Source organism: Aythya fuligula, chromosome 3 (genome assembly GCF_009819795.1).
Source record: "Aythya fuligula isolate bAytFul2 chromosome 3, bAytFul2.pri, whole genome shotgun sequence".
Lineage (NCBI taxonomy): Eukaryota > Metazoa > Chordata > Aves > Anseriformes > Anatidae > Aythya > Aythya fuligula.
Window position 1 is genome coordinate 83722752 of NC_045561.1, and position 72089 is coordinate 83794840.

General features: G+C 42.8%; 2 protein-coding genes across 2 annotated transcripts; both read right to left on the reverse strand.

Annotated features, from left to right (window-relative positions):
- Nucleotides 1-6245: 6245 nt before the first annotated feature.
- Nucleotides 6246-19405, reverse strand: IL22RA2 (interleukin 22 receptor subunit alpha 2). The gene is given in 9 exon segments (XM_032184485.1): nt 6246-6307; nt 6310-6382; nt 6384-6407; nt 6915-7073; nt 7075-7085; nt 8110-8288; nt 8978-9128; nt 11785-11803; nt 19322-19405. Coding segments are annotated over 9 exon segments (762 nt in total).
- IFNGR1 (interferon gamma receptor 1) lies at nt 17851-38991 on the reverse strand. Its single transcript, XM_032184041.1, has 7 exons — nt 38962-38991; nt 30996-31110; nt 30415-30587; nt 29229-29383; nt 28307-28490; nt 27117-27232; nt 17851-22103 (listed from the first exon to the last, which is right to left on the reverse strand). The coding sequence occupies exons 2-7, from the start codon at nt 31037-31039 to the stop codon at nt 21609-21611; spliced, it is 1167 nt and encodes a 388-aa protein (XP_032039932.1). The 5' UTR covers nt 31040-31110; nt 38962-38991; the 3' UTR covers nt 17851-21608.
- Nucleotides 38992-72089: the final 33098 nt, after the last annotated feature.

Sequence of the window (72089 nt, forward strand, 5' to 3'; positions counted from 1 at the left end):
CTGGCCAAATCACTTTGCTTGTATTTTGTAACCTTGTTGAAATACACATTTCTGCTCTGATGCTGCAGGCTCTTTGCTCCACAGCTACTCTGTGCATGCTTAACCCGTAGTAGTCACTCTGCTGCTCTCCAGAACATTTCTAGTTCTTCATAGCTTAAATCAACATTTTTCCATCTGTTTTCTTTCCCAGGTTTCTCTCTCTGATTCTCATTGCATTTGAGGGCACAATTAGTGGTTTCACAGACCTTCTGAAAGTGTAAGTTTGAGTCAACTCTGTTGTTTTTTCCTCTTGGTGATGTACATGTATTTTAGGACCTTTATTTTTTCTGATATAAAAATTGAGAACAAGAATTTAGCCCAGAAATAAGAGTTCAACCCAGTCCTATGACAATCATGTACTTGTCACTTGCCAGTTTTTAAACAATCATGGTGTCCCATAATAAACAATGCTAAAAATACTTGCTCATCTGTTACAAAATGAAAAACAACTGCTTATGACTGCTTCTTGGAACCAGTATGATTTGTATGATTTCTTATAAAGAAGAAGAAAAAAAAAGCAAATAAACAAAAAATCCCTGTGTCACAATGACATTGCCTGAAAGACAGTAATGTAATGACAATTTTCCATATTTTCCAGTTGCTCCTCTTGTAGGTATAACAATTAAAATCAGTGCTGCTCATTATGAGCCTGTTCCTGTGTTTAAAATAAGGACATCTCTGAGGTCCCTACAGTGTGATACTATTAGGTTGCACTCTGTTACTACTGAGGGTATTTATGCAAATCAATGTCAGGTCCCACTGCTTTAAAAAGGAGCAAAATAATTAAAAATAAATAAATAAATAAAAAAGTAAAAGTTGCTAGTGGTTCTTTGGTATTCTCCTCGGGTGATAGAGCCATTTCAAGAATTCCTTTTTTGTACTTTCCTTGTAAGCATCTGGGCTCAATCTTCCCATTTTTTTACCCATCTTAAGACAAGGACAGTTTGACCTGGGCCTTCAGCAAAAACAACAGGTAAGACTTGCAAGTGATTTCGTCATTTAGAGAATTAACTTTTCAAGCTTTTTTGTTTTTCTGCTCAGAAACACTTTATAAAAGATTCTGAAAACAAGTGCAAAGGATACTGTACATTTCCTGATGGTGAACACCAGTGCCATTTATTTCCCTCTGTTTCTCTGTAGTACTCTGGTTTTGTGTCCTGTATCTTATGTGGCAAACCAACCCTCAGAACTCGGGGCTTTGATTTTTTCTTACTTTTTTATTTTTTATTGGAGGACAGATTTTACAGATTAATACCTCTGATCATTGTAGCAAACATCAAAATCCATAGGAAATCCACCGAAAAGCACCTAGTTATGAATAATTCACTGTGGTTGAAATACTTGATAAAATCTGATAGATCTGATGCAAAAGCCAACGTCGTTTCACAAATGTACCCCACCATAAGAACTGTGCTTACCTGACATCAAGTCATGCAAATAAATAACCCCCAAGTCCACATCTGATTAGAGCAGATATATTGGAGGTATGATCAGGGCTGGCCCAGTGCTAGGCCGTATCATAAACACTGAGGATCATGGCATCACATAAAACTGGGCATTTATATGGTACAGCTGGCTATGCATAATATTCTCCTAATTTATAAGATTGGAGCATCTGCTCCATTGCTGTTGCTCCATCAGCTTTTCCCGAGAACTGTTCTTGAATTTCTGGTCATCGAATACTGCAGCTGTGTGTGCTGGTGTAACGGGAAGTTGAAACCAGATACAGCAGGAGATAAGCTGTTACTCCGTCCTGCAGATAAGATAATATTCAGTGTGGTCAGGAAAGAAGTGGTAGACCTTGTGGGACGGGCTCCACATCACACAAAGATCAATAATGGCCAACTATAAAAGACATAATACTTATTTCTCATTGGCAGGATCCCCAGCTGTGGCACAAGGACTTGGCCATTGTGACAGACCGTGACTATGACTGTGGACATCCCCAGTGACGCAGCAGGCAGGAGCTTAGAGAAGAGGTTGCACAAGTCCTGACATTTTTTCTTCTGCTTAGTCTTTCTGACACTACGTCATGGCCTTAGCAGTATTTGTTTCTGTTTCTTGAACCAGAAGCTGGGGTTAGGCACTCTGCTAGAAAGTGTGTGCTCTGCAAGTGGCACTAAACTAAGAGAAGGGTGCTTTTTGGCTGGGCCCTGAAAACTACTTGCCAGAAGTACAAGCTAGCTGTAATCTCATGAGCCTTTGACATGGCCTATATTAGAAGATCGATCTTGCCGGGTGCCCTCTACAAGCAAAGCCTCCAAAGGGTTGGCTGGTGAACCTGATTCTCTCTCTCCAGAAAGAGAGTGGCCTATAGAGGAACAACCTGGGCATTAGTCCCTGTCCCCTCAAGCCCATTCAGGTTTCACTGCAGAAGGCTGGTAACACTCCAGAATATGCACTGCTTGGACAGCTCAGTTCTTGGGATCGAGTCGACGATGTGAAGGCATCCTGCTCAGATGTGCTTACCACCATGGACCCACGTGCCAGCCCAGGACAGCTCTGGAGAGGTGAACCCACAGTAGACAACCTCCTTGTGCCCATGAGGAGGAAGGGGAGGAAGGCCAGGGCTCACTTTTCCAAGTGTTTCGAAACTGCCTCACATGCAGAAAAAGCCTGTTGTAGTTCAGAGTCTGGGAGAGAGCTCTTCTTCCTTTCCATCCACACAGAGACATTAACAGCAGTGTGCCACAGGGACTAAGGCACCAAATAAGTTGTTTTTAAACTCTACAACATTACCAGCACTATCTAGGTGTTATGGATTCAGATCTCCCAGCTGGTACCTGCTACACAAAAGTACCTCTCTCTGAATAAGCCCCCTGTCTGGCAAACCCAATGGAGCAAGTTGTAGGAACATGGCGCTATTGCTGTTTGTGGAGGAAAATATGGCAATGACCATTTTACTAAGCCCTTCCCCAGTAAAACTACATGGTTGAGCAGAGTTGAAAGGATATTTGCAATCCAAACAGAAAGTGAAAACTGGCTTTTGCAGAACATCATGAGGTTGGTAATAGTAAGTCACAGCGCTGTCGGAATGGAGGTGGTTCCTGAAACTCATGTGCTGCTTTCTGTAAGCCTGCGTTGTTGCTAAGGAAGTGAAGTTTGGTTAGCAAACATGATAGCACAAGGCTGCTTCAGACCTTTTATTCTTTTTCCCAGTGTAAGTGCTGCACATTTCATGTAATTTTATCAAATTGAAGAACTTTCAGATTTACAGCTTCTCTGGGTCCATAGCATGGCACCTGCTATATTTCTAGCTGGGTCTGAATGCTTCAGGCATCCCTATGGCTCTTCTTCTTTTTTAAATACATATATATTTAAAGATTTTAAAACCCTAAACAGTCTCATGCTCTGCATCTGCCAAAGGTACAGAATCCAGCATTGCCATAGTCTGTTCTCTGACCAGGGTAGGTAGATGTTACCATAATAAAACTTTATCTTTGTTTAACAAGGGAAACATGAGCTGCCCTAAGGAAAGAAATGCATTTGAGAAAGAACTTGAGTTACTACAGATACTGTCTTCAGGATGTGATAACCCACAAGAGGATGAAGTCGTCCCTGCTGCAGTGCATGGCAGGCTATTTCTTAACACTTTTTCTAATCTGTTTTATTGAGGTTCTGCAAGGGGGGCAGCAGGGCAGCACTGGTTGCACGCTGCATGCAGTTCTTGCAGTTTATCACCATCTGCTGGGATGTGAGACTTGTCATGTCGCTATGTACTGTACAGAGGATCGATAAGTCTCATTTCCCATAGAAACTTACGTAGATTAAGAAACGGTGTGATACTGGCAGGGTAAAACAACTGGAAGAATTGGGAGAGGAGGAAATAGGGAAGTGTGGAGAAGGAAATTTGTTTTTGTGGACCAGGTATGCGGACACAGATAGAGCACCAAGACATCCACCCCGCAAACAAATGCTTTGTCACTTTGTTTGCCTGCAAAAGTGGTCATTCATATATATTACGTGTTAGAGGGTGGGAATATTTCATACATAATGCCCTTTTCCAATGTCTGGTAAAGGCACGAGTGACCAGCATTCACTTGCTTAAGCACAGCCTCTCCCAGACGCCTGCTGCCAGCATCCTGGCGCTGCTTTCAGCGATGTTGCCTGTAGGTGAGGTGATAGGGATGGAAAATGAACAGTAATTTGGATGAGATGTAAGTGAACTCACAGTCTGTCATTTAGACTGAACTGATCCACCTTTGTGTGTATGTGAGTTAAGGAAGAATGGAGAGCAATTATGTAGCAGGGAGCTCTGTTTTCTCTAGCGCTTTCTTTGCCCTCTTGTGCTTGGCCCACACTCATTGCCTCTCATCTAATTCACAACAGCAGAGTGTGGTTAAATGTTAAGATTATCCTTAATTACAGACCTTGCAGAACTGGCAAAAGCCATGTCACCTCTCCATCAGTTGTGGCTCACCTTACCCAGCAAATTTTTTCCCTTGTGTGATAAAGGCTAGGAGGAGTCAAATCATTAGAAATCACAGATGATGGTCAGCATTCATTCATCATTTACTGGTTAAAATAGAGGTCTCTTCCCTTTAACTGTCTGTCATTGACTGCAAGGATATCTATTTATTTATTTATTTATTTATTTATTTATTTATTTATTCTTTCCCATTTAAATGAGCACCTGCCTAATCACATACAGGTTCCAGTATCAGAAATACTATGTTGAGGACACTGTGAAGACATTGTGAGCACAGGCCCTGCATATTGTAAAGGAAGGACATTTTTAAATCTTCTGCTGCAATCTTTATTATAGAAGAAATAAAGTATTTGGAACTTCTGTTTTATAAATCATATTTTAACTCCAAGGCCTAAAATAGAAAACCATAGAAACAATCTTAACGATACTTTCACAAGTACTTTTTGCATTTTTTTATTACAATACAAGGCTATTTGTTTTGTAAGTACAAATAAGTACTATCTTAAATTGTGCTATAAGATATACAAAGAATCCTTGGACTTTGTGTAACATAAACTGATTGTGGTGAATTGGATAATTTAATGCAGCAAGGGTTAATTTAAAAAGCATCCACAAACGTAGTCCTGCTGTATTCTAGGCCACAGATGTCAATTTACAGCTGGATCTATAACGGGAGGCATCTTCCACCTTTATCCCTGTAACTGAGAAGAGAAAGAGAATTGCTGCTGCAGTGTGCATTTGAGCTGCATGGTATTGAATTCAACCAAAAATTCAATGTGTGACCTTTGCTGCATCCCTCCTGTACCTCTGCAGGTCGCTCTGCTCTTACCTGAGCTTTCAGCCTTGTACAGTACTGGAAAAGCTTTACAACAGTGTGGGGAAATCACCTAGAAACAAGCTCCCTCCTTAGCCTAAACCCAATGACCAAGTCTCAAGAAAGACCAACATTATGCATCACATTATGAAGCAGAAGACAGAAAATCTCTTATAGTTAGGGCACTAAGCTCCAACCAGAAGCACAGGTTCAAACCAATGCTTTCTTGTTTTTCCTCTGTTACCTCAAGAAAGGACATAAACCTAAGCTTGCTGCGGTCAATGCCACTGATACCAGCTTTGGCTTAGGTCCTTTTAGGTTCTGTGCCTTGGCACTTGCAAGGCAGGATTAATAATAAATCTCTCTGCTGGGCATATGATACACGAAAATACTGTAGTAATCAAGGTAAGTAAACAAACACGTTTCAGACAAGCTAATGGAAATAACTCTTGCATTCCTGCCCATGAAAACTCATGAAATATGATAAACGGTTTATTTATAAACATTTTATACCCAAAGAATGGCCATAAAGAGTGGATGAGCACATTTGGATTAAACACGTCAGATAAATCCCTGACCAGAATTGCAGAGGTTGCAGCAGAATTGCATGTTAACAAAGTTGGAGGTCACTCATTTCCTGGTTAATTATTACTTGACAGCAATAAAAACTGACAAAAACTATATTATGTATAAATGCTTGAAGAAAGGGAAGACTTTCTGAGCGCTGTGCCAGCTTGAAAATAATTAGCCACACCATCCTCATAATCTTCTTGGCTGTATCAATGGATATGAAACTCGCTGAGATGATGCAAGAGCCCTGGTTAATTCTGTCCCGGTCTCATATGGGAACGGCAGTTTTCCTGTCACATGGTCATTGTCCTCCTTTTGGAAAGCATCTACCTCAGATGAGGGAGTGGCCCCCACCTTCCAGCACCCCCTCCACCTCCATCTCCAGCTGGCAACCTACCTCACAGCAGGCATGGTGCACTGCCTGCTGCTGTAGGCGCTGCTGCGGTCCAGTGTCGCACATACGTTTTAGCCACGACGCAGTAGCTGACTCCACGCCTCAAATCTTCTATTTTAACCACTTTGTCTTTTCCCTTCATACACCAAGACTCTGTGTTGCTTCAGATGGAGGGGAAGGGGAAGAAAAAAATAGCTGGTCATGCGCATTGTCCTAGTGAGCATGTCTATGAATAAGGTTGGGAAGGTCAGAGCACACAGAGCAGCACGTGGACTTGCATGAAGTCAACAGCACTCGTTATTTATTTATTTATTTATGTATTCATTTATTTATTTTTTTTCTCTGTTTATTTATTTATTTCTCTATCTATTCATTTATTTATTTTAAGAAACTCACTCCCCAAAACAGCCCTCATTTCCCTCCATTTCAACAAGACCTTACAGTGTGAAAATACTAAGGGATAGGAAAGAAGAAAAAGGAGAAGAATTAAAACTCAATTCCAACAAATTCAATTCATGAAAAAAATGCCCACTTTGTTTTCAGATACTTACACGGTTATTTATGCCCTTGCAATTACAGAAGACTGTTCTGGCTGTAAATGAGCATGATGTGCCCATGCTTTCCTGGCTTTTAAATGGTAAAGGTTTTGTGTTTGAACATGCACTTACCTCATCTAGCAAGTTGTTAATTATGAAGACTTGGTACAGCAGATCATAATAATTTGTCATTGGTATTGTGCTGCCTCTTTTTCTTCTATAAGGAGAACGTGGAGCCTGGAGCTTTACTATGATGGATTTGTTGCTCTGAACCACATTTACTGTTGGAGGGTCCTATCATAGCTAAGGGAGTAAACAAACAATGAGCATGATTATGGATTACTAATAACATTTCACAGAACAGAATGCTTTGGATTCCTTGCCATGATTTTTTTTTTTCTTTCTTTGCATTTTTCTGTTATCTTGGACTGCATAAAACAGATACTTGAACCATTTCAGATATGTCAAGGATGCAGTTTCAATCCTTCCCTTCAGAATTTTTGCAGTCTGCTTGGTCAGACGTGGCTAGGGTTTCAAATCATGTCTGCATGCTTCTGCATGCAGCCCCCGAGGTGTGGGGAAGCAGTGGCTGCCCCACGTGTCTCTGCAGGAGGATGTGGCGCAGGGCAAGACAAGCTGCTGCTGCTGCAAGGTACTGCTTTAGGTCAAAGTGGTTTTGTCTGTACAGGATGCTCAGGTTAGTTTGCTCATCAGGGGTGTGGAGCTACTTGTATTGATGTCTACGGTTCAATTCTGCAGTGAGAAGTGGGCTAAGACTGGTTAATTCACAGGGACATTAATGGTAGACTGCTCAGACCTCCAGTTTCACCACACACATTACAATGACTACTAGCTAAAAGCTTTGTACATGTCCTTTCTAAGTATACTGCAGTCAGAAAGACACATACATATGAGAAAGCTGTTGGCTATGCAGCTGCTGTCTCTCTTCTCCCTTTTCCCCTCGAGCAGAGAATGTTTCCTTCTTTTCCACACTCTGCACAATCCTTCCAGCAGCTCCCCAAACCGCGGAGAATATTTTGTGGAGCTCCATGCCCTGGGGAAGAGGTTGAGTTAAAGAGCCAGGCATTTCAGGTCCCCTAATCATAGATGAGGAGCTGCTTGTCTGGAATTGGTTGGCATTAAGTGTGGGCAAAATTACATTATCGCAACACTTCACCTGAGAGCCATGGAGTCACAACTTCTTTCGGAGCAGTTTTGTAGCTAGAGGAGGATGACTTGCGATTGCAAATTGCGAGCACAAATGCAGCACCCCATGCCATGGAGAAGCCAGCCCCTTTCTCCGAGAGCCCCACGTGTTTGTACTTACTTTCTCGCCAGGGTGTGAATCTGCAGCTGAGGCTCCAGTCGGAGTAGACACCGCCTGAAGCAGCTCGCACCCTGCCATAGTAAGGCTCCTGGACGTCAGCAGTCTCGTCCGTTAGGTCGCAGAAATGGTCCTGAACCCCCCAACACTCTTCTTTGTTTTGCCATGTGCTCTGCCCATACCTGTGGGGACAGGAGGGGGCATGATGTGGACTCTGCTTTTGCTGACCAGATCTGTACAGATTTTTAGGAGACCATTTTAGCTTGGCTGTGCTGACCCTGAGTTCTGCTCTGGAAACGGACTCTTCTGCAATGTGGTGCCGGGGAAGATGGATTTCATGGGTGTTTGGGAACTGCAGGTTTCTGTCTCTTCAGAAAGAAACCTAAAGCGGAGACTTGGGTCGCCCACCCCATAGGAAGCCACACTTGCAGGTGAGCTTTTGCTTTGCAGGCATGTTCAATGATGCATGGAGAGCTGGTTCCCACCAGCCCATTTCCCCAAAGTAGGCACTGTTTCAGGTGCTCAGGGTCTGAGGAGCTGGACCCGGCATGCCAGGAAGGATGTCCTGAGGAGCAGCCCTCAGGGCCAGCGTGCCCTCAAGGTCCTCCCGCAGAGGTCCCTGAGCTGCTTGGAGCAGAGCTGCAGTGCTGCGGGGCCATGAGGGCGCACAGCACATCACTGGAGGTGCTTGTGCTCTGCCTGCCTCGGGCTGCTCAGCTGCACTTTATGGACTATTGATAAGTGCAAAAACAACCGGGAGCTGGCAGCAGGGCAGGACGTGAAGAATATCCCTCAACACCTGGGAAATGCCTCTAACTTGCCAAGCAGGGATGGGCTGTGGGAGGCTGGAGTTCCCCTGGCACGCACTTACACTTTATACTGCACAAAGTAGACTGCGGCTTTTGCCTCTCTGGCCCTTCCAGGCTGCCAGTGCAAGGTGTTGTTGAAGTTCAGTGAATGAAATTCTACCTTCTGCGGCTTAATGGAGTTTTGCAGTTCTTCACTTTCCAGGACTAAAATTGCTGCAAATAACAAGGAATGGTGACACAGAGCATTTGTCACAGACGTGCTGCTCCACATTCGAGCACATGTGGCTCGTGTGGTTTCAGACTAGCAGATGGCAGGGAAATTAAATCTCCTGGGTCTCGTGTTCAAAACTTTCCACATCACAGTGACCAGATCAAGCAGTTACAGACCACATCCAGTATTGTGAAACAATTTATGTAGGTATTTTCATTTTGGTTTTCTCATTGAGTTTACTGCTGTGGAAATGCCCAGCACACAAACCCTATGGATCAGTTCACAAAGCCTGCACTAAGCAGCCCCATCAGTAGTTAAAGTTGGGTGCTCTTTTCTTCACATAACCTGCAGGGATTATAGCTGGTTTAATAGTTACCACAGCTGCATTGGTTCCTGCCTAATAAAAAATACAACATTCACTGCTTTTCCCATCTGAGGTACTGGAAAAAGCTGCCTGACAATTTTCAAGATAATCTGTTCCCAAACTGAGACCGATGCAGGTGACAGAATCAGTTAACACCCTCTCTGAAGCACCCCAATCCTAACAGTTTTCTGGATTTTGTGACCCAGGTAACTTATATTTCTGCAGATCTACCCCTGGTGTATCACAGAGCCAGAGAAGACTTGTACTAGTTGAACTGAAGCTGGTAAAACATGCTATAAATACATGCAATAGGCATCATGTTGTTTTCAGCTGCACTTTGTAAGGCAAAATCATACTGATCTGAAAATGACAGGACTTTTGACACCAACCAACATATCCAGAGACTTTGTGATTCCTCCAGCTTCGCTCACAGACCCAGCACCCCCCTCCCCATGTAGGAAGAGAAATTGAAAGCCTTTACTTACAGCTTATCTCATCCTGAAGCAGGTGTATCAGTAAGCAGAGGGAGGAAAGCGTGATCCCCCTCATGCTTAGGAGAGCAGCTCCATGACTGAAGAGCATCTCCCTTCCTCTTGGGCATGTCTTATGAGGAAGTAATTATTAAACTTGCCAGACAAAACTTCCCCTGCGTTTGAAAGTTTCAAAAAATCCCTCGTTTGGCTTTTATTTAATCTGAGTGAAAAACATATGAGCTGTTCTAAATTAAACATAAGCAATTGCTCTTACTTGGCTGCTGTGATGACTCTGAAATTTGGAACTAATTATGAAGCAAACCAACATGAATAACATCCTTTTTTTTTTTTCTTTTTTCTTTTTTATTTTTTCTTTTTTCTTTCTTTCTTTTTTTTTTTTTTTTTTCAAGCATTAATTCCCAAATGTCTGGCACTATTATTTTATCCCATAAATTTGTCACACAAGCTTGCTTCTTTGCTATGCCTTTTTTTTTTTTTTTTTTTCAGCTTGCTAGTCACTCAGAGATGGAGAACACAAGAAATCTTGCTGCAATGACATAAAACACCTACCGATGGGAAGTCAGCTGTCCGGGTGGCCTGCCTTGGGGGTCAGACGTAAGAGAGCAGTTTGTAGGAGGGTTCATGGCAGGACAGCATCTAGGGATGTGCCATCAGAGGGACGAGGGGACATGAAATGGTTGCATGCTGAAGCACACGGGCTGCCGGAGAGATGCTGAGAGGCTGGAGAGGCGAGCCCAGCCTGCCGGGCCAAAGTGCCACTCCACGTTGGACTTTCAGACCACAGCAGTCACACGCGGGTGTGCCGCATGCTCCAGCACCTGTTTGCTGCTACTACTGGCCTCCAAGTTTCATGCTCCCAGCACAGTCATCCCCGTGGCCGTGACCGCGGGAATGCCGGGGCTTGCCGAAGAAAGCGATGTCACCCTGTGTTTGCCATCGCTTTATTGCCACACATTGCAGCCTAGAGGGAGCCTGATGTCGCCTGTTGGGCGGGAGGGAGAGCGTGGCCAAGGCGGGTGCTGGTGCTCGCACACCAGTGATATCCCAGCACACTTGCCTCAGTTTCTGTGTATTCATCTCAATGAGCAAGAAGGGATGACCTAAACTGGCACCATGCAGAGCAGCATGATGCAGGGGTGCCCTCCGACAACATAATTCATGTGGAAATGAGCTGCTTGCAGAAACAAGCACCTGTCTGCAGAAAAAAAACTTTGCCTAGCTGTCACCTTCACTTGGGGAAAAGGCAGAAGAAAAACACCTGCCAAGTTGAAAAAAAAAAAAAGTACGAGTTCTGGTTCAAATTAAAGTGCTTTTTGATCAAAAGGCATTCAGTTACAGTACTCAAGCAAGCCAAAACCTAATCAAGAAGCTGGCTTCGGTCAGATCCGTGGGCACTGGCTCTCAGTTCAGCTCAGCACTTATACATCATCATGTGAGCACTGAATCTGCAGCAGGCACCTTAGAACTGCAGACATATAGCTGAATAATTAGCTAGTTAGCCCAATATATGGTGAGCTGAAGGGGAATACAGAAAAAGACCAAACAAAAATCCAAAAAGCAAGGTAGAAGGTGGAAAGGCAACCCTGCCATCACAATCTGGAAATTTTTTATCTATCCATTTCCCAAACACATTTTCAAAATTTGATGACCTTTAAGAAGTTCCCCACACCAAATGCAATTAGTATTTCATCATGTTATATGAGCTCAAGTGCGGGAATAGGGAACTTTTATAAACCAATCACCGGACTGAAATACCATCAAAGTTTAGTCATTCTTGTCACAGGTTGTGTATTTGCTCACTTGAATTGTGCCAACACACCTTACCGTATGCCGCACAACAGCAAATTGCCAGGATCCCAGCGGTGGAACTGTGCCAAAGCTGCTGCCGAGGGCAGCTCCTCCCGTGAACACACAACCTCCTGAAAGCCGGGCTTGGAAGCGTGGCTGGCCACATCCCTGAGGGTCAGGCTGCCCGCTGCCACCAGGATCTCTGCCACAATCACAGAAAAGGCTGCCGTGTGCTATGGTGAAACGGGGAAAGAAATGCCAGGGCCATGGAAAAGGTCAGGGTTTCCCATGAGCTGCACTCTGATAGCACTTTATCTGTAATTGCAGTCTAAAATAATCTCTAACTCTTCACATAATTTTGTACTTATTGAAACATCTGCTGATAATCCCCACGTTGTCAGCATCTATAGCTTTTTCCTACCCATGAACTTCAATCACGTTGCTTCAGTGCCCTGTGTGGTAAAAGCACCTGTATTCAAGCAAGTGGTAGCTGCACACCTTTATATAGGCATATGTAAACATACATGTCTTAAGCTGAGTACAGTACATCTATAGCAAATTAAAAAAAAGGAAAAAAAAAATAGAGGAACATTACAGGTTGTACGCTTCAACACGGTATATTTAAAATAAATGAGAACTTCTAAGAAACAGTGTTGTTTAAGAATACTCCGGATGGTACCCATAAAGAGATGGAAAATGAAAACCTTTTGCTTTCCCCACCAGCATCCACATTCGTTCCACCATTAGCTCCTGATTATTTATGCTGGCACTTTTCTGGGATCCCAATCTTTCTGAAACAGCAGTCCTGATGTTTCTGTGAACAGAGACAGAGCCGCAGGCATGAGGATTTTTTTCCATTCCTGAAATAAAAACCTATCTGGACACTGGGTAAAAAGACTTCTCTCAGAGATTGACTATTGCCACACAAAGGTAAAAGTCAAGTGCGTTCTTGCTGGAAGCTGTCTGACTCATCCAATTTGATAGCACCACCTAGTCATATATATTTTTTTTTCCCCTGGAGCAAATTGTTTCCCATCCATAAGAGGAGAAAATTTAACCCCAGCAGGGCTCCCGGGGCACCACCTCTGGCTGTTCAAAGCATGGCTCTCAGCTGTCTGGAGTGGGTGTGTGGGTGGTTTTCACTTGTCTGCCTGGGCCAGGGTTGGGAAAGATGAAGAAAGGAAGAAACTCTGTAAGCCCTGCTCTACAGGGAGTGCCTCTAGTAAATGGCAGAGGCCAGGTGAATCTGTCTTATGCGAGGCATTTGGCACCAGAACAAATGGACAACAAAAAATGAGCAGCTCAGGTTAGCCTGGACCCAAGGGATATTCTCATTTTTTATTTATTTATTTATTTATTTTTTGCTGTAGGTTTCAGTCTTTAACCCATCTAAGGAACCAGCTCAACACCATGGAAAAACCTGTCTTGGAAGGGGGCTCTGAGGTCAGTTAGTCCAGCCTGCTGCTCCCAAGCAGGGCTGATGGTGGTGTCACCTTGGCTTAACCACCTCCAGCGTGGGAAGAGAGGAGAGGCGAGGAGAGACAAGGAGGGGAGAGGAAAACCCCCACAGTCGAGCAGTAGGGACTTTTTCTCAGCCATTCAGGGAAGAGGCATTGCATCACAAGAGTTATTACAGAAAATTCTCTAAGGAAGTGAGATTGACTTTCACTGCATGCTGCGGGCATTCATTGCTTCCTTCCCGCAGGTACGAATGGCATGAACTGTTCAACTCCTGCTGTCAGAGGGCTTGGGTCAACATTTGGAAGATTATGGTGAGAAATTCCCAGTGCCATATCTGCATCTTGATAGTGAGAAACGTGAATGCATTGAAGATGAAGATCTGGTGACAGCTCACTCTGTAGCAAGTCCTTATCTGCACTTAAAATATTTAGTTAACAATGTGTGAGACGCTGAATTGTGCCAGAACATTAGTAACCAACGGTGGATTTCATTAGGATCTGTAGGAAATACAAAAAATGTCTCAGAGGCTGTTATTTTAATGACAGGTTTCTTTAGCTGACTGTTTTTTCTTATTTGCAAAGCCTCACATTTATTTATTTTTTCCTACTGCTAGAGTGCTACAGCTAGTTGAAGCACACTGACAAAAGACTTGTTCTCCTTTAGCTTGTGGGTCCCTCACCAAATCAGCCATGGGCTAAAGCCCACCTGTTTAGGAGATAATATTCTGTAGGGTGTTTTTTTTTTTTTTTTTTTTTTTTTTTTTTTTTTTCTCTTTGTTTGCTTTGGTTGAAGTAATGTTAGCAGTATAGGAAAGATGCCAGGTGATCACTTGTCCAGCCGAAACCGCAGATAAGCTGGAGAAGTGCAACACAAACATTGCTCATGCTTCCTTGGCCCGCCTGCTAAGGCAAAGAAAGGCAGGCTCCAAGCCGGGCAGCGCCGACCGCAGCCTGTTCCTTCTCTCCTTTGGCCTGCCACCAGCAGCAGCCTGGGCAGCGCCTGAAACATCAGCAGTGCAGACAGCACATGACCCACAGGCTCGTTTTTTTGTAAGCTAGCTTTAGAAGCCCCCATCACAGATCCCCTGGCCCTGTCCTGACCACAGAGGTTGGGGGGTTGGCAGACACCTGCTGTGGGAAGAGGCTGACGGCAATGGGATGTCTGCCTCCGCAGCTGTGCTTGGGGCTTGGGCTGCAGGAGGAGCAGCTGCTTCTCAGCGAAGCTGGGAGAGTTGTGAGCTCCAGGGACTCCCCTGGCCATGCCAGCTGCAGATGACACAGCAGTGATGTGGCATCTAGTGGCAGGGGATGGGGCTTTGTGCTGGACAAGCAGCACAAAGCTGCCCAAGTGCCTGGTGTGCCCCGGGAGCACCTTCACACTGCTCTCCTCACTGCCAGGGGAAAACCCATCCTCTAGAAAGTAACTGCACTAAGTGATTTCCAGGCCATGCCTTCCTCCATACACTGCTCTAGTAACTGCTCATAATCACAAGGAGTATTAATGCTGAAGTTCAGGTGTGCTTAACTTTCTGAAGCCAGGAAGGAAGCTAGGCCATGGTACGTCTTTGCAGAAAGCCTTCTCCCCTCCTCCTGCCCTGCTTTCCTTCACCATGTGCACATACCTACAAAAAATAGATAAAATAAATAATAATAATAAAAAAAAATCAAACCACCTTTCACTCATCTCTTCTGCCAGCTGAGGTTTGTAAGCGTCTCACCGTGCAGCCCGCAGCTCAGTTCTGTGCTTGTCCTGCGGCTTCTTACTAGAGGCTCCCTACTGCCTGGGGAGTACAAACTAGAACTGAACTGTATTCTAATAACTAACTTCAACACCCCCAAAGCATTACTGAAATTTTTAAGAAAACTCTAGTTTCACAAGCATTATTCTTCTTTCCTTCTTTCCTTCTTTCTTTCCTTCGTCTTTCTTTCTTTCTTTCATCCTTCCTTCCTCCCCTTCCTTATTTTATTTTATTTTATTTTATTTTATTAACAATACCTGGTGTGCATACAAGCCTGCTAGCAGACAGGAATCAGTGTGATGAGCTCTGGGGACAGAATCTCTCATGCTCAGCAGAACTGGTTTTCACACTTCTCAGGGGTGTTAGTTTCGAGCTTACTGAGCTGTGACCATTTAACCAGAAAACAAAGCATCACACGGTTACCTATTTGACAAAAGAATCTTTGTTCCCTATTCTTTTTCTTACAGAAAATTAAACGTGGCGCATCTCAAATAAAATTGCTAGTTTTGCTGCACAAGTTGGGAGCAGCTGATAAAGTCATTCTCAGTAATGGATCACACAAATCCCTTGTGTTTTCCAATTGTAGTCAAATGGGCTTTTAGGAAGGGGAGAAAAAAACTAGCTATTACCCTAGGGCCTGATACAAGGCCAGGTTTCCTCCAGCCATTCTGAGACAGTGACTGACTCCTGGGATGAGACCAGGCAGAAGGGCCCCTGCTGCACCTGTTGGTCGCTCTCATACACCCATGGGAGGAATGGCAAAGGTGCTCCCTGCCTCTTTGCCTGTCTCTACCCAGCCACCAGCACCACCCAGCCACTCAGCTTTTGCAGCCCTTCCTTACCTGTGGAATCGCTGCGCATTTGTCCCCACCCCCCAACACATAAACAACAACAAAAATAAATATTAAAAAAAAAAACAAAAACAAAAACAACAGCAACCCAAAACATGGCACAGAACAGTCAAAAAGAATCACACCCAGGGAGATGATACAGTGTATTACATTTTTATTCTTTTTGCCCAGTTTTAAATCTAAAAGGACGATCTACACTTTTTGTAGAAGGTTATTTTTGAAGGGGCATAACCTTTCCGAGTCTGTGCTGCTCAAGAGATGTCGGCACAGGAAAAAGCTATGTCAGATGATGTTGCTGCTTGCTGCTCAGCTGCATAGATCTGATTTGACAACTGCAGGATTCATTTTGCACAACATATCAAGCTGGCTAGTGGAACTGTCTGGCTTGTGTGTTCTGTTTGCAGTATAATTTCTCCTTTAAGATATGCCTGAACACTTGAAAATAAATTTTCTTTGCTTCAAAACAGATGAAAAATTAGTTTTCAGCCTGATCATTTACCCTATCAGTTCATCTTCCAGTTACACAAATGGGAAAGTTAGAAAGCATCTAGGTGAAAGCTGTGTTCAAAGATTAAGAGATTAATAACAAAACAAAACAAGAGCCTCAGGAGGAAAAACTATTCTAAGTAATTCCTATGGGGTTAGTCAGAAAAATATATATAATCATTAATAAAACTCGCTCACAGAACGTGCTATGAATTTAATTGCAGTAATTAATTTGTTCATTTTATAAGTTCAGGTTTCTCCATTAGTTCTGCCTCTGCAATCTGCACAGCCATTTCCTGGAGAATCTGAATTCCTAAGGTGTGACCGTTCTTACTGGAACCAGTCCAAAGACAGCACTGCTCCTACTTGTCAGAAATTACTTGAAACGAAGAATTTGGACTAAATGTGTTCATGAGGAGTAGAACATACCTTTAAATGGGACATTCCAGATTGGACAAAGGAAATCAGCATTTTCTGACACTAGTTTAAATCCTGTTGGGTAAACTGACAAACAGTTGATTTCCAAGATACATATTAGATTCTAAGATACATATTAGAATGCACTTGCTCATAATTAAGAAGTAAGAAACACGTTAAGACCTTTCTGATTATTTAAAGTTGTCATGGCTTTGGCTGAGATGATTTTCTTCAGAAGCTCACACAATGCTGTGGTTTGGATTTGTGATGAAAATAGCAGAGATACCAGAGGGATGTTCAGTTGCTGCAGAGCAGCGCTCGCACAGAGCTGAGACTTCTCCTGCTCCTGGTGCTACCCAGCCAGGGAAGGGGCTGGGGGTGCCCAGGAGCTGGTGGGGACATGGCCAGGACAGCTGGCCCAGGCTGCCCAAAGGGATGTCCCACACCGTGTGGTGCCATGCTCAGCGATAGCAGCTGGGGGAAAGGAGGAGCAAGGGGGGTGTTGGGGTGATGGTGTTTGTCCTCCCAAGAAGCTATTACGTGTGACAAGTGCCTGCTGATGGGAAGTAGCAAGGGGATTCCTTGGTTTGCTGTGCTTGCACACCCAGCTTTTGCTTACCTGGTGAACTGCCCTCACCTCATCCCACGAGTTTTCGCAGTGTTACCTTTCCGATTCTCTCTCCCATCCCACCTGGGGACAGCAAGGGAGCGGCTGGGTGGTGCTGAGCTGCCTGACGGGGCTAAACCACAACAAAGTGATCGGAAAGAGGCAGGGAAGCCCAGCTCTCCCTTCTCTATAGCTGCCAACCCACTTGAATGGCGTGACCATTTCACGTAATTCTTACAGAGAACATAATGACAGTCCCCAGGCTCAAGCATCAAACTGGACTGAAGTTACTGTCTGCTGCGTCAGGAGCATGAACACAATTGTTGGATGACAACAACTGCCTACCCACCATCACACACACGTGCTATGTGCACACACATCCCACCGTTTTCTATTCATTTTCAGTAATGCTCAGGCATACACCACATACATGGCACTAGGAATTAATTCAGCGAGGTTTCAAAAGCAGGAGTGTATTCAGCTCAAAAGCTGACGGAAGGAAAAAGAGCACATGCGCATTTGCCTTTTGAGATTATTTTTTTTTTTTAATTTCACATAAACAAAATTTCAATTTACAGTATTTACAAGTATTTTAGTTATAAATTTGAAAAGAGGACTAAAGCATGGTAAACGGGCCAACAGTGGATAATGAATTTTCTGGAGACAGGAAGACTTGAGTTAGACATTAGAAAATACTTCCTAAGAGTGATGAGCTGCTATAGTAGATCACTGAATCGGCTCGTGGAGTCTTTAGGCAAACGTGGAAGAGGAATGATACTGACCTGAGGAGAAGAATGAACTGTGGACCTCTGCGGGTCCCACCTCACCCAGTGGTTGCATCCATTTAGAAGACATGGAAAGCGTATGAGTAAACATGGACTTCATATCTAAAGGACAACTCTTAAAAATCACGCTAAAGAAACCTACGCAGGTCATGATAGGAAATCTGTGTTTTGGCTTCAGTAACTTGGAAGATCAAAGGTGCATTTTTTTTTTTTTTTAAAGACATGCTAAAACTATTAAGATGAATTAAGTGCAATAGTTCTATTTACTAATACTAAACTGTTTACATGGCACCATTTCAGAGCAATCACTTATTTCTAGTCTTAGTTGAGAAAAACAGCCTTTTGCATGCAACCTTCATTTCCTGGAATCTTCACTAGTGAAGGACTGACTACACACAAACTTGCATGTCTGTTCTGAGCAAATGCAACGCTAACATACCTTCTTTTCACAGATGCCAGCAGATTTAAAAAGAGCGATTATTTCTGTTTAAAACTACATTAGTTATTTACATGGAGAAAAAAAAAAAAAAAGAGCATCTGATGCCTTCATGTCAGCACAGAGCATTAGCACAGTACTTCATTGTTAATAGTAGGGCTAACAACAAGAACTTACAATACCAGTGCAAAAGGGACAGCCAAAGAAGTTCTTAGAAATGCTGGGCCAAGGGTTTGTGATGCAGGTTGTTTTACAAAGGATATAATGTTTTGATGTCTCATATTCCATAACCTCCCAAATCACCTTTAGGAGAAAGGATGAGAAGAGCGCTGAGCAGCCATGACAAGAGTAAAAAATCACCTGAAGCAGCTTGAACTGATGCAACCTTCTACACGTGTCATACTGAATAGCTGGTATTTTATGTCAGTAAAAGGCATGAACGTTAAGCAATTTTGAACCTGCAAGCCTTAGGCTTTTTGACACCCAGTGCCAAGGTGCTATTCCCAAATGCTTGGGAGCTTAAGCAAACTATTATTCCATCAGAAGAATATGAGCTTATTAATTTAAACACACTTAAGTGAAAATGCATAGGTAAATACTACCCAACAGCTTCAAAAAGACATGGCTCAATTACTCGGTACTACAGAACTGGGAAAGCAGTGCTGTAGCCAGTGAGGCATTTCTGTGTTCCCTGTTCCAAAAAGCCACCACACTGCAGCTTGCTGGTATCTAGATTGTCTCCTACTAGAAATATTGTCACGCACTTACCCTGTTCTTAGGCTCTCTCTTATTACTACTGCCACCCGCAACAGCTGGAGGCAAGACTCGGAGCTTACTGACCCATGAACACATTCTTGTCTCACTGTGGCCTTACATTTTCAGTCACAGAGAGTAAATAAACAAATCTGGTGCTCTGTGCACCCTGTATTTCATAATTATAAAACCTGCCAGGTGTCCCCAAAAAAATAAAACATTGACTCTGCTTCCACTCCTTTCAGCGTTATACACACAGCACATAGAAGGGAGGTGGTCCAGGGAGGGTGATAATTCAGTGGCTTTTGTAACTATAGTTCCAAAATCTTCTCAAAAATAATAAAAAAATAATAAAGAACTTCATGATAGTAACAGTAACAGGCCAGTTGTGTACATATGTATGTTGTGTAGCACAAAATACCCGTACTCCTGTGCTTGATTTTCAGGTTAGAAAATAACAGTGCTTTTCCATTACACATGCCAATGTGTAATGGGAATGTCTAACCACCATGCCAATTTTTTCCCACATGCACATGATAAATCTGCATTGTTTCTGACCTTAACCTCCCTATCCCTTCACTACACCCTAGCACCCTATGCAGCTCCTATTTATCAACAACCTAAAAATCTGAAAGAAATGGCACCATTTTCAAGCTCTGCACAGGACACAGCTGCTCATCTCCTTGGTGAAACAGACTGCAAAATGCACATTTCAGTGGTGAACCATACTATTAACTGAAAAGTCAGTTTTGTTGAAGATTTGACTGCAAGTTAATTCTGATTTTCAAAGCCTTCCTGTAGTACTACAGTAGTTGTACTACTTGTATAGTAGTTGCTGTATAAACTTTATCTTAAGAATAATCATGCCACTGAGAAATTTCAGGATAAAGGCACAACACTGGTTTCCCTTTAAAATCACTTGCTGTAACAAGCAAACATTTCTGATATGCATATAAAAATCATCTTTTAGAACAAAGACAATTTTGTACTCACTAACTATCTTGTGTCTGTAAAAATATCCCTTTTTCCTGAATTAAGCACTATCATAAACATTTCTTACAAGCAGAAAAAAACACCACCAAATCTGGACTAAAGACAAAGTACCTGGATTGAAGGCATTTGACTTGCAAAGCTTTTAAATATAAAATTCTCATCCTTTGTTTTTCAAAACTATAATCTTACATGACAATATCCAGAGCCCTTTCAGATGACAGTGTTTTAGGAACTTCGAATTATCACATTACTTTTCTGTTGCCTCCCTCAAAAATACATCTGAAGACAATTTGGTACAGTTTCCGAGCTAGGTCATGACAATGAAAAATGGCAGTCATTTCCAACCATCTAGAAATTGTGACTGATTGGTAGAAGTCCTGTTGGTTTCTATGAGAAAACATTACATTGTTCTAAGAATTACAACAGAAATACTCTGAAGGAAAGCAGGCCGATTAATTTTGAATAACACTTCCTGAAGGGTCTGTGTAACTACTGCCGGTCACACACACCTTCCCCCTGCACCTCCGGAGGATCAGCCAGCACACTCATACAGGTGTTATCCAAAATGTGACAAGATTACACAGTGTACCTAGACAATCCATCAGGATGCAGCCATACAGAAGTAACAGTGTTTTAAAGAACAGCTATATACATCACAGGACTTCTGCTTTGAAGTTTGTTTGTTTGTTTGTTTGTTTTTAAAAAAAGTTTAACATGTACTCACTGAAATACGCGAAGTAACAACCCTGGAAACACAGACCTCTAGTTGCAGAAAAGAACATAAATAGCTGGTTCTTGATGATGGAATCAAATTTCTAAGTGACATAGGAAAAAGTTACAAGTATATTCTTACTTAAAGAGTAGGATTTCTTTGAATACATAGACATTCTTCAAAAATTTTCAGAGAAAACAATGACAAGGATAAAAATACTACCAATACCTCTCGTAAGTGATCCAGCAGCTGTTTTACACTCCTTCATAACATCTCTGCTCTTCACAGAGTACTGTTCCAATAACAGGGAACTATCTTGTTCAAACAGGAAATAGTAAGTTATGCCCTATACACAGGTATTTCTGAAAGTGAGAGGTTATTATGAAATTTCCTCCCCCCACCACCCGTTTTCATATTGTTCTTAGGTGCTATGCTCAGTCCCATTTCGGGACCCACTGTACTAAGCTGTACACTTGTCATTCTGTTTCCATCAGTGTACGTGCAACCTCTAGATATTCATGATACAAGCCTGGCTCTCCATAATCTTCAGTAATGCTGTTCTTCATGAGCTTTGATTAAACATTTCATCTATCCTGGTTAGTCAGTAGACCTGTAAGCAATCACAGGTTGTTCTTCACCAACATCTATCAACATATCTAATGGCACGTGAGGCTTGTCATAGCCAGAAAATTTGGGACAGCTTCTTGGAATGACTGTTTGGTGTATTTCTGTGTCAGAAATCTCTGGACCCGAAGAGTTACTACTTGTATCTGTTTGGTTACTATTAGAAATAAAGTAACTCTCTTTTACTTTACAATTCTGTTCATCATCAGAAGGGACCTCCTCTGTAATCTTCTGCACAGAGGACTCTTCCACTTTGTCTGGTGTCTCTGGCAGAGGACAAGAAGATGCTTCTTCACTGAAATTCTCAGGACTGACAGCTTCTTCTTCCGGCTCTATATTCAGCAAGGTTTCTTTGCTATTCAAAGGCGACACTGATTGGACTGGCATGATGCTTACTACAGAGATGTATTTTCCCTCTGATTTTGATTCAAAAGTGTTATCCGTGTTCAGGTTTCTTATCACAGTGACCTTAAATGGGGGAAGAAAAAAAAAAAAACAACAAAAAAAACACTTTTAGTTCTGCATAATTCTCTAATTTATCTGCTTTACCTTCTGTTGAAGCTTAGAGGTCAAAAAAAGGTACAAGTTCGCAATACACATTTAATGTTTTTACAGCCAATTCCAGCAGAATTAGCAAAATAAGAATCGGGTAAGGTCATCAACCTTCCTCTGACTCCACCTGTTTCATTCATACTTCCATCCAAGCTCTCAGAAATACCTTCTACATGAAAATACATTTGCAAGGATCAAACCTGTTTCATGAGTACAATCTCTGCCCACTATATTTTTAATCATCTGAAGATTTAAGCTGAAATCTTTCTAGTTATTTCTTTTATGTCACTAAGCAGTCCCTCAGTGCTGCAAGAAACTGTAACATTTTGCTTTGAAAACTCTAGCAAAGGAAGACCATATTAAGTCATTCAATGGCCTGGCTCCAGCTTGTTTTGAAACATTAAGACATGCCTTCAGGATGTTTAGACTCTTCTGGTTTTGTTTTTTCTTTCTAAGGTATTTTAAAGAATATATATGAAAATCTAAGAAAGGTAAGATAGGTGTGTTAACACAACTAAGGTGAGATGGTCATCTTGGGAATTAAAGATTGCCACCAGGAAACTTTTTAAAAATTATTATTATTATTTAAAAAAAAGACATTTAAGGTGAATTGTAACGCTACGAATCTAGCTGCTCTTCAGTCATTATCCTCTCTGCACTTTCATTTTCTGTTGTGCAGAAATAGTCATAATACCACATAGAGACTATTTGGGGTAATTCTGCATGAGTACGTATAAAAACCACCCATTCATAAGAAGTGGATGGTTAATATAGTTACAGAAACCAGAATGCAATGAAGAATGCATAGATAGTGAAAATGTTATGAACAGTTGGCATTCATGTTGTCCATTTCCAAAACGTATTTATACAGATACAAAGTATTAGTTACTTATGCCATACTTAAACTGATATTGAAGGGACTAGCATCTGTAGCTTTTCTGAGGGTAGCAAAAATCAGGCTCCAATAGTCACACAATATGTGACAAGAGAAGACAATCCATTATTTAAGCTGCCATACTTGCAGAATGTGAATTAAAATGAAATGCTACAGAAAATATGGCTAAAAGCTGCATTTCCAACTTCACTCCTACCCCAATACCTGTACATGCTGTGCCACAGCAAAAATAAAAACCTTGAACCAAATGAGCTCTTATTTCTGTCCTTTTACAATTGTCACGTGCTTCTAAAACCATAGTCCTAAAAGACACTAAGGGAAAGTCTCATACCTTATGAAGTTTCTGCATTTCACACTGCTGACTAGCAATGCTTAGAGAAAGACACAAGGATAAAATCAGTGCTTCTATGCAAGAAAGACATCCAAAGAATTCTATTCTCAAAAAGGAAACTAGTTTTCCTGTCCGTGGCACAAGGTGGTACAAGCAAGATTTTACAAGACACTCCTATTCCATGAAAGAAGAAAAAACCCTTGTGGGTTTCCTGGTAGCAAAGGTTCTTTAATAGTCGCTTAGTCATTATTTACAAGATAATATAGCAGTTCATGCATTCATTTCTAGCTTCAAAGAACATAATCGATAAGCCTTACTACATACACTAACTGTAATAACACTTACAGGATCTCTAATAACAAGTGCAATCAAGATATGGGTTACTATTTTAAAACAAGTGTTACCATAAGTAAGTTATTATTTTTCCTTTAACTGTTACTGATAATGTATACAATGTTATCATCACTCTTTCTTTGTCACAAGCACTAATGAAGTAGCCTCTTCCTTCTAAGACGGTAATTGTTTGTGGTAAATATCATTCAATGACATTTGCAGGGACGTGCAATTACAATTCCTCTAAATGAAAAATTGCATAATCAGAATGACCAAAAAAATCCAGAGTCACAGAGCAAATTCCCAAGTGTTTTGTGCATGTTTGTAAGCGCTCTGGAAATTCAGTGAAAGAAAAAAATATTGTCACCCCTGTCGTGCTCAGAAAAAGCATCAACAGCAGAAAAGTTGACTTCAGTGTAAGCTAAAAATGCAAGTTGATGCTTTTCAGTGAGGTTTTGTCTTATTGAGCAAGTGTATTTTCTACCTACTAAAACACTGTCCACCATTTAAAGACAAGAGGCATGAATAGAAGACAGCAAAGTTTAAGTAGATGGAGATGCCCACAACTTAGCAGTAAGTTATGGACTGTCTCCTTTTAAAGTGGATAAACCTGTATCATGAATCTTGGAACAAAAATCTGGTACCGCACACAGGAGAAACTGAAATGACTCAAGATGATGGGTGGAAGGAAACAGCCTCTTGAAATACTTTTTGTGAGATAACTGGAAGAAAACAAATGTCTATCTCATTTCCTTCGATGTATACTCCTGGAAGGGTCTTGCCATGAATAGGGGTGTCTCAAACGTTTGGCCTAACACCTTCTCTAATGACGGTAACCATTAAATGTCCATACTGAAAGAGACTGTGGAAGTAAGACTTGAATATGACTGCAACTGCTCTCCTTGGAGGTCCTAAACAGCACGAAGATGACATTAAAAATTTTCCTGCAATCTAAATGGAAATTCATTTTTTAATTTGTCTGACTCTCAGCTAGGCTTGATGATTGCTATTTATTATTTTTCTTTCAGAATTTCAACTTTCTGGAAGTGACTCATATCTTATAGGATCTACTTGAAGCCATCAGGAAGCAGATCAGTGTAAGGCAACAGTATTAAGGTGGGGCATCTTGCCTAGTCTTCTGATGTAGGGAAAAACTCTTGAGATGTTTCAGACAAGCTCAGGTACAGCACAAAAGGTCCGTGATAGGGTCTCAGATCTCAGATGCCTGCGCAGATAACTCTTTGGATAATTAAACTTATTATTCATACAAATTATTGTTTGCATTAATGTAATCATTCAAAAAATAATTTTAATTATATAAAATGAATCACAGGTTATTAATTATTCATTTTACATTCCTGTATTATTCATACCAGCTGTATTAAAACCATCTACTTGAGCTCTGCAATTTATACTGTCACCAGGGACTTCAACAGAAATGGACAGAAGGTAACAATCTTCACAAATAGGTATATTTTATTCTGTTCCTTAGCAGGAACAACGTGGAATGTGAAGCAGACTGTGGTATGCTGGGACCTATAAATCACCAGAAAACATACAGCCCAGTAAATTGAGAATATGGACACACGTGAAGTTTCCACAAGAAAGCTAACGTGTGGACTTAGGCCACACAGCAGTAGGCTCACAGGAGTTAACTGGCACATGCTCTACTTGTGATATTCTTTCTTCTGATCCCTTAGATGTGGTGTACCACAGTGATTTTGGGAAGCCTGAAGAGCAATATGCTCAACACATAGCACAGTCATCTAGATGCAGAGACTTTTGCTAAAGCAAATGGTCTTCAAAAAATTATTCTGTGCATGTAGGACAATGGTATATATTCAGACAGTTACATATGGGTGTGAAGATGAAAAAAAAATTCCAGCATCTCACTGTTTTCTAAAGGTCTGCCTGATGTCAGAGTCTAGCTGCAGAGTCCCTCAGACAGATTTATCTCATCTGACTTTCTACTAAGTCTAAATGCAGATGGCTCTCTCTGAGCTGGTCCCATGGCTCCTGTCAAAGTCCATGAAGAGAAACAGGCACTTCATGGAATGCTTTGTCTGACCAGACTTACCTATTAGTGTAGAATGAGATGCCTGAGCTGCAGAAATTGATGGACTAGATTGCTGCTTACTATAAAGGGACCTAGCATCACTGGCTTGGACATCTTCACTCAGTCAGAGCAATCTCACCTCCTAATATTCCACTCCAAAGAAATCAGGCTCCAGGGGGATGTTAGGTGTTGAGCTACCCTGCACTAAGGAATCTCTTTAAGGGTCTTAAGTTGAAGAACACAGAACTGAAGATCCCTGCCTCTTCTCTCCAGAAGTCTTATGAGACTTCCTGTATCTGCCAAGAAGATACCCTCTTGATACGATGACCATTTAAAAATTACTACTACCTCACATGGCAGCTCTTGAAGATTTTTTTCAGCTACCGATGTTTATTCAGCTGTTGTGACTAACAAGATACCAGGAGGACAGTGTAACAGTACTTGTCAGGGAAGAGTGGAATACCTGACATGGATGCCTGGAGGCTTCTACCGTTCTTAAAGTAGCATCCACTCCATTTTCTACATACATCTGCAGGAAGCTTTTAAGGAAGATCTGACTGTTTTCTCTGTGATTGCTCAATATAAGAGCAGACTTCCCCTAGCAGTTTTTCTTCACTCTTCCTACAGTGCTATTACGTTGTTGTTTTGTTTTTTTTTCCCTCCTCACTCTGCACCTCACTAAGAACACTGTAACACTTACCAGTATCATAGTATTACCAAATAACGAAGGAATCTCATGCATGTCCAATGATAGGACAAGAGACAAGAGACAATGGGCACAAAAACAAGCAAGAAATCCTACCTGAATGCAAGAAAACACTCTTTAAAAAAAATTGTAAGGTCGGTTAAACACTAGAACAGGTTGCACAGACAGGCTGTGGAGCCTGCTTCCTTGGAGATGTTCAAAACTCAGCTGGACAGAATCCAGGGCAACCTGCTCTAGTTAACCCTGCTTAAGCAAAGAAGTTAGACAAGACAATCTCAAGAAGTCTGTTCTAACCTCAGTAATTTTGTTTCTCTGCTACTAGAATGAATACAAACCTATGTACACACACTATGGGATTTTTGGAAACTACATTCTCAAAATAGACTAAGTAACATTACTTCAGTTAAACAGAGACCAAAGTCTAATCCTACAACACGTACAGGGCATCTGACTAGAGGCTATCATAATCTACAAACTGGTACAAATGCTATTTTTTTAAATGAAATTATGGTAAAAACAACCAGAAGGTCCATAAAGGTGTTACAGGTATAAAAAAGTTACCGAGTTGGATATTAAAAATCTGATATAGATAACAAGTCTGAACTTACCAAGGATTTGGGCAGCTTTATGTTCTTCTCCCTTAGCTTCTTGAAGCCACAAAATAATGTGAAAATTACGCCCATGATCACCACAGCCACACACACAATGACCATTTTTTCTGTACCTAGGAAGTTATAGCAAATTCTGTTAAGAAGTTTGGAAAATAAACCACTGCTATGCTGTACCATTTAGAAAAGTAGAAACTGCTATAGCTCAGGATGCAGTATGCAAATTTATCAATTTAACACATTTTTTCACTGAAGAGAACTTAATTTTTAAAGCAGTATATGAAGTACATAAAAATTACAACATAAGATTTTCAATTCATATAACAGTCGTGTTTTTATAGAGGTAAAGAATTTTTATAATTTATTTTTTGTTCCTTAGAGATGATGTGTGGGTATGAATTTTTTTTTTAAAAAAACACACTTTCTGTGTGAGAGCATATTAATCGATGTAAGAATTACTGTGCATCTCTGCACAATAAAATCAAAATGTGAAATCCGAAACAGAACTTTTATCTAATATTTATAGAGGACTCCATTAGTCCAATTTGCCTTTAAGCCTTCCCCCTCAACCGCACTGCTCCTCCTGTGCATAAAAGAAAGAACACAACTGCTTCTATCAATTTTATCTCTTTTCCCTAGTGAAGTTTTGGGCCATAATGAAGTAACATTATAATGGTTGTAACAGACTACAAGAGATACAAAGATGGGCTACCAACTAGCTACCATTGTTCCCTTTAATTAAGAAGATGCAGATTTATTACAACTTTATTACAAGTTACTTCAAGTTCCAGAATAACTGAATGCATTTTCTACTGTGATGTGACTCAAAAAGCCACTTATTAGAAGACAGGTATAGTGCTTCCAAAAGCCATATAACCCAATAAGCAATCAATTTGTCAGTTGTTAATTATACCAATGATCAGGTATAATAAAACCAGTTTTGTAATACCAGTGAAGCAGGAAAAAGCACCCAGAAAACTCAGGGTTACTTGCAAATAACGCATGATTTTTAAAAGTCTTTGGAACAGGGAAAGTGCATTTGGAAAAGAATGACCATGCTTTTTCTTTTTTCATATTCTCTCATGGATATCCTAGTGATGTCATGACTGTATCGGAGCTCAAATACTTTGCTGTAACATATCTCTAGTTAGACTCATTAAGTTGCTAGTAAAATTTTAGCGTTTTCTTACTTGTAGTTTGCTCAAGAGGAACCTGAATGCAGCTTTCTTCGGACGGGGCACCAACTATCAGATTTTCAAACAAAATTCCCTTTGCCGAAACACAGTAAGTAGAACCATTAGGAGTAACTGGGATGTCTAGGCTGCATTTATTTGTAAACTGTAGACAGTCATCTGCAAAAACCTCATTTTTATGCTAAAAAAAAAAAACAAACAGACAGACATACATGTAATATTTATATCATTTGACTAAATACATGATAGATGTTACAGTACCTTCCAACACTTCTTAAATGTTGCAACACTATTTGGTGTGGCTCCTATATCTACATGCCTTGCAAAAGCTGTGAACTCCAACTATTAATTTTTGAGCTACCTTATGCTTGTTTATTTAATAAGACCACGGTGCTTTCATTTAAACTTTTCAGATGCAGATAAAACACACTCTGTTCATATTCCATACTTTCATTCCTAGTTCACCTGTACCTAGATGCATATAAAGGTTAACTGTAAATAACCGTATGTACTATCATTTTCCTAAAGTTCACCCTCTGTGATTGCTACGTAAAGTGGTATCAATATCTTTAATATTCTGAAATGAAAGGTCTATCTAGGTATGTGAAAGGAGCATAGTTATCCATGTTTTAGCAGGTATGCAGAAATAACAGCATGTGATCCAGTAATCCTCTCTTTCATGTACAGCTAATGCAATTATCTGATTCTTGTTGGAAAAAGTGCATTTGGAGAAACTTTCAGACCTTCAAGTCCTCTTACTGTAACCCAGGTTTTAGGGTTTCAGCACTCCTATGTTACATTTGACTGCCCTTTTTTTTTTTTTTTTTAATATCTGTGGGCTCTGTGCGTCAGAGGAAAGAATCCCTTGTTATGTATTCAAAACAAATAAGTGTTTTTAAGTTTTTATTTTGAAACATACCTGAGTTTCATTATCCCAGAAAGTCACCTGGTACGTGAAATCTAAATTGTCTGTGATCCAAGGCTGAAACTCCATAGGAAATACAGGATGGTAAATATTAACTATGATTTTATCAGCGTGCCTTGAGAGATTCAGTTTTGGAGGTCCTATTTTTCCTGCAACACATTTTTCCTTTACTATTAGTCCAAAGTTTTTAACACAGTATTGAGATAAAGAAATCTAACAAAACAGGCTACTTGTAGTTAACTTTCCAAAATTCATTAGATTCAAGAAGACTGATATGTTCACTTTAATGTTGTTAACATTATATATCTGCAACATTGGGAAATAATGGATGCATTTCGATACATAAGTGAACCTGCTTCTAAAATGGAAATAATGGAGATTACTGTTAAGAAGTCAAACTTTCCTATGCATATAGGACCATAAAGAAATCACTGATAACAGAAAATCCAACAAAGCAATTATGCCATGTGAATGAGAACAAAACAAAGTACTGCTGACTATATGCCACCGTGAATTATGCTGAGCTAAAAACAATACTGTGCTGAAACAAAGGCTATTTGAAAACATAAACAAATCTTATCTTTAAGAATAATAGTTCTGATTTCTGGTGGCAATCGCCTATGCAAATTTTTAGTATCTAATAATCTAACTCTAACTTAGCCTTGTCCAACAGGAAGGTGATTTTATCTCTCTTCTCCATCCATGGCTGCCAGTTTACTGCCAACATTCAAACTCAGCATTATTAGCATGACTTCTATCCCTCTGTCAAACGCTTGAAACCCAACACTGATTTTAAGTCATGAGAGCACTGAGTAAGGGAATGGAGTAGAGAAAAAGGAAAGCATAGTGGGGAAACAAGGAGACACTCTCCATTTCTCCATCTCCAGCAGTGCATAAATCCAGTTCTACCAGAAGCACAGCCCGGGTCAGAGAGAATCTCATGGGCAATGTCTCACTCAAGTCCAATACCACAGCGACAGGGCAAACAAGTCCCTAGAGAGACAGAACTATGGAAGTTCCTACTGAGCAACCATCATGCTTTGCTTTGTCCTGGACTCCCAACTTTATGAGACAGAATAATACAGCAACAAGGATACTCTGATCATTAAAAGAAACAAATAAAAAAAAAAACAAAAACATATTCTGGGAAAGGAATTACAAGATCTATGATAGAACTTACCATGCTTTTGCAAAATAAACTCATTTGTTTCAACATACTCAGACTGTTCTGATCCAACAACAGCTTTAACTCGAAACCAGTAAGGAGAAAAAGTTTCCTTTACTTCCCGTGAGAGATCACAAGAATTAGTTGAGATGTTCACACAAGTTGAAACAGTCATATAGGTACCTGGGCTGTAAAACAGAACAAGCAAGAGCTGTTATTTCAAAAGAAAAATACTGTACAACACACTGCCTGTGATAAAACAACACTGCAAGTGACAGAGCACTGGCACAGGTTGCCCAGAGAGGCTGTGGAGGCTCCTTCCTGGGAGATCTCCAGAAGCCGCCTGGACGTGGTCCTGGGCACCCTGCTCTGGGTGTCACTGACTGAGCAACAGGTCGGACCAGATGGCCTCCAGAGGGCCCTGCCAGCCTCAGCCATTCTGTTTTTTTTTGGCGAATTTTATCTTAATTTACACTTTGGCAACCTTTACAGGACGTCAGCACATAAAAAACCCCAAACTTATCACCATGGACTGATTGTTTTTGTGCTTCTAGAGAATATGAGGTACCTGAAATGACAAAAAAGTATGAACTTACATGTAAGGTTTCATTTCCACAACAAAATAAGGCGTTTCAGACATAGGCTGGTACTGCCAACTCAAGACGGTTTTGAAATTTTGGGATGTTACCACAAGGTCTGTTGGTGAAGGTACTGGAAGAAGCAGAACAATTGCACTTAGTCAAATACGAGAATAGTCAAATATATTTCTAAATACTTTGGAAAAGGCAACGTGCAAGATATGACTGGAAAAATTAGACACAAAAACTGCAAGTTGTTCCCCCAGTGGACCCAGTTTGCCATGAGTACAAACACACTTGAGCTCTGCACGCTGATTTACTATTCTTTTCTCCTACAGAGAAAGTTTTCTTTCTACTTGCAACCCTGAACCTCAAATAACCCATGTCCATTGGAAACAAGTCTGTCAGACAGCCCTTATCAGGTCCATCAGGATGATTACATCCCTATGTCCGTATTACACAGGTAAACCGGCAGGGCTGATACCTTACTGAAATTAGAGATTAACCCCAAAACCTGCAGATTTATCTGGCTCTTCAGAACTGACCCAGAAAGAGGAGATGGGGAAGTGTGTCACCAAACCTGCTGAATCCAGGCTGTGTGCCCCCTAATGCCTCCTGTCTCCTAACGTCTCAGCCTAGCCAAAAGACAACAGGCCTGCCAGGGAAAGCTTGGATTCAACGTCAATTTCTGATGATGACATTTTTACATTCCCAGCAGTACTTCTGGAAGGCTGTGATAATAAAAAACTACCAGTTGCAAGGAATTTTAGCACTGAAACTACCGTGTAGGCCCATACTCATGAGACTATCTGAAGTACGTTTTATTAACAGCACCAGAGGTGAGGAAGTGACACACAAATAAAAGTAGCATCAACAGCTTCCTCACACAGCAAACTTCTGAGCACCAACAGCAGCAGAGATACTGGGGGAGCCGCTGCACAGGAATGAAAATGACTTAATGCTTTAACTACTTAGGGCTGTCACCTGGCATTCAGAAGGGCAAAAATGAGGGTCACAACCATTTTAATTGCCGCTTCTTAGCTTCTCAAGGTCTGATTTGGCATCGCTAATATTCTGCCAAGATAGCATTTGTGAAACATTGAAAGGTAACTTGTGTTTGACCTGCTCCAGGCTGCTGCTTGTTCACAACACAAATGCTCCTACTTCGCTTCGTGATACACTGAGGGAAAGTAAACAGTTTTCATGTCTTGAAAACAAGACCACAAAGATAACACCTTACAGAAAGCAATATCCAGAGGCTGAGATACACCATTAACCTCGAAGATCTGATGATACACATAATATGCCTCACTCCACAAGTGGTGCTGTGGTTTAGTTATTTCACAGAATCACACATTTGATAGTATGTACGGGAGTGGTATTTCAGTTATTGGAATAAAGGAACCTAATCATCAAATTCTCAACCACAAGAAAAAAAAAGGTGACAAGCTGGCAAAAGAGGTGTCAAAGCACACAGACGTCACACTGTGCCTTAAAAAATAAACACTTGCATAGAAATAATCATGTGATTCCTGCATTTTTATTTTATTTCACATACAGGTATTACCTTCAGTTAATGAACGATCGTGTATTCTTTAATTGAAATCAGTTTGCATCTCCATGTCTTAGTTATTCAAAAATGGTTCTTAAATAAGGTTTATTATGCCAGCTAAGCGTTTCTCTGGCGCTTATTACCACATTATGCAAGGAAATGCATTTAGATCTACTTCAGTATTTTCCCAACAGCTCCACAGGAGACGTGAGCATGCTCCAGCTGTGAGACTACAAAGGAACTTGAAGAAAACAAACCTTCCTCATGGAAAGCCAACTTTCTTCACAAGTCACACCCCGTTCCCAGCCACTAGGGAGGTCACCACCCCGTAACACAATGACCACAGGTTGGCCACGATCACGTATAGGAACAAGAGTTTACACAGACCATCAGCTCATCCTTTTCATCAGTACTGTTAACAACTTTGTCTCCAGTGGTAAGCTAGTCAAGCAGCATGTCCCTCTCTTACCTTTCACGCCATATCCTTAAGACCTTAAGGATACTCTTCAGTATGAGCTGAGAAGCTAAAATTTTTAACTCTACTTATGAACAAAAGCCAGTAGAGAAAGAGGTTTATAGCACACTTTCTCTCACCTCATTAACCTCTCCATGTTTCACAAGCCAAGAATTACCTATTTTACCCATTAAAGTAATTTTTCTACCAGATGACACCTTTCACTCCTTTTCCCTTACTCTCCACTGGCACTGACCATCTTGTCTCTCAGGCTGTCTAATGCACATGTAGTACATTCAATGGAAATTGTTCCCAACTTGCATTTACCTATGAGATTTGCTGACTCCACTTGAAAGCCGAAGAAGGCCTGGGTGCTCACCTCCTTTTCCTAACTACACTAATTATTTCCATGGAAGACGCTACCTCTACCTGGGAAGGCTGCCTAATCAGTTTGAGTCACCAAGTACTTTACTCATCAGCTCATTTAGCAGCACACAGAGGCTGAGCTAAAGTCACAGCACCTTAAAAACAGAGAAGTGAGTGCTCAGCACTACAACAGTTTAGACCACGGGACTTCAAAATGGGCGTGGAAATAGAAAATATAGTCTACTTCTACTTCCTAAGGGATTCTAGTCCCTTTATTCAGGCTTATTACCTCCCTTTTTTTCTCCTTTTTTTAAAAAAAAAAAAAAAAGAAAAAAAAAAAGCATCTTAATTTGTCTAGCTGACAGCCCCTTTATTCAGGCTGTCTATAGGACTTCTAATGATCCGACAAGTTCTAGTTTGCTCCCAGTTCAAGTGTGGTGATGTCTACCCGCAGTGAGCCCTGCTCACCTCGTCCTGTAAGACAGCACCACAGGCCAACAGAAAGGAAACAGATTTTGCACAGAATTTGAATTAGGTACATGCATTATGAACAACATCTGAGGAACTTCAGCAGCCCTCTGTTCATAGAATGAAGGAATAAAAGAAGGTAGGCCAGTAATATCAGGGGTTTTTTTGTTTGTTTTGTTTTTTTTTAACATCACTAAAAGAAAGTAAGCATGCTTGGATTTTGAGGATAAAGAACCAGAATGTCAGAAAGTAAAGTTTGGAGTGAGGAGGGCTAAGAGCCAAGTACAAGCATCATCACAGAGCGTAGTTGATTTATGTGGCAAGATTTTGGTAGCAGGGGGCTGCAGGAGTGCCCTCTGTGAGAGGAATCCAGCAGCTGCCCCACGTTAGATAAGGGCCAGTTTCAGACGGCTCCAAATGGACCTGGCTGCTGCCCATAGCTGAGCTAATAAGAGATGTTGTTTGTGCCTCTGTGAGAGGATATTTAAGAAAGGGGGGGGGGGGGGGGGGGGGGGGGATAATGCTTCACAACAGCAGCTGGGAGTGTGAGGAGTGCGAAGCAGCCCTGCAGCCCCCCAGGTGAGTGCAGCAGGAGGGCAGGAGGTGCTCCAGGCAGGCAGCAGCAGTTCCCCTGTGGTCTGTGGAGAGGCCCCTGGTGGAGCAGGCTGTCCCCCTGCAGCCCATGGGTCCCACATGGAGCAGATCTCCACGCTGCAGCCCCCCCATGGGTGGAGGAGCCCCCGGTGGAGCAGGTGGATGTGGCCTGGAGGAGGCTGCAGCCCATGGAGAGCCCCTGCAGGAGCAGGGGTCTGGGGGGAGCTGCAGCCCGTGGAGAGGAGCCCACGCAGGAGCAGGGGTCTGGGGGGAGCTGCTGCCCACCCGTGGGGGCCCTGTGCTGGAGCAGTTTGCTCCTGGGAAATGGATGGACCCCATGGGACAGAGCCGTGTGGGAGCTGTTCTTGAAGAGCTGCTGCCTGCGGGCAGCCCCCCAGGCTCAGCTGGGGAAAGACGGCATCCAAGGGAGGGACCCCACGGGGAGCAGGGGCAGGGAGAGACCATGAGGGAGCGGTGGGGATGAAGCATCAGGGACTGACTGCAGCCCCCATTGCCTGTTCCCCTGCACCACTCGGGGGGAGGAGATGTAGAATAGGGAGGTTGGGAGGGAAGGTGTTTTAGCTTGTTTTTAGTTTCTCACTTCTCTAGCCTGTTAGTAATGGGCAATACATTTAATTAGTCTCCCTATGCTGAGTCTGTTTTGCCCATGACAGTAATTGTTGAACCATCTCCCTGTCCTCATCTCAGCCCTCGAGCCCTTTCCATCATATTTTCCCCCTTTTCCCTTTGAGGAGGGGGAGTGAGATAGTGGTTGTGGTGGAGCTCAGCTGCCCACCTGAGTAAAACCACCACGTGGGGCAACCAAGAAGCCGAGCGCCTAACAGAAGGAACAGAATAGGAATGCAACCATGTAGCTGATCTTGGCAAACTCACACTAGGATCAGTTTATAACCAACAAGCACAACTCAAAAAGAAATGTGGATATTTGTTCATATGCAAACAGTCCAAACTAACTAACGCTCCCACATCAGTGACAAAGACCTCCACAGATACGACAGACACTGTTGTGTGTTTACATATATGCATATATACACACATGCACAACATATTACACACATACACCGCACGTGTTGGGAAGATATTTGATTATTATCTTCACTGAAGTATTAGCATTTTGGAGACATTCGTGTCTTCAGCTAACCCGCACAGCGGACAGGAAGGAAATACATGTAGGAGGGGATTAAAAGCCAAATGCCACTGAAAGATTTTTGCTTTTGAAAATCTGAGCAGGTTAAAATATGTAAACTGAGAAAGGTTTCTGTGCCTGCCTGAAACTAATCTGTCTTGTTCACTACATAAATGCTCCTGAACAATACTACCTACGGAAAGTACTTGTGAAGTAATGTTTATAGCAGCCACATATTCAGTCAAATCTATTTTAAAGTACATACAGAAGGTCTTAGTATTTGATAAGTGTAGATGTCCCACCTATTCACTGAGCCTCAGTGATGCATTATCCAAGAGTGAAAAAAGATGAACCTGAGAAGGGGACATTTCAGAGATGTAAAAATGAGACAGACAGCCTCCATACTGATGTTTCTTTCTTGCCCAACACCAAAGATCCTTCTTCCCTCCTAGCAGATGCCATGAGGCATTACCATACACACAGAGGCTTCCTTACTACTGCTCACAAAAGCAGAGTTTGACTGAAAGCCTCGCAATACATGTGACTGACCAGGTGCCAGTGAGCCCACAATGCAGACTCCACAGCACAGCCACCTGAAACAACGCTGACAAAGATCCAGACAGCTCTCTGAAGCTGCACACGCTGAATAAACTTCACTCAGGTACTCAAATACAAATTGACAGCTCGAATCGAAAGCTTAATGAGAAACTGTTAGAAATCCTGTGAAGACGCAGTGTTTGAAACTGCTCCTTTTTTGGATTTTCATGAAAAATAAATAAGTCCTTATAAACCTCAGGAGAGGCATCACAGGAAAACCGTTTTAAGCCGTTTCTGTAAGATACGAGACACAACAGTTCTCATTTTGCTGTGGATTCCTGCCAAGTGGTTATCTCACCATTTAGCCTGTTAAAAGACAGCCAGACACAGCACTACAAAACCGTTACCCTGTGCTACTGGCAAGAAAAACAGCATGCCTTCCCCAGGCCAGCCCTGCGCTCCATCTGAGCTCATACACCCCCTTTACGTGCACCCAGGAAGGACAGAGGCTTTGGTGCCTTCACGAATGTAGAAGCCATGATTCTCCTCAGCTGTCACCACCACCAAAGGGGAAAAGACAGAGGTAAAAAGATCAGAAAAATCTTCACTACCACCGGGCTGCAAGGTGCTGGAGAACCCTGCTCCTGCTGCCTGCTTGGCTGCCTTCTGGGTCGCATCCGTGGGAGGTCTGCAGGCACTCGCCTTCACCTGCTTTGTTGTCCCTCCAAGAAGAAATCCTGGGCGTACACTTCTCCTGTAATGCCACTCCTATCCCTGGTGGCACTTCCTTAACAGAGTCATTAAAAGTGAGCTTGAGTTAGCACATGCAACAGCAATTCGGTGCAGGAGGTTCCACTGCAAGTTCTCCAAAGATCTTCAATTCCTTTCTAGGAACCACCATTCAATTTACAAACAAAGAGAGGACAAAAACTAAGGGTGAAATTTAAAGCTGTTATGCTTTTAAAAATACGAGTGAAATAAATATTCTTGGTTGTGTGACATCAAACGCTAGGGGCAGTATTTAGTGCCTTTGAGAACAGCTACTATTTACAAGTTTTATTTCCTCATGGAGCTTGCTCTAAAAGTTTTTGTTTATGATAAAATATCTCAGCCAGGTAGTATTCTGTATGAATTTTTTACCCTTTTATAATAGCTGAGACGTCATGGTACAGCACTCTCTATTATCAAAATTTTGTCTACAGCTGGACAGAAGAACTGCTATGACTGCCGGTAATCAGAATCAAAACAACAAACCCAAAAGACCAAGATCACCACAACACAACTGGAAGCCAGCCACAAAAAGGAAGTACACACACCTCCTTGGAAATTTGGCTTTCAATCAGCAAGAAGCACCTCAAACTGCTATTGCAGTCTCCAAATCTGCTTCCACTACAACTGCAACCTTGACCAGAGGCCTCCCTTTCTGGATACTTACACCCCAACAGCTCCCACCAGTGAATGCCCAGCTCCAAGGTGAGTCACAGGCATATCTATGCAGACGAGCTAAGTGCCCAGCTGCAGAAAACACAGCGAGCCTTCAGCTATTTGGACGACTGCTGCCTGGGAGATGATGACCGGCTGAAGGGCATTTCCTCATTGCACACTCAGCCCGAGCCACTTTATACTGTCAAAACACTAAAAGCCCTATTAAGACTTCAGAAAATAAGCACTCTATCATAACAAAGGAAAGCATCATAAATGCGTTTCAGAATTCCCCGTTTCCTACTCTCATCTTTCCACTGTAAGCCAACACATCTGCTTGCATCTACATAATAATGAAATAAAGTTACGGTAATGGTCTGTCTTCACAGGCATAACCAGCTTTTTCATTCATCTAATACACAGCAGTATCTGTTAGAACTCCCTCCAACACATTTTTTTGTCTAAAAAAATTAAGTTTTTGCTTAAAGGATGAAGCCTCTGAAGGGTATGTTTATAGAGGCTGTGGCCAACCTGCACACTGGTCACCAGGAAAAACTCTACTTGTGTTTTCAGGACACAACTCAAAAGCGTGTGCTGCGGATTTCAGCTGAGGCTTTGCTGCACTCATGCACAGAAAAATGAGCATTTTATTTCCAGGTAGCTTGATATTATCTCATCTACCCCACAGCACTTTTCCAGAGCCTCCCAGTGAGGCAATTATTGTGCTGGATTACCCTGGATTGTGGCAGCTTCAACTCACAGTCGTGATTTACTGTACTGTGCTTTTTAACCTCAAAATCGCTTGCCACAACGTCAAAACATCATGTTTCGTTGGCAATAAAAGCATATCCTCAGAAGACGTGAAGTCAGATCCCCAAGGCCAGCATTCACCTTGAAACCTTGAAGGAAAGGCGTTGTGGGCAAGGTCTAACAACCTGTTGGCAAGGTGAATGAGCTGGCTGCGAACTGCCCCGTCACGCCAGCCGTCCCTGCCCCAAGCTGGGGGCAGGTAAAAAAACCCCAGCAACCTTCCCAAGCCCTGCGAGGTGCGGGCTCGGGCCGTGCAGCCGGGCAGGGAGCTGAGCGATGCGCAGCCCCACACCACCCGCTGGCAGCACCCGCAGCGCGTGGGGATGCGATCCACCAGCACTGATTTCTGCCATCAGCCTTTAGGCATACAGCTCCCAGCTCTACGGCACACAGCTCCCCACGCCCCTCACCCCCTATACCTCCATCCCCCGCTTTCCCTGCTCTTTTTTTTTTTGCTCTGCCCACTCTCCCCTCCACCCCCGCAGCTCGCAGCTCGCCGCACCCCGCGGGCAGCGCCAGCCCCGAGGGCGCCGCTTCCCCCCCGCACCCCGCCGCGGCCGCCTCCATTTTCTCGCTGCCCCCCCTCCCCCCTTTCCCCCCTGCGCCCCGCTGCTGCCCGGTCCCGGCTCGTTACCTGCGGGCGGCTGCTCCCCGCTGCCCGCCGCGCTCCGCCCGGCCGCCAGCAGCGGCAGCAGCGCCAGCAGCAGCCGCATGGCGCCGGGCACGGCCCCGGGGCTGCTCCGCTCCCCCAGCCAGGCGCCTGCGCCCTGGCCTGCAGCGGGCAGGGCCCGGCCGGGAAGCGGCGGGCGGGCGCTGACGAGGCGGGGGCGGCCGGGCGGCGGCCTCGGGGCTTTTTTTTTTTTTTTTTTTCTTTCTTTTTTTTTTTTTTTTTGAAATTTTGGTGTTAAGTGCTGATACAGGCTCGGATCTGGCAGCTCGCACCGCTGGAAGGGCGCCCTCCTCTTCGGGGCTTGCTGGGACTTCTGCTATGTCCCGATTTCGCTTAAAAATAAATAAATAAATAAATGAATAAAAAGGAAGAAGAAAATTCGAACGCAAATGACCTTTTCTAGCCTGCCTTCTGCTTCTCTACGTTGTTTATTTTCCCGTTTGTATGTGAACGCTAAAAGCACCTTAAAAGCTAAAAACACCTAAAAGCTAAAGCCACCCAGAAGTACCTAAAAGCACCTAAAAGCTAAAAGCTCTTTCAAGTTTGTAGCAGGAGCTTATTTCAGCTGGTCGGGAAAACATCCCTGGCCGACACTGCGAGGCCGAGAATAGCAAATTGAACTGGAAAGATGGTGCTCATTGTCCAGAGACCTCCGAAACAGCACTATGTAGAGGAATTTCAGCTTACACTGAGAGACTTTAGTCTTACTTATCAAAATGTGTTCACGTTGGCTTCCAAAAATTACATGAAGTGCTGCCAAGCCAGATGGCGACAGCAGCCCTTCCCATCCTGTTCCCATGCCCCTGCTCTGCACCCCAGGGCCTGGTTTGTTTGTGCCTGGACCACTTGGCCCGGCCTAGGGGGATGCTGCTGTGCCCCCACAGGTCCCTCGGCCCCAAAAGGAGCCTGGCCACTAGGATAAGGGTGCAGAAGAAACCCCTCCTGCCACACACCGCCCCGGCTGCGGGGGGTGCTGCCATGTTTTGAAGCTCCTGCCACAGATTCTGCAAAGCCTTCCCCCAGAGTTAAGATGGAGGCTCTCTGAGGGACAGCACCCACGCTGCTTCCCAGACTGTCAAAGAGACAAAAGAGGAAACTGAGCTAATTGTCAGAGTCATCCTGCTTCCTCTTTCTCAGGCCTTCCTTGGACAAGGGTTACCTCAGCTGCTCCCTCATCTTTATTCCCTGTCCCAGACTTTGTCCCCCTGGAGACGACTGTGAAGGAATAGCTTTGCCTGCTGTTTGCCATGCTGCTGTCTGCATTTGCAAAGCTAAGGGGGGAGATGGGATAGGAGGAGTGGGGAGATCGCAAGCCAGCGTTGATGCTGAAGAAAATGCCTCGCTGGTAGGGGCTCAGAAATGCTGGTGGCCGTATGGCTGGTAAGGTGGTGCTGTGGCAAGTAGGATTGGCATAGGTTAGATAGACAGCATCTCCTCCCGGATGCACGGACACTGAAGATAATGGATTGTGAAATTCTGCTTGCACTACGTAACAACGTCACGCTCACCAGCCAAGCTGCGCTCTCACGCTCTCCGTGTGAGCACAGCTACAGCCGTGAACTCCATAGCCAACAGCTCCTTAGCTGTTTGTGTGGAAGTAGTGCCTGCTCATGGGCATGCCGATGTTAACTGCTAGAATGGTGGCATGCCTACACAGCCTTTTCCAACAGATTGAAATGGTATTTTTCACAAAAATAAGCAAGAACAAGAAGTCATCAGCCCTGGATGCAGGTTAGGTATTCTGATAGTCATAGCTCAGTCTGGGTAGAGGAGCCACATGAAAAGAGCTTAAGAAGATTGTTTTGTTTTGTTTTGTTTTTGTATGGCAATTCTACAGAGACTCGAGGGAATCTTATGAATGGTTAGAACAATGAATAAAAATTAAGCCTGCTCTCTGCAGAGAAATTAAGGAAATTCCAGATACAAAAGATCCTTGGCCTGCTTTCCATCTGTGCCTCCAGATACCTTCCAGACAGCCCCTGGCAAGGGCTGCTCATCCTTTGGGGCCGGTGGAGTCCATCCCCACCAAAACATTACAAACTGGATAAATTGTTTCCTTGTCTTGAATTGTTATGAACTGGAAAAGAGAAAAAAAAAAAAAAAAAGTCCATTGTCATGTCTTATAACTTCCCCATTTACTTGACTTTCTGTCTGCAGGCCAAGGGGCAGTCACATGCCTGTCTCTGAGAGAAAGGTCTTGCAAGGAGAAACAACTTCTCAATCATGGGACAAGTTTCCCCAGTCTTGTTTCTTTGATTGTTTTTTAGCTATCACTTAATTGTGTCACGGAGTTTGTGTGCTGCCACATCCATGTGCAGCAGTGCCCCTTGGGGTTTTGCTGTCTTGCAGAAATAGGTACAGGATCTTCACCTCACTTGGTCTGACATGCTTGCTCTGATCCTTAATGACAGCTCTGATTCGTACTTTCATTCTTAATGAAAGCAGTTACGTGCTTTCTCACAAATGAGGCTACATGCTGGACCTTCAGGGATTTGGCTTTGAAATATCCCTCAAGGCCCTTTGAATAACTAAGCTAGAGGGCACTGTCAATGTGGGAACAAATTTGTAGCCTGTATGGGAACATTCTTAGGAAAGGTGTGTTTGAAGGGTAGTGTTTCCTCTTCTTTAAATGCTGTCACACAGAAATCACAGCCACAAGCGACTTGTCTCTAACAAAAACTTTCCCCCAGTGGCTAGAGCACTAGCTGTGTTCAAAATATTCAGACAACCAGCCACCACCACCCCCCCCCCCCAAAAAAAAAAAAAACAAGCCAACAAACAACCTCCAAAACATCAAACAACTCCTTAGCGATCACTTTGCTTCTGTACATCCCATAAAATCTGTCAGGAAGTTCAGTGACCTTCTCAGGCAGACAATTAAAAATAGACACCTCCACCTTCCAGTGTCTTTACTAACTCTCTAGCAGCCATCACAAATTTCTGCCAGTTCTCCTCAACCACCCATTCTTTGAAAAATCACTAAAGAAACTAAACCTGAAGCAGTCTAAGATGTGGTATGCTATTAGAGACTCCTGTCACTCATTCTAGAAAAGAAACAAAATGCCTGCCTACCCAGGAAATTACCTATATCCTATGATTAAAGCTCCTTTAAAAGCCTGTGCTGCATATCCTATAGTTGTCCTGGCACTGAATCTCGAAGGAGGTAGATAAATAGCGAACCATGAAAATTGTGATTTCACGATTGATGATTTCACAAATCACCAATGGGTGATTTCACAAATCACCATAAGTTGAATCACAATTGTGATTTCACAAATGGTGTTGTTGGCGAAGCAGCTGCTGAGTTAGTCACCTCTCCATCAGAGCAGCAGCAATGAGCACTGCTTAGAAATCAACTACCAAGTCAAGGTAAAATCAAGTCAAGGTAAAACTACATTGGAGGCTGAGGAAGGCATCTGCATAAATAGGAAGATGAAAGAAATCAAAGGTTCTCACTTTCTTACATATATTTGAGCACATGGAGACCCCTAAGAAAAGAAGAAGCTAGAGTCAGTATTTGGGAGTTGTTTTCCCATCTGTGTTCTTTTGTGCTTTCTAAATGAACGTGTAGTGCAATCATTACTGTGTGTAGTATGGTTGCTGGTCCCATCCCCAGATAGAGGTCTGAGGAAATGGCCAACTGCCTTGCTTGGCAAAAGTAGCATTGTTACAGAAATTACACTAATCTGTTCTGGTAAGAGGTGAGGAAGGCATGCCTGAGCATGGGAAGGACAAGCATGATAAAACATCGCAGTCAGAAGCTCTGTACAGTGCGTTTGTGAGCTTCTGTGTCTACATCTGGCCTACACCTTGTAAGCGTTAAAGGATAGACTGGGAAGATCATTATCTTCCATCATGTGCTAGAAAAGGGTGCCATTAATCTAGGTGCAAAAATGTCTTCTGGTAAAGAGTTCCACCTCGTGAAACAGGCTAACACAATAGGCAGTCTCAGGAAAAAAAAATGTTGGATCCTTTATTCTCTTTCCATGATCTGATGTCTCCATCCATTATGGGAAGTCTCATGTAAAATCATTGCCAAACGTTAGCTAACTTTTAGAGATAGTGTATGTAGTGCTTTTAAAGACCTGTGATTATTTTATTGTGCAAATCAATCTTATATAGACCGTGCTGTTGTTTGCTAGACCACTGGGGACAAATTGAGGAAAGGAAATGCCTCTTGTGCTGAATTTTATGAACTTCTAAAAAGCATTTTCACAGCATGAACAAAGTATCACAGTAGAAGAGACTGAAATTCTGCATGGTACCCGATGATTAAAATTTCATAGCAGAACCACCATGTATAGTCAGGATAAGCATTAATCCATTCAATCCTAATCATATATTGTTTCTTGCAAATCTATTTAGGGACTATTCAAAAACAGAACAGAATGATAAGGAAGTCTGAGAATGAGCACAAGTATTTTCAACAGCACATGTAATACAGAAAAAATGTTTTATGAAACACGCTTTAAGAAAAAAACTGTAGGGCATTTTTTAGTCCTCCTTTTTAATCCTGGGTGGATTCTAACTGAAAAGTTGTGGATTCTAACTGAAAGTTGTGTGTGCTCATAATACTTGTGGGGGGTTTCTGAATCTATTGACCTCATAGCCGTAGGAAAGCAGGCTTCATTAATTCTGCTGCTCATGGAAAATTTTATGTGACTGTGTTTTTTGAAGCAAGTTCTATTATCTGGAAAGGGAGGAGGCCAAAGAAATTGTAATTTAAATAAGTACCAGAAAAAAAGAGGGAGAGTCAAATACAAAAATCAGTGTCTTACAAAGCCCGTGTGTGTACTGATACCGCACAGGCTTTCATTTCTTTTCCACAAACATACAAAGAGAAATAAATAGTCTTTGCAATAGGTCTCCTAGAGCTGATTAGCAACGGGAAAAGGAAGCTGAGAATTTCCAGATATTCAGTTGTACACAATGTTATGGTGTTGTCCCCTGGTACAGCTGAGATGGGGTTCGGCTCAGTTCAGTGTCCTACAAGGAAAGTGTAAATCCTGTAACAGCTGGGAATCCCAGACATGAAATAGACTTTTTTCCAGGTTGTGAGGGTAGTGTGTCCACCCACGCTCTGTGCCAGGAAAAAGCAGAGATACATCAGGACATTGTCAGCTCCTCTGTAGAAAGGGCAGCTAACACATAGCCTCTAATAACAAGACTCTGAACTGACGTATTTTAATCAAAGTATTTGACATCATCTGTGTTGTTCATTACAGTATATGATGCTGAAAGAGAGGCAAATGGCTTTATATTCCAACTTCTCCTGAAGTGTGAAGGGCGTATGGAATAGAAGAAGGGAAACTGACACATTGCTGAAGACAGATAAAACACTTGGTCTTTATTCTATACAATGAACTCTTGCATTAGGAAACTGTGTTGCTATTGAGCTGTGTGCTAATAAATAATACTGTGGACAACGGTGTCAGATATTTTTTAATCAGTAGTCATGCTAATTAATTGTGTGGTGGATCTAGAGGGGAGAGGGAAATACCAGTTCCATCGTTTGAGGGAGCAGAGTAGGATGCCTGTTGTAGCACTGCACTAGGGCACTCACTACTGTCCCAAGATGACAAATAGAGCTGGGAATGGGTGCTGAAAGGAGCTGTTTGGATCATGAGCCAAAAGTGGATAACTTCTCTTTTGAGAAGAGGCTAAAGAAGCCTGTCTTGTCTAGGCAGGTAAAAGAAAAGGCTGGGAGGGGAACTTCCTTTCTCTACGTATGTTCAGGGTTTAAGCATGGAGACACTCTCTGCCTTTTAAACTAAAAGGCAAAGTTTACATAAAATCAGGAAGAACAAAACGTTCATCTCTAAACTAAGGCTGCAAATTATAAGGTTTCTAATTTTCACAAAGGTTAGAGTTTGTCTTCCTGGTAAGAATAATGGGAATAAAAATTTGGTTAGTTTTAATAAACGGAGTCATCATTTGAGAAACAAATTACTCAGCAAGTTGGCCTGCTCTAGCATAAAGAGTGATTTGATAATCTGTTTTGATTACTGGCAAACTGAAGAATGTTTAAACATACTAAGAATATTTTATTTTAGAGCATATATTTCTTTGTAAAGTATATTAATGATATCCTCTCAGTCATTTTTTTTTTTTAGATTTGTAGAACAAAAATCAAGCAGTACATCCGTAAGAGAAAAAAATCTTCAGAGAGTACTTTGAAATAGTGCTGCCAAAATGGATGTAAAATCTGGTGAAAGGAGGAAAAAAAAAATTAAAAAAAAAGCAACAACAAAACACTTGATTTCATAGGGAATCTTTCTGATTTCTAGTGGGCATGGGTTTGATTTGTAATAGTATGGAAACAAAATGCTCAACAGAGTGGGCAGTTCAGAGATCTGGCCCAATTCTGACCATTAATAAATGAATGCATGCATCCAGTCTATCAGCTTCAGCCTAATAAGTTAGGTGCTGCAAAAACAAGCAGAAAAGTCTAGAACATTTTAGATTTTATAAAACAAAAATAATTGCATTCATAATACATCCGACTGATCCATAGCAAACTGATGTAGTATACTGTGGAATATAACATAATACATAATGATATGCAACAGACAGGAAGCTGATGAACCCACCGGTACTTTGTGTGATTCTATTTTCCCAAATGTTTGCTGAAAACATATTTTTCTACAGTTGCCTATGTTTTCCCTGTAAAACAGCACGTAACATCCTGTGTTTTTTCCATTACTGGGAGGAGGGCCATATAAAACCAACAAATTCACTGTGTCAGGACAAGGGGAGGATCTCAGGAATAATATGTGCAGATAAAATCAGATTAAAACACTCCACTCAAAAGTGTAAAGCTGCTAGGAACATGCAAGTACAGTTTGTCCAGAATATACAGGTATAGTTTTTTAGCACTTCTCTTAAACTACTGATTTGCAGTTGCAGAGCTAATAATTAGTTTTCCAGGAAGTGGAGGACAGAGGTGACATGAGGGCTGTATGTACTTTTAACACTAGGGTGTATCAGGCAAAATGGAGACATTTGCATAACATGACATTTTATTTGGTAGAACAAACTTCTAGAGATAGCACAATAGGATTCAAAACCATGCTGGAGAGCAGCTGACCACATACACAGACTATTTCACAGTTTGGCTGCCTAACCATCCCATTACTAGCACAAAACCAAACGTTGTCATCTGGGCATGTCTTTGAACCCTCACTGTGAACATGTGTGAGACAAAACAAGCCATCATCACATCAGAAAATCATGGACCTCTCTTTGTTCCTATACAAGACATTTGCTTTTATGGAGTTCAAACAGGAAAGAAAATCTACCAGGTACATTTGATAAGAAATACAACTTCAAGCTTGTTTCAAGTGCAGGTATTCAGTATACTGGTGTGCACATCTGAAAAGACACATGCCGGTCCTCGAGCTTACAAAACTGGATGAAGAAAAGCAATCGCTCTTGCCCTGATGACCCCAACCAGGGATAGCTATTTTTCAATTCCAAGATCCTTCTCAGTGTGGCTGCACTCAGGCAGCACCCAAATGCCTGTCCCATAGGCACCCATACTCACAGCATGTGTAAGTATCATTGCAGCACACAGAGACCCAGGAAAGGGACTGAGTTGGGGTAGAGAGGGGGTAAAGAACAGATTTGATAGGAAGGTAGAAGAAGACAGCACGGACTCAGGTATCAGGCGCTGGGCTCAGCCAGACATCCGTTTATTTCCTCTTTGGTCCACTCAGGAAAATGTATAGTTAAAAAGTTGGCATGGCAGTATATCCATGCTTTGAATGCTTTGTGTGTGTGTGTGTGTGTGTGTCTTGGCCTCTCTACACAGGTGCATTTGGGCTATTGCAATCTGTGTTTTTTTCTTATCCTGTCACATTTCTGGGTCATACACCATGACATTGTACTTCCCTGGGAAGACGGGTAGAGCTGAGGGAGAAGAATTTTTAATTACTGTGATTGCAAAACCTCTGCAGCCAGTGGACGTGACTGCAGTCCTGCATTCAGGGCATGTATTCCTCTTACAGTTCAAACAAGCAGAAGACACAGCCCAAACACAGGCTACCATGCAAGTCACAAGCTGAGCATGGTGAACATGGCTGTAAAGGACAAGTGGCTGTGAGCAGATAGCCACACAAAAAACAGTACTGAGAAGCACATTGAGAACAGTAAGGAAAAACAGGAAAAAAGAAGTACTATGAATGGAAAAAAGAGTCATTAGGGAAAAACACAAATAATGGGAACATTTTAGGCAACACTGTTTTGGAAAAGCAAGGTGATTCCATAAAAAACACTATTCTTTCTTGTTTCTTACAATGTTCAGGATCTGTTAGAAAAGGAACAAAAGAAGCTAAAAATCAATCTAAATTTTTCCGCATAAAGGAAACAAATATCACTACAAGTTTCTGTAAGCTGAAATCAAAAGGAGTAACAACATGTTCAGCAAACAGAAGGTATCAGATAAACAATGAAGACCTGAGAGAGCTCTTCAAACACACTGGATCTTGTTAATATAAAGTAAACATGAACTTTGCTTTTACTTTACAGATCAAAGAGGAAGTCTTTATCTTCATTTTGGTACCAAAACACCAATAATATAGTAAGAAGAAAAAAAAATGCTGTGTTCCATTTTCCTTCTTTTTCTCCTAATGCTAAGCATTTGAGCAAAACTTAGAAACTGCTAAGACATGTAATGAAAAAACCTCTCCTATGTTAAACTATAACATACTCAGGAAGTGCTCAGGAATGAACTCCCTTTCAAAGGATCTTCCTTGTCAGTTCAGATATATTCAGACTGAAGTTTATCAGCAATTCTGGGCTGACTGATGAGGTTCCTGTATGTTATACTTTAGCTTTTTAAGCTTCTGGATGTAGGCCAAAAATGCATCTGCTCTTTTTGATTTCTTTTTTTGGCAGCCTACCATATGCTGAGATGTTTCACCATGTGCTGCAAGCCTAGCTTCAATCTACTGTCAATGCACTGTACACACTCGAGTTTTAAAGAGGTGAACACGAGGCATGTCTGTTATGCCTGCTGTGGCTGTGGGAGGGAACTGCCTTTGGTTGGTATATAGTGCATGTAAAGCTATATGTTACAGAAAAGTGAAGTGGGCCTGAAAGGGAGTCAGAAATAATTACTTAATTTTTAAAGGAAAGGCTGTAGTCCCAGAAGACTGTTCAGTGCCAAGTCTTTGAATGATCTCGACCAAAAAGGAAGGGAGTAATTTCTTCTCAAGAGACAAAAATAATAGACAAGCAGTTACGTATTCAGTTTACTGCTATTCTAAAAGCTCAGTGACTTGGCTGGTGAAATGGAGTCAGGAAGCTCAGTGTTACACTTTGTGCTGATAGTTTATGACATTTAACTTTCTGCTGGAAAACAAATGCTAAAAAAAAAATCAACCCCAAAAATCTTTTATGTTTGAGTATAAAAGGTAGATAACCTACTTCATGGTAGATGCTTAAATAGCTCTTGTATTTAAATGATGGCTCTGATTGATGCCCCAGAACCTGTGGTCTTGACAGTTTGCAGGATGAGAAGAATTGTTGTTCTAAAAGGGACACCAGCAGGTAGAATTTATTATTAAAATCAACATACAGACTAGCATATAATTATGGAGCAAAATGCACATAAACGTAGTAAACTCTCCTCTTTTTCGTGAGAACACACAAGTGAGGGATCTGCTCTGCAGCCAAAATGCTACTCACAACCCGGACAACCAAAGCGCTTTATAAATAGAGCTGGGCAGCTGGGGAGAGGGGGGACTCTGTGTTTCAGCATTTCTCTCCGTGCATGGCTGTTGTGATGACTGGGTAAAACATCTGCATTCTTTTTCTTATTAATGGCTTAACGAATGTGTCAGTTTTCCTGTTAATTTTTAAATCACTGACTGCCAGGTTTATACACAATCTTCAGGATGAAAAGGATTAAATCAAAGGAAGCTGTAAAGAGACTGCTAAAGAACCAACAAGGAGTACTAAAACAATATTGCACAAGTCAGTCTCAGGTGCACTGTTTTAGAAGAATTAAGATAAAAACAGCTGGTGGTGCATTGAATAAAGCACTTCACACTTTTAGAGTAAGGAGTGCGAAATGGAAACTTTTATGGCATTTCAAGTGCTGCCCAGGTGTATCAGTGAAAAAGCTAACTTGCTGATGTGACCTGTAAAATAGCAATAAAGATGTGTGTGTGTGTGTTTGTTTGTTTTTTTTTGTTTGTTTGTTTTTATTTGTTTTCCACTAAAGATGAGGAATGTCACCCATGGTGTGGTAAGAAAATATAATGGAATGGACATGTAGATCTGTTGCTATAGTCTTGCATGCTTTCTAACTTTAGGTAGAAGAATAAATCTTTATTTAATGCATTAATCTGGAAAAATGGATATGAAGTCCCTCTAGCCAGCTATGCCAAAGGTTTATGTGGCAATCTGTCAGCGAGCCTGACTGCAAAGGGAAAGGGGAATCCAGGACCTTCAGAGTCAGAGACTTTGTAATCACACCCCTGGATGGGCACACATTTAACAAGGATTACAAAGTCCGTAGTCTTTATTCCTCAGTTATCATTTCATCTGACTTGATGTCCTTCTCTCAGCTGTGGTATGAACAAATCATAAGTGCTGCTCTGTGGATCCTCTTGCTTCCCCCGGCTCCTTCAAAGCTACCAGCCTGCACAGCAGCTTTTTGCCACAGCCAGTCTGTGTGTTTTTCCCCTTCTGCTCCTAACCTTTAAGGAGGTGGGTCTTACAGAGGGGAAAGGTGAGTTTAAGCACCTCTTTTATTATTCATTAGAGGCCATGTGTAAGCCTGTGGTAGGTGCCCAAGGCCTGGCTCTGGTGAAGGTGCCTTTGGGAAGGCCTTCAGGGGAGAAACGGAAGCTGCTAACCCAGTAGTCGTGACAAGCACAAAACACGGTGCTCCCTTTTTCATTTCCTCATATCCAAAGGGCTTGTATGGTGACATTTTCAGCCTGGATAAGAGGAGGCTCAGGAGGGATCTTATCAAAGTTTATAAATGCCTGAAGGGAAGGAAGGTGCAAAGAGGATGACGCCAGGCTCTTTTCTGTGGTGCCCAATGGCAGTACAAGAGGCCGTGGGCACAAAGCAGAGCACAGGAGGTTCCGTATGAACACCAGACAGCACTTCTTTACTGTGCAAGTGACAGAGCACTGGCACAGGTTGCCCTGAGAGACTGTAGAGCCTCCTTGGAGATCTCCAAAAGCCGCCTGGACATGGTCCTGGGCACCCTGCTCTGGGTGTCCCTGCTTGAGCAGAAGGTTGGACCAGATGGCCTCCAGAGAGCCCTTCCAACCTCAGCCATTCTGTGATTCAGTGATTTTGTGATCTGGCATACGTTTAGTTTTAATATCTTGTTATAGTCATTTAGATGTTCCTGTGCTAAGGTATGTCATGGGTGGGGAAACATAGCTGGTGGGGGAGACTACAGCTGAAGTAACTTCCCTCACCTACGAGTTGTTCTCGTATGATTGTCCTGCTAACTGGCCAGAGGCAAGGTGTGAGGACTGGATAAAAGCATGCAGAGGTGTTGAAAGACCCCATCCTCTTGTGTTGCAACCATAGGCTGTCAACGTTGGGACCCTCGGCTCCATTTGGCCATAGGAAGGGAGGGGAGACCCTACTGTGAGAGCAGTCACCAGCCGCTGGGAGTGACTACACGATGAGCTTTTTTTTTTTTTTTTTTAAATGTGCTTTTCTACATAATCATCCTCTGCCCCCAAGGCATCTGTCAGAGCATACTGGAGAGCTGTTGGTATTAGGCATGATGTGGCATGTGGGACTGAGAGAGTATTAAAAGCTGGAGTTGTAATGTTGTAGCACTGATGATTTATCTAAGTATGAAAGAAATAACCTGATTTAGAGACTAATGGAGGCAGCAAAAGGACATGAAAATAGGGCAAACTCTGGCCTAAGACTTAGAAGTCAGTGATCCATTTCTGGTCCTGCTGCTGGCCTTGTCATATGACTTTTTTTAAAAAAAAAAAAAAACACACAAACAAAAACTTCCTTATTTAAAATGAAAAGAACTAATATGTACTGTTGTTAGTACATATGCCATACAATAACTACAGAAGAAAATACATCTTTGCTTGTAAGGCAGGGAAAAAAACAACAACATTGAATTATGTTTATGTGAGCTGCTATCTGCCCCTAAAGTTTGCATTAAAAACACACATGCAATGGTATAGCTACTTAACTAATCTACATTTTTAATACTGTAAAAATGAAAGGTAAGCATTGAAGGGCTCCTAGATCTAACTCAAAGAGCTTTATATCACTTATAAGTTGACTGAGTATAGTACAACTACTTTAGTGGCATATAAACATTTTCAAAATACAGTTTTGATTCTCAGAACAGGGAATAGAAGAACACCAAGATCCCATCTGTATCGTCTTCTGAAGGCCATTTGTACATTTGGCTGAGATTGTGGACTACATTATTTTTATTTCACACCACTTGCTTTCTGTTTTGCATAAATCCAAATGTTATTAACATATTTAAGGATCATTTTATGGGACACCAGTAAACAGTCAGTGGGTAAATCCCACAAGTAAGTGTTGACAGACCAAAATTAGCTTTGCAGGTCTGAAGTTTTGCCTAGTTAGCTTCTCTTCAAATTTAGTTATACGTATTACACACAAAGTCAAAATGAAACTTTGTACAGGAACAAACTGAAGCCATAAGCTGGATGCAGTTTGCATTTAGGAAAATTCAGAAATGTCATTGAACTTATTGATTGGGGCATGTGTTTGTGGTAAGAATTTTAATGTAACTGAGGTCTTTACACCACTTCTTGCAAGACTATAACTGGATGTCATTATAGCTTTACTTTAGAGGGAAAAACAACAACAACAACAACAAAACACTTTTTCTCTGTCAAGCCATGACTTCAGAAGGACAGCATGTTTACAAGGAAAGCAACCAGCATGCTGTTTAAGTAACACTATCAAATATTGTCTTGCTCTCTCTTTCTTTCTTTCTCTCTTCTCTCTCTTTCTTTCTTTCTCTTTCTTTCTTTCTTTCTTTCTTTCTTTCTTTCTTTCTTTCTTTCTTTCTTTCTTTCTTTCTTTCTTTCTTTCTTTCTTTCTTTCTTTCTCTCTCTCTTTCTCTCTTTCTTCTCTTTCTCTCTTTCTCTCTTTCTCTCTTTCTCTCTTTCTCTCTTTCTCTCTTCTCTCTCTTTCTTTCTTTCTTTCTTTCTTTCTTTCTTTCTTTCATGAAGTACTGTTGGAAACAAGTATATTGGGTTACTTGTGGGGTGAGAAAGTGCTGATGCAAGCAAAAGACAAATTAAACCACATTTAAATTTAATTAATTTAAACCACGTTTAAATTAAACCTGGCAAAGACAAATTAAACCACATCAGTTAGTAGAGACAGAAGGCAAATTGGGATTTACAGATGTGGAAGATTTCTTATAGAAGATAGGTCTTCAGTCTAGGGGAAAAATGTAAACAGATGCAATTCAAGAAAAAAAATCGATGTATTTTTGAAAAATATGAACAATTATCCATCAGAACAAATTATGCAGAGAATTGATGGGATCTGTAGCATTTGATACTAAAGGAAGAGACACCATTTTGCTAGAAAATATACCATAGCTCAACAGAAGATCTTGGGTTAATGCATAAACTAAGAAGTATAATGCACAAATGAAGAAGTGCCTCCAGTGTGCGCAAAGACAGTCCAGGTGATCATGACAGTCTCTTTGGATATTCAATTGTGCACGAGTACATAAGAATTTACAAAAGTTACCAACTGTGTCTGGCAAGAAAATGCAGAAGGCACAAGTTGTGCAAGGGTGCTAAATGATACAGAATGTTTCAACTACCACTTCCCTGAAGGAGTTTTGAAATCCTTTTTCTATATTATCTGCGGAACTCTAAAAATAGAAGAGAACTTCTGCTCCTCAATAAGCTGACATTACACACTTCTGGCCTGAGGGAAATGCAAAAGAACCCTCAGGGACTTAATAAAATCCATTTCTTGCCTCAGGTAGTGCTGGTGATGTTGTGCTGCCTCTTCTTGACCTAAGCTCCTGAACTTCCAATGCTGACAGCTTCTTGTGGGAATTAAAAAAATAATAATAATGATAAAAAAAAATATTCCTAAGAGTTGGTTATTTTCCGGACAAATCATCTTTATTTGCCATAATGTATCATTACTTGTCTTTTTTAAATTATTATTTATTTATTTATTTTTAAAATGGGATTTCAACATCTGGACATAATCATCCTGTTTGTGTTTTTTTTTTTTTTTTTTTTTTTTGTGTGTCCATTTTTACATATTTTCCATACAGATGGAATTGAGCAATTGGAGCTGTGTTGACTGCGAAGGATGTGTGGGAGATGTGAGTGAAAAAAGCCCCTTTTGGGAAAGGAGGAGCTCAAGTCAGTGAAAGGGAGGGGAAATATTTGTTCTCAGAGAAATAACATTTGCCTCTTCAGACAAGAAGGGATGTGACTAAGGGAGAGGTACTTGATGAGGTTAGACACAGTCCCAGGCTGTTTAGATTACTGCCATGATGCAACTTGATTTCATGCCACGCAAGCGTAACTTTTGTGCTCTTTTTCTGCAGTGGAAGCTGTGCCTCATTGCCCAGGACTGCAGGAAGATAGCTTGAGAGATCTCGTCCTTCTGCAGCAGCCCTCTACTAGCTCTGCAGAAATGGTGGAGAACACTGGTGCCATTTGAAAAGCTAGTATCATGCAGGCCCCTTAGGGTGCTGTTCTGCTTTTAGCAGATCAAACTTGGGGTCCGTCGCTGCCTAGAAGAAGTTCAACACCTGATTATCTTGGCTGGAGAGCCCTTTTCCTGCTAGCACAGTGTGTTCTGGGTGAATACTAGATGGGGATAGGAGTGCCATTCGCAGCCCTTGCACAGGTGGGGGAACGGCGCTGGAGGGATGCTGGTTGTGCACTGGCAGATGACATTGCCTGGTGGCCATGCCTGCTCCTGACACAGCTGCCCTGCTGAGGGGTGCTGCGCTCTGAATCTCTTTGCACTGTGTGAGGGGAGCTGGGTGTGAACAGCATCTGGAGGGGGTGATTGCCAGCTCAGGCACTGCTCAAAAGGGAGTGTTGTATCACTGCAGGTTGGTACCTGCTGATGCTGCAGGGTGCCAAAATTATCTCCTGTACAGGTTGTTGATCTCTCATATGTGACAAAATGTCCTGGTCCCACCAAAGTGCACTGGGCTCCCTTGTTCCACTCAAAATTTTGTTTATGGCAAAGGAAGAACTCACCTTGTATATAAGGCTAAGAATCTGCCGGTAGGATAAACAAAATCTCATCTGTCTAATCCAAGAACTATTAGTAACTATTATGGAGAAAGAAAAATATCTTCTTGCAGAAAAAGTATTGATAATGGTAATACAGTTAAAATCATTATACATACACTTCTTAGTTTCTATCTCTTTTCCCAATGTTATGCCCTTCCCCTGCTCCTCTGGCTTGACCCCGGTGGTGGTGGTGGGGTGGTGAGGTGTTGTTGGCATCTGGAGTCCTTCACTGGAGGAACATGATGTTCATGATGATGGTTTCTTCTTCCCCGTGCTAGGATCCACTTTGGGTTCTTTTTATATACTTGCTAATGTGTTTCTAAACCTTGCTTTTTCTTGGTCTACAAATCCTTTTTACATCTGAATGTTCTGGTGTCATTTATTTATATTAGGTACTATTTTATTATTATTATTCTCTTTGCTGACCTAAAACTAGTTTTGTCCAGCTCCAGGCCTGAATTCCTTTAGCTGACTGTTGGAGGATTGTTTATATCTGTGGTGTCCCCAGCACCAAGCTTGTGCCCCATCTCCTTTCTCCCACAACCCCACTGCTGTACTCCTCTATATCACCTCCTGGGTCTCCACTTCTCAACGCTTCTGTTACCATAACAAGCCTGTTTGTTTGTTTGTTTGTTTGTTTTCCTACACTATGCATTATGCTAGAGTTGTAAAACCGCAAGACTACCATAGAAAGATAAATGAAAATAAAAACAAAAAATAGCTATAGACACATAGTGAATTAGAAAATGGTGAAAATGGCCCTTAACTGGTATTGGCAATACTCTATTACTGGCTACATGGTTACACCCTTATCCAAAACCAGGTGGTGATGACAGCCTAGAGGGCAAAGGACCAGAGACTGGAGTGTGTCCCTGATGCCTTTAAGGGTGGGTGAAGGAGCAAGGGTTGCCTCCCTACCTCCTCAGGGGCCCAGGTCTCTGCTCAAGGGCATGGAGGAGTCAACTTGCTGGCCAGGCTCCCTGCAAGGCCAGTGCTGACTCAGTAGAACGTGGCCTCTGATACAGTTCAACTGCTCAGCCAGTTGTCATTTTCTAGTACCTCATTTCGTGAGACTGCTATAGGTAGTATTTTCTGATATTGAGTTACTGAGAAGTAACACTGACTCGTGGTCTCTTATTTTCCTGACACTAACCACACTCTGCAATACACTTGTATACACACTGTACATACTACTGTATCTACACCAAAAAGATTTCAAAAGTGATTACTGTTGCCTAATTTTTCTGTGTAGTAATGAATGCACAGTGACTTATAGTCTTACTAGCATTAAATTTTTTTTCAGCTAGATTCATGTATTTGTTCAGTTAGTTCCTTATTCTTTCTTAAACCACTTAAGTCAGTGTTATGTGTTTTAAGTACACAGTTTAAATAGAAGAGCCAAGCAAGATTTAAAGGAAAGTTGGAAAATACTGGGGGAGGAGCAATACCTGGATAATACACAAGGAATCAGACCAGGAGAATAAGGGGTTTGTGAGGGACAAGGTACCAAATTCATACCCCACTGAAAACTCCCTGTCTGCTCCTGGCCTATAAGCCCCATCCTCCAGTGTTCATACTGGATCCCATCAGCTTCCCAAAGCCTGCCTGACACCTCCCATCTCCTTTCTTTACCACCAGATCCTGCCCCACAGAACTGAAGGTGGACTTCTGCCCATCCAAGACCAGGAGGGTGTGAGCTGGTGCTGGAGTCCTGTCAGGAGCTGCTTTGGAAAGCAGGTCTGACTTGGAGGGGCTGTAGGTACTCTGCTCATCACAGCCATGCACAATGGCTTCACCTCTCACTGCCCAATCTTCACCTCAGCTAACTCAGGTTTTTGGTGCTGCGAAACTATGGCTAATGGAGGGAATGGCATCACAGCCACGAGATAGGTAACTTACCTCTGCATACTGCTTTTCTCCATATGTAGTTACCCTCTGTCTTTTTCCCTACGGTTGACCGTGCTTAAGCTGTTATGTGACCTATAGTTCTCCTTCGGGCTGTAGCAAATGAAAATATAAATGCACAGGTCAGTCTTCGAATCTTGTTCTTCCTCAACCTCACAAACACATGATAGCTCCTGGGGAAAAACAAAACAAAACAAAACAAAACAAAAACACACTTATTTATTTATTTGAGGAAGGACAGAAAATTAAGATTAGCAGAGTAAGTACAGTTTGCAGAAAAAAATATGGAACTGAAATCGATATAGGCACCCAACAATTTTAACATCAGAGTAGCTTCACTAAAAGGCATAGGCTGCCAAGTTCCTGTGTCCTGTTTACTGTGATTTGTTTTTTTATTGTCCCAGCACAAATGTGGCATTTCAAGAAAGTGATACAACCTTTGTGTAGAATTATGGGAAATAATATGATTAACACCTGATGGTGCCTGTTTTCCATCTCTCCTGTGAAAGAAGCAGAGATTTCTGTCCTTGCAGGGATCATTTGAGATTACGGGATCATCTGAGAGGCAGCTGAAGCAATTGAAAAAAACACCAGCTGTTCATTATGACTTCTCATCTGGACGTTGCTAACCCCACAGCTGAGCTGCTGGAACAGATCTGATGGGTGTTTCCTATGTCATAAAATTGTACACATTCGTGCAAGCTGCAACTGTGATTTCAGCTAAGTACACTCTATTTCTCCAGGAGCAGACTGGTGGGTACTCATGTAACTCGTCAAGGTTTAGCTCCTAGAGTTGGGGATTACGTCTGAGTGATGGGCAATAAACAACTTTCAGCAGTTCATTTAAAGTGTGGATGTTGGGATCAGCTTTCGCACCCTCTGATACGAATGGAGAAATTTCATTTGAAAGCTGTTTGGTTTTGGCTCATTCTAGGGAACTGTACTTGTTTCATGTTGAGAAAAGCTGGAGATTTCATTAACAGCACAAAAGAACTGAGATTTCTGCAAAAGCTTTGACCTGTGCCCAGCTCTTGTTTGATGCTACACCCAAGTTCTGAGAAACCGAGGAGTAGGGCCATTGAAGCCTGGTGGTCTCTGGATCAGCATCTTCTCTGGTGTCTCATTAGGCTTTTCCTGCAGGTGGGACAGAGAGAGAACAAGAGAGAGCATGCACATGCATATTGTTCTCTCCCTCCTCTTCCTTTCCTCACATTTCTGATGGGTAGCAAAGGTGGAGCCTGCGCTGCAGCTTTCCTTTCAGCAGGAGCTATAATCATAGAATCACAGAAAAATTAAGGTTGGAAAAGACCTTCAAGATCATCTGGTCCAACCATCATCCTACCAGCAATGTCACCCACTAAACCATGTCCCTAAGCACCAGGTAAAACCTTTCCTTGAACACCCCCAGGGATGGTGACTCAACAACTTCCCTGGGCAGCCTGTTCCAATGCCTGATCACTCTTTCTGAAAAGAAATGTCTCCTAACCGTTTTAATTGTTGAAGAATAGTACTCTTTGTTCAATTCTTTGTTTTATCTGTTGAAGAGTAGGGGGATAATGTTTCCATTTTTCCACTCACCAGGGACATAGCCCGAATGTCAGGACTTCTCAACTCTGATGGAGAGAGACTTGCCAGTTCCCTCAGGACCCTGTGATTCATGTCATCAGGTCCCACAGACTTGTACCTGTTTAGATTCATCAGGTGGTGTCGAACCTGCTCTTCATTGACATTGGGTGGGACTTTGATCCCCCAGCCTCCATCTATGGGTTCAGGGAAATGAAAGGCTTGGGAAGCCCATCTACAAGTGCAGATGGAGGCAAAGAAGTTGCTGAGTGCCTCAGCCTTCTCCATGTCTGTGGTTACCAATTACTCAGGTATAGAAACTCACTCCTAATATAAGAAATTAGCCACCTATAATCACTTACACACTACTATTTTCACCCCTCAGTCTATGTTCACACATGTTAAAGGTGCATGGTGGCCCCTGGGGACTCCTCCTGTCACCCCAGCGCAGCAGCCCAAAGGGAGCTGGGTCCTCTCTTGTGCTCTTCCTTGAGGCTCTGTGCAGAAGGGATGCCACCTCTCACACAAGGGCTGGGGGTTGGGAAAGAAGCACTCGCACAACCCCTGAGAATCAGCAAGAGTTGTTTATTGCCAGGACATCTTGCAGGTAATATCTTATATATCTTTTAATAATATCTTTTAATATCTTCATCGATGATCTGGACGAGGGCATCGAGTGCACCCTCAGTAAGTTCGCAGATGACACCAAGTTAGGTGCGTGTGTCGATCTGCTTGAGGGTAGGAAAGCTCTGCAGGAGGATCTGGATAGGCTGCACCGATGGGCTGAGGTCAACTGCATGAAGTTTAACAAGGCCAAGTGCCGGGTCCTGCACCTGGGGCGCAATAACCCCAAGCAGAGCTACAGGCTGGGAGAGGAATGGTTGGAAAGCTGCCAGGCAGAGAAGGACCTGGGAGTGATGGTGGATAGTCGGCTGAATATGAGCCAGCAGTGTGCTCAGGTGGCCAAGAAGGCCAACGGCATCCTGGCTTGTATCAGGAACAGCGTGACCAGCAGGGCTAGGGAGGTGATCGTCCCCCTGTACTCAGCTCTGGTGAGGCCGCACCTCGAGTACTGTGTTCAGTTTTGGGCCCCTCGCTACAAGAAGGACATCGAGGTGCTTGAGCGGGTGCAGAGAAGGGCGACGAAGCTGGTGAGGGGCCTGGAGAACAAGTCCTACGAGGAGCGGCTGAGGGAGCTGGGCTTGTTCAGCCTGGAGAAGAGGAGGCTCAGGGGTGACCTTATCGCTCTTTTTAGGTACCTCAAGGGAGGCTGTAGCGAGGTGGGGGTTGGCCTGTTCTCCCACGTGCCTGGTGACAGGACGAGGGGGAATGGGCTTAAGTTGAGCCAGGGGAGTTTTAGGTTAGATGTTAGGAAGAACTTCTTCACTGAAAGGGTTGTGAGGCATTGGAACAGGCTGCCCAGGGAAGTGGTGGAGTCACCATCCCTGGAAGTCTTCAAAAGACGTTTAGATGTAGAGCTTAGGGATATGGTTTAGTGGAGGGCTGTTAGCGTTAGGTTGGAGGTTGGACTCGATGACCTTGAGGTCTCTTCCAACCTAGAAAATTCTGTGATTCTGTGATTCTGTGATTCTGTAAGCCTGCAGGATGTCCATGGTGTTTAGTGGCTCCAAGCTAATGCTTGGGATGGAGCCTGAGCAACGAGTAGGGAGCTCGCCGGGCACTCCTGTGATGCTGTCGGTGCTCTTGGATGGAAGAGAGCAATGACATGCTGCGGTAGTCCCAGCACTGGTGTCTCTTGTGCTGCTGGCACTATCCCTCTGCCCATGACACATTTCCTTCTTACTGGGTGCATTCCTTCTTGGTGCTTCTTTGGACAGCATCGCTGTCCTCGCACACCAAGGAGGGCCGCATCTTGCCTTACTGCTTCTAGTCTCCTTTCTGCCACGTACACTGGCCATCAGAGCACCTAGACACTGAGCGAGTGGTGGGCCAGTGGCAACGGGCCTGTTTTATAGGGCCTGGGGCAAAGGCAGGGCAGTGGTGGCCACTGTGACCTCAGCAAGCCTCTGTGATAGAGTGGCCCATGCATGGCCAAAGGCAGCTGTGTTGGGAGCAGCCTGGAAGATGCTCTTTCTCCTATATCTAGCTTTTTATTTTTTTTGTTATTTGTAAGAACTCCGATGATATTTAATTGAAATTGCCCAATTCACTAGAAAGCTTTTGGAAGGCAGGATGGCCAGTGTTGCAGAATTACATGTGGAGGGGCCACTCAACCATGCACACACGTACTAGGCTTACCCCCTCAGAGCAGAAACAGAGCTATAATTTCTTTTCAATCTGTAAACTCATTAAAGCTATTGCAACAATTTAAAAAGAAAAAGATAAATAAGCACAAGCTTACGGGCAAAACTGCGTCTGTTTTTCTTTGTTGATCCTGAGTTAAGTGGGAAAAAAAAAAAAACAACAAACAAATGGATCAGCACTAATACAAAAAAGATACAGCTATTTGACTTTTTTTTTTTTTTTTCCCTGTTGTTCTGCTCATCTGGTGTAAATTAAAAAAAAAAAAAAAAAAAAAAAAGAAATCTTTTGAGGGCCATGATTGTTTTAACCCGCCAGTAACCCCCTCGAGTTCACCGGAGCAAAAGACAGCAAAAGCCTGTTTATTGTCCAGCAGGCATCTACACATGTTGTAAGCCACGTTCCATCTGGTCGCAACATCGCGGATCATCTGGGCGACAGCCAGGCTTCATTTGCTTCATGTCCTGGGCAGCACGGAGGCAGCCGAACAGCAACACGCCGATGACCGGCCAACCGCGACCGAGCTGGCCCCGGAGGATTTCTCGGCTGATGGCTCTGCGTGACGGGGCAGTGGTGGCTCTGCGGCGTGGTGTCTTTGTGCCACGGACCAGGCTGGGCTCTCTGGGGTGGTTTGGCCGTGCGGGAAGGTGCCGGGGAGCGATGGGAGACGCCTCATGGTGCTGGGGGAGCACTTTTGGGTGCGCCTCAAACTCGTCCTGCCGAAACGCGGCGTGTGCCAGGCGCAGGGCAGGGTTCAATGCATCCCCTGCCAAAGGAGCGGGGGGCCGTGACGTCACGCAGCGGCCGGATGACGTCACGGCCCAGCGCGGCGCCATTTGGCGTCATATCGGGGCCGGGGGCCGCGTGGCGGCGCTGCGACACCGCCGGCAGGGCCGGGCCGGGCCCCAGGGAGGAGAAGGGGCTGGGGACGGATCTGGGAGGCTCGGGAGCGGAGCGGCCGCGGGTCCCTCGCAGACGGGGGGCACAGCTGAGGGACGGGGCGGTTTTGCCCAGCACAGCCATCAAACATTTCGCCGTTCCCTTCCCCACGCAAACATTTCCCCGTATTCATAACGCGCCGAGTGCCAAACGAGATGTCTGTCGCCCCAGTTGCCGCATCCCGCTTTGCCTCAAGAGCCCCTAGGCAGTGACGCATTTCCACCCAAACAATATTCTAAGCCAGCAGAGAAATGCATATTCAGTTTATCTTGCAAAGGACTCAATGCCAAACTGACGCCGAGCAGGCTGCAACTGCGCTCTGCAGTTCGCTGAGCAATCCCAGAGTTTGTGGTGGTGGTTGTTCAGTAGGATTTGCCGTACTGATGAACAAGCTGTAAAATGCTGAGCAGAAACTAAGCTACTTCCTTTCCTATATTAGTGCCAAGGGGTATTTTAAAACTAACGTCAACCTTTATCATTGCAAACATACAATATACTGTTCATTTCTGTTCAAGATTGCTGACAAATGTACAATAACAAAATCATTTTGCTCACTGGAAAAGAAAATATTTTTAATACTAATTGTTGCACAGTTATATCCTGACATATATTGACTTTTCCAATGAATATTGCTTTCTGTTTAGGAGTGATTTATGTATTTTTTTTTTTCCTCAGGAAATTTGAAATTGTTTTCAATGCTGAAGCTGTAATGATTGTCAGCATATTCTGCCGACAACAGCGTCAGTGTTAATTGTGAGCAGAATACACTGACAAGTAAAGAAATGAAGAAAGAAATCGGAGGATCCTACCTTGAATATTGCTACAAATGTGCTTGTTTGCCACAAACTAGGACCATCGTGTTTTGCAGTCTTTTGAGCGTATGACAGCTTGCGGTGCTGTGCAGGAAGACATCAAAATGGAGACTGCAACAGATTGTATGGGGATCTGAAAACCTCTCACACACAAACATTCAGGAAAAATGCTAAGTTTTGCTCCTTCCTGGGTAGGATCTCAACCCAGCTCCCATAAACTTCAGCCTTAAGAAAGCAACTAGCAATATTTAATTATACCATTTTTTTTTTCTTCAGCTACTCACTTGGCCTGAATTATGCTTTCCATCTGAAGCCTAATTTGTCTCTGCTGAATGGCATGGTTTCTACTGTCTCTGTAATTAAAAATGAACAAATGCATACTTAAAATTTTCACTGTGGCAAATGACATATTTCATTTGGTTTATTTAGCTTCATTCCGTCTGCTCAGTCCAGCCCCAGTCTGCATGCTCTCTATTTCTACAGGAAACTGTCTTCTGACATCTGATGTCTGTGGAGGTGGTGCAATGTTTGTGCCTTGCTTTGGACACTGCTGATTTCATAAAGACCCTGAAACCAAAGTAGTTGAAGAATGTGAAATATTGCCAAGAAATACAGGTCCAAACAAACAAGGACACTTTCAATTTGAACATTTTTAAAATTGAGATAAACCCTTTAATAAACTTCCATAAATGTGCAGTCACTTTTCAGAGAACTGCTGTTGCAGAAACTATATTAACTGTAATTCAGGATTGTTTCTACTATAAATGTGGTCATTTGGCTCTTTTTAGCAAATGGTGACAGCTTTAAATTATCCAAATGAACTGTATCACAGCATTTTTCAAGATAATTGTTGCACTAATTTTTTTATTTGCTAGATAAAACGTACTTGATGTTCAATAAAATGCAACTTTAATGAATTAATGAATTGGTGAGTACTGTAAATATATAAAAAGTTCTCTTCAGCTCCATCAGGGGCACTCTCCGATGTGGAAGGCAAAGCGCTGGGTCACTGCATGCTGCAGATACCCGCTGCACCGTGAAGCAGCCTTCAGCTCAAAACCTGGCATCCAGTAGTAGACAATGAAGCTGTTACAGATCCCAGGTAGTTATGTTTTGCTTGCATTTGTGTGATACTTACACTAAACTGAGCAGAAAACATTTACTACATTTTAAGGGACAGTTGAGGTTTTAATAACTGAACAAAGGGCAAGTGATTCCGTGTGTTACACTCCCTCGGACAAGCTTTGAGGAGCAGCTCTGTAAACCTAAACATGCAAACAGCTGTCTGGGACGTCCTCTGGGGCAAACCTGTGCTGGTTGCTGAGCAGCTCCCTCCTCTCTCCCATGGGGACAGCAGCCTCAGGTGACTGCTCCCCAGACACAAAAGGAGGATTACTGAATGAAAAATTGTGATGTGTCCCAAAAGGGTGAAGATCTGCTTTTGGCTTTTCATGGCTGTATGAGGGTGGAGGGAGGCAAAAGCAACCCAGGAAGCCTTGGGAAAGGACAGATCCATGATGCTTATGGGGATGTGCCGCCAGAAAATTGCAGCCCAGGGCACCTCCATGGCACTCAGATGGGCAAGTGTGCCTTGAATTTGGCAGAGGATGGACGTGTACTGAAGGGGCCAATACTAAGTGATGGCATTACAACCGGGAAACAACCTGCTCTGGCTGTTGTTTCATGGTATATGTTACATGAAACAGGAATTCTGTTGTTCCTCTCCACTGTGGTTTGTAAAATGTTGTGGATAGGCTCATTTGCACGCAAAATCTCATGGTGCTTCTTCATCTTGAGCTGCTTTGAAAGGATGGGCTGTGCTGACAGTGTAATGAAAGCTGCCTGAGCCTATGAAGGCACAGAGGAAACCCATGTTTTGCTGGGGAATATGTTCTTGTGCCTTCATCCATTAGTGTTAGTGTTACTGTACTTGTGTTAGGCAGAGAGCCCAGTTTTACACTGTCTAGGAACAGGACTACATTTTACCAAAACCCCCTCACAAAGCAGTCTGACCTGCTGAAGATGACAGACACTTCTTCCTGAGACTTGGGTAGGATGAAGGCTGGGTCTAAGGCTGTAATCCTGCTCCCACCAGTGCCAGCAACAAAAATCCCATCCAGTCCAACAGGACTGGATTTCCTCTCCAAGGAAAGATTTTGTGATTGTTCTCCCAGGCACAAAGCAACTGATGTAATCCATGACTGCAGAGATGACAGCCTTGATAGTGGTGGGCAAAGCAACATCAGGGAAATCTTCTCACAAGAGACATGTTTTGCTTTGATTTCCCTGACTTTAAAAACATTCCCTCACCTATTGTCAGGCTCTTGTGGAAAAAAAAATAATAGAAAAAAAAAAAAGAAAGAAAATTGGGAAAAAAAAAAAAAAGAGAAACATGAGAATTACATCTAATGGACAAAGTAAAATTTCAACTGATAGGAAAATGTTTACAGTTTTCAGATGAAAACTAATCTGTCAGATATCAGTTTATTTATTTGTTTTCCAGGTTTTTAAAATGATAGCAATGATAATGATTTTGATAATCTTATCTGGAAAAGATGTCTCCTGCAGAGATTTTCAGTTAACCAAACCCAGCAAAATTAATTTTCTACTAATTGGTTTTAAGTAATTGAGTTTAACTTCGGTAGCTCAGATCATTAAAACTGCTAAAAACCCCACACTTATTATCTCTACATAAAATAACTTAAGGTACAAAAAATATAGTTATATTGCTGTGCAACAAAAACTGGGCTCTTCAGACCGAGGCTCACTTTTGCCAGCTCTAGCATGAGATTGCTTCTTGTAGCCTGTATACATGTGTGTTGAGACACATTACAAATACCCTGCTGCCCTCCAGATTCACAAACTTACATGACGATCCTGAAGTGTCTCACTTCAGACTCTGTCAGCCTTCTCCATGCCCTTCACCACCCAGCAGCTGCTTGCCTTGCAGATCTCTTTCCCAGCGCTTCCAGTTGCTGTGATATTAATGCTTTTCTTCAAAACTCCCACTCCACAAAGATGTGAGCACCTCAAAGCCTCAGCGTCCCCTTCAAAATACGGTGGGATTTTCTTGTCTGCAGAGGTGGTGAGAGGAAGCTGAAAAATGTGATCAGTTTGCACACCAAAACACCTCCCACAGTTTTTGTGGCTTTTAAATGAAGATCATAATATAGTTCATTTTTAAGCATTTGGAAACACCTGCTATCTTTGTTTGTTTGTTTGTTTATTTGTTTTTGTTCCCTACTATTAGTGCCCCATAATTCTTCTCTAAGATGCTCAAAGTTTCTCTGAGATACTGAGGACTCAAGTGTTTGCCAAGTGAGCTGTCTTTGCCTGGGATCAATCTTATAGCTTTGTTCACATCTGCCTGGGACCATAAACTCTTTCATTTCCTTTTGTCATTCAACAGTGTGAGAGGTGAGGCAGACACTTTCTCAATGTTTATTCATAAATATCCAACAAGCTAGCTCCTTCCTGCCTTTTCACCTGCAGATCCCCAAAACATTTTTGAAGCCCAAACCGTAACTTACCGTAGATATTAATAAATGCAAACTTTGCCATTGGAAGGAGAAGAAAAAAAAAAGTGAAAATGCAATAGAAGGGAGGTAAAAAGCTCTGAATGTAAACTTTTTTGTTTGTTTGCACTGTGAGTACAAACACTACAGTAACTTGCTGAACTTCATATTATTTTATAGATCTTCCTCTAAGCCTTCAAAATCAAACCCTAGCAGAGATTAACATCCAAAATAATTGTTTTAATTTTGCTCTTTTCTTGAGGCTGGTCAAAGACTGATTGCTGTCCATCAAAACCCACTTGAAATTTTTTTTTAATCAGTTGAATTATGTAAAGAGGAAGCACTTTTCCCAATATTACCAATGAACTGTAGTGTCACCAAACAGTGACAAAAGTGACTTCAGCAGCTCTGATGTTGAGTGGCACTGAAGGCACAGAAAGATAATTGAAAATATCTTGTCCTTCCCTACTGATGTGAAAAGGTAGGAGAAAAAAAGAGGGGAGTGTTGGGATGGTCATTTACCCTACAGGAAAAGCAAAAACCTTGTATTCCTGTTGTAATCCCCAGAAATCTTGTTTTTGCCTAATGCCATTTCATACATTTTTGCTCATGGTAGGCTGAGCAGTATTCCTGCTTGGTTGCCTGGGACGGGAGCTGTTAAGTGTCATGTCACACATAGCTGTGCACCGCGTCCTCACGCTGGGCTGGGAACTGATCCCATGGGCAGCCGGTGACATTTCCAGGGGCTGGGAGAAAGCGGGGGCAGGCTGATTCATTCTCTGTCTCCTCTTCCTCCCTGGTTGTGTCTCCTGCTCGGGCTCCTTTCAGCCTTATTCATGAGCAGATCACTGAGGGAAGGGAACGGAGAAAGTTATTTGCATTCCAACATTACATTTAAAAGCTACAAATTACCGGCTACTATAAACAATCTCCTTGCTGACGGCACTGCTCATAAAAATCTGTGTTTGTGTGTGTGCTGCGTTCATCTGTGTGTGTCCACATTCAGCCTTGTGGGATTTTTTTCTCCCAGTTATGACAACTACATTAATTCTTCTGGGTTCTGAATGCAATGCCTGATGCAACACATATTTTTGCAGTTTTTCTGGTTGTTGTAGGTCCAACTCAAAAGTAAAATCATTGCCACTGTTTTGAGTTAAGTTTTGGTGTTAGACTGGGAGAAAGGATTGTGGTCTCCTTGGCCAAAAGCTAGACAAATAGGAAAAATGCTTTAGAAACAGTGATATTTACTGTAGCCAGAAACACTGTGCTACTGCTGAAGAGGCAAAAAGGTTATGCAGAGGGAAAAACAAGGAGGAGGAGACTCAAAGATGTAATGTTTGCTGTGTGTCCACAGGTAAGCTGAGTACACAGAGCTGGGAGTGGGGCCTGCAAGTGAAGGGAAAACTGCTCTATTTCTAACAGTACTCTAAAGACGTGATTCCTAAAGACTGTGAGAGTAAACATAGTGTGGTGATGATGGTCTACATCTGGGCAGTCTTTCAGGGTGGTGGTACATGTGAGGGGGCACAGAAATGCAGTGATCTTCAGCCCAGTGGGTTCCTGGGATCCAGTGTGCTTTCCAAAGCTTGCTCAAGTCTTCAGACTGATGAATCATGAAAAAATGGAATTCTGTTGGAAAAAAAAATCAGTCTGTTTGATATGTATTATTCTCTTAGGTAACCCTGCCTTCATGAACTGGCAGGTTTTTCCCTCATGAGATTTAATTCCTGACGTTGATTCCTCTTGTAAATACATGTAATGTCACAAAGCTGGCAGAGTCCTCAAACCTTGTGTTTGTAAGGTATGAAGGCTTTGGCCACAGACTCTACCTCTTAGCAAAAAAAGAGAAATCCCCTGTATCTGTGCCAGACAGCATTATTTGTGAGTGCTGAGACTGGGCTGCCTGTGTAGGGGATTGCCCAACTGCTGACTGGACAAAGAGGAGCACTGCAGACCTCCATTTCGTAACCAGATACAGAAACACAAGGGAACTGTGAGTGCTCTGGAGGTGTTTATGGCAGGAACCACAGTCTGGAAGAGTTCTTGGCTCATGGATAGCTGCAACCTGGGATTTTTATTTTTTTTTTTTTTTCCCCACATTTTTAGATATGCATGGTTACAATTATCTGTACAAAAATCATGCATTGGACCTGTCAGGCCAAGGTCACCAGGTCAGGAGGGAAACCCTGCTCTGAGTAATGAAACCTCCAAGCAGGGTTAGTAGTTTCAGCCTCAAATAAGAAGACCCTTCCTGTCTCCAGCCAATACCAGGTGTAGTGTCACAGCTCCTCTGCTCCAGTGGCAGCTCTGCACGGGAAGGCTGAGCATGCATGGCAGCTCTTAGCACTGGCATCCCAGCTGACTGGCAAATTGCTAGTGAAAAGCCTCCTGGGGGGTACTGTTGGTGCTGGATTGAGAAGGAAAGGAGCAGAGTGGCAAGGTGCCAGATCAAGGAGTTCCCTGGTCACTCTCTAAACAACAGGCATTGCCATCCCCTGTGCCCTGTCCCCCTCTGAGGAGAGCACTGCAGGATTTGCAAGTGTCATCTCACAGGGCATTTGAAGGAGGTCCTTGTCCCTGGATCTTGCTCTTACCTGGCTCAGCAGCCACATTTGCCAGGTCACTTTCCATGCTTGCAGTGTGCAGCTAAACCTAGAGCAGGATGTGCAGTGAGGTTGTGGCTGTACTTTGTGGGGCTGCTGCCATGTGCTGGAGACTCATCAGCTTTTCTCCAAAGGAGCAGGTATCTGCCCCATGGGACACCTCTCCAGGAAAAGCAGGACTGTCTCTCCCACACAGGCTGTGCTGAGGTAATTCACCTCATCATAAGCTGAAATCCAGCTTGCATCAGCTCAGTGCAGTTTCAGGGCTAATTTCACTGGCAAAAAATGGTGCGGCATGCTCACACGGGCCAGTGGGGAACCCCAAAGTGCTCCAGGCTCACTGTCTCAGGTATCATCCTGTGTTTTTTTGCCCTGCTGTGAACACTGGCACGAGGTTACCTATGGAATTGTGAACTGAGACCACTCACAGTCCTGTTGGATTTTGGGAGTATCACTAAGAGGATTTAGTGAGGGGTAGAGATCTGGTCTGTTTGGATTTGGGGTGGTTTGGGATGGCAGCATGACAGAAGCATGGGCTCAGACAGTGGGAATTTCCATGTGAAAGCTGTGGTTTGTGGAGGATTTCTTCTCTGTTTCGCTTCAGCTCTGCTGGCCATTACTGGAGAAGAGCAGCAAATTCATTTACCCAGTCATCTCAGGTGGTGAAGCATGCACCACTGTGTCCCCATGACAAATGGGGGGGGCACAGGCCTGGCACAGACTCTGGTGTGCTCCTGAAGGAGGTTCTGTCATTGTCTGATGGAAATGCAGTGTCCACACCGTTGGACCCACGTGAGGAGAGCAGCTCTGCCAGCAACTTTGAGGAGGTGTATGGCTTGCTGGAGTCCTGTGGCTAATGCAGAGATTTTCCGTAAGAAAAGGTCTGTGCACTGGTATTTGGGTGTGAGCTCTTTATGGGGGTGAAAGGCAAAGGAGTAAAAGCCAGCCAGGCCTGGGTGCCTGTGTTTCACACAGACCTGTGATCATTTCTGGAGGTCAGTCCTTGCTGTGCCATGGTCCTCCACGTCTACCCACTACATCCAACCAAACCTCCAGCGGGGCTTATCCAGGTCTGCTCCCCCACACGGCAGATTAAAGAAGGAAATGTGTGCACTGGCAGATCAATGCCTGCACACTAATCTGCGGTGTGAGGGGATGCTTCTGAGGGGTATACAACGCTGCAGTGCTGGGTGGCGTGGACTGGATGAAAACCTGAAGAACAAGCAGCAGGTCCCGGGCGGCCCGTCGCGGCCCGAGCGGGAGGGAGCAAGCCCTGCAGATCTCCATGAGAAGCGCCACTCGCTCGGCAGGGAGAGCGGAGCAGGCTGAGCCTGTGGTTCACATCTCTTTGTCAATGGCATCCAGCCCCTGGCCTTGGGAACTGACTGGCGGCAGTTTGCAAATGTATGTGCTTGGCTGGGAGCCTGCCGCTGCCTTTGTCCTCGCGGCGCAGGGGGGCTAATAGGGAAGCCGGAGCGTGTCATCCCCGACTGCCACAGCTTCCAAGCGGTAACATGACGGGCAACTTTTCAGACAATATCCAACATGAACATTCAAGGCTGAGCCTATTCTTCTTCTAGACACTGGTACTGACTGATTCCACATGCTGTTTTCCAGACTCGGTTGCTGTAACAAGCTAGAGTCCTGAACGTGGACCATCGTCCTCCTGTGGAAAAGGCCCAGAGGGCCCAAAGGTGTCAAAACCGTTTGGACCATTAAAGCTGGTAGCCTTTGAGCATTAGGTGTAATGCTGTGGGTGTAAAGTAACGAAATATTTGGGTAGAGTTTCATATAACATGTACAAAATAATTTGTATTTATTTCATTCTGCTTTGCACACCCTCCTCCCAGTACTTAAATGCAACTTGCATGGATCTGTACACATTTACAGGGAAAACTGCTGTGCTGCACCATGTGTGAAGGTGAGCTAATTACATGTTAGAGTGTTTGAGACGGGAGTGATAATGGCAGAGGAAAGATGCACCTTCTCCTCACTCCTGGACAAATTTGGATCAGGTGGCAGTAATGAAAAATCCCCTGGAGCTTCTATTGAACTTGAAGATATATATATATATATATTTTTTTTTTTTCTCTAGGAGGATTAGAGGCTAATTCTTCTGGAATTCCTCTGGACCTTGTTCCTCCCAGATTTGATATTGGATCCCAGTGCTTCCAGGTAGCTAAGCATCAATGTCATTGCTGCCTGCCACTGTCATCTCTCTTCTTCCAAGACACAAGTGGGAGGATTGCATGTCACAAAGTGAGGCAAATGGAAATATGCATAAAGACACAGGGGGAGCTGGACATTCATGGGTGAGGTGAATTGAAAATTATGTCTAGTCCTCTAACGAGTGCATGACTGCCATGGCTGAAAGTTGGTGATGGTCCTGCTTTGAGTGGGAGACTGGACAAAATGACATGTGGGAATCCCTTCCAACCAGCACTGCTCCGATCCACAAGCCCATGACAGTCAACATGGTATGTTCTGCTTACATTTACAATAAAGCACAACTCCCCTAAAATGGCAGATTTTACTTGCACATAGCTTGGAAGTTCTGTTGGATTTAGTGTGCTTTCTTACTACTTTCTTCTTGCCAAAAGCATCTCAGGACAATTCATATCCAAAAGGGTCAGTCAGCTGGGCATACTCCTCAGCCTGAGTTTCACTATTGCTTCTTTGGCAGGAAAAAAAAAAAAAAGCTACAATCTCATACCCATGTCTGTAAATGCTGTCAGGTGACAGTGAAGAACAGACATTTTTTGGTACTCCAGCTACAGCTCTGCCAGAAACACAGTGGTGGTAACATTTGATTTGCAAATCTGGCATACAGGCATCAGCCCAGTTGAAAACAATCAACAGAAGCCATTTCCTCAGTGCAAGTAAATATATTGACATGTGTTGACAATAAACTGATTTTGTGCACTTTTGGAAAGGCAGACAGCATCTCACATGTTTTAACTGCTTAGCTCCTCTAAAAGACTATGCAGGAAAATATCTTTCATAGGCTATAGAAGGCAGCTCATCTTTCATATCTCTCGAGTCGTCATGATGTCCTCTAATTACAAGAATATGATTTTTACAGAATATTCATGTTGTATTGAGCGTGACAATAATACGTTCAAAAACTATGTATAAAGCATATGCTTTAGGATATGCGATGGAGTGAGAGCTGTTAAATAATAATTTTTATCCTGCTACTTCCAGTTAAAATACATTGAAGTATTAGTTATGGTTTGGAAACCATTTGCCATCTTTGTTCTAAGGCATTCATTTGTTGTCAAATGATTAAACTGTAAATATCCTTCCACTGTTGTCAACAATCAGGATATGAGACTTTGTAATAACTAAGGCTAGTACTTCTCATCACCAGATCTTGCATGGCTGTGTGATGAAGGTAAGTGTTTCTGCTTTACAAGAAAGGAGATTGTCTGTCCACCTGAATGGCCAGCTCAGTGAAAGATTGTCTTGTCGTCCTGAGGAATCAAAGAATGAAGTACTGCCTTGTCTGACAGATTTAGGAAGCAGACCCTGAGAGAGTAGTTTGTGCTTCGTGGGTTTTCTGGCACAGAGCAGAACAAGAAAAGACTGCTGGATCCTGCCCAGGTCTCTGCTGGAGCTGCACAGGCCACATGCCTCTGCCAGGGGAAGCAGAGGCTGCAGACCCTTCCACCGGCAATCACCTGTCAGCACGAGGTGATGCCAGCACATCTATATTAAATAGAAATTGGAACAAATCCATAAATAGCTCTGACTCTTTGTAGGGTCATTGTGCCTGTGTGCCTTTGGGTTCCCGAGTGCTTAACTGGAGGGAGCGTAGCAATGATTTTTGTGTGAAACTTTCATTGTTTATCGACAAAGTCTATTTTTGAAACCAGCTGAAGCCTGGGAGAAACTTTGCTAGAAAGAGTCTTGCTGCGGGGAAACAACCTCCCATGACAATGGGGAGAAGTCCTGGACCTGAGCCTCAGGCTTCAAACAGACCCAAATCTGATACCTCTCAGGCTCTGTGGATGTGGATATGTAGAGAACTAATGAGAAGAAATCTAATGTTGTAACCAAAGTGCTCACCTCAGATTTGGGGCAGTGTTTGAAGATGAGGGAAGCAGAATAAGCATATACACGCATGTTATCTGAGACAAGGAGTCCCTCTGCAGACAGAGAGCATTCCTCAATCCATAGTGATTGTAGGTTCTTTCCTGACAAGCAGATTTTACAGTACCT

Excerpts from the sequence above, each read along its gene's own strand:
- IFNGR1 (XM_032184041.1), bottom strand. The coding sequence starts at position 31,039 with ATGTCTGAAACGCCTTATTTTGTTGTGGAAATGAAACCTTACAT. Across the intron at positions 29,384-30,414 it reads GTTTATTTTGCAAAAGCATG|GAAAAATAGGACCTCCAAAA; the intron begins GTAAGTTCTATC and ends AATGTGTTGCAG. Across the intron at positions 22,104-27,116 it reads TAAAGCTGCCCAAATCCTTG|GTCACTGTGATAAGAAACCT; the intron begins GTAAGTTCAGAC and ends CCCCCATTTAAG.